Here is a 72,089-nt window from a genome sequence, read left to right as displayed (position 1 = left end):
AGTTAATTTTGGCCTTTAAAAATTATGAATTTCGTAAAACTCAAAACTAGAAAGTTGTAGATATTTAAGTCATAGTTCCAACCCATCTGACCTTGTGTCAATTGAATTTTTTAGGAGAGAGATACGCCCAAAATATTGATCAGTACTCAAATCTGATTTTTCCTTTTTAGATTCTACCTCTTTGATTTCTTTCCTTATTTGAAACTTCCAAACATGGTAGACGACTCAAGCACTCCAGCTGCACCCCCTTAGACATTTAAGCATGGTCCTTTAGCTCTTCTTTAATTCTAGTTTGGCCTCCATTCTCTCACAAACTCTTGTAAACTCATCTTTTTCACATGATTTCCTAAAAGTAGAAAATTACATGCAATGAATGACATCTTATTCAAGAAATTATGTAAAGATAAATAATATGGACTAATGCAAATCATGGCTTAATTATACAAATTAAGCATAGTAATAAAGAGATAATGTCCACATAAATATATAACAAGTATACATTTTAAGGTGTTATCACACCCCCCAACTTAAAATCTTGCTAGTCCCTAGTAATCTACAAAGCACCCATGTCTATTGAAAGTGGGAAAATAAAAAAACTAAAAAACTAAAATACAAGCCACTTTTGTAGGCTACACGATTGTACTTCCCATGTGCAGCAATTCTTTGAACTGCTAGGTCACCCCTAGTGGACGAGTTTACTCTTGTGAGGGTTTACAGTGACTCTACCCACAAAAGTCAAAGGTTTCCTGAAAATTCCTGCAGCAAATGTTAGTCTTCTTTATCATTATATCATACAAATGAACTTTCAATTTTTGAGTTGGGATACTATTTATCATATTAAAGAGTTTTCACTAGCTTCACTTTTGGAGAGTGTGTGTGTGTGTGCATAGTCCATCCAATGGAAAAAGATCTCTTGGAAAGGATGTTGAATTCCTAGAAACATGAGGTTAATACCATTCTCATCCCTAGTTTTTATTCTAAACACATACCAGCCATGCACGTTTAGGATCAAGTAGGACTTTAAGCTCAGTGGTAGTATAATCTTATGGCTAGGTAAAGGCAAACTGCTCTCTTTGAAATAGGAGGTATATGAATCAAATGCAAAAAATTCAAACCAAACCCAACTCATAGCAATAACAACCAACTTGAATCAAAATAACCTTTACTCAACCATATAACCTTTCTGAAATACATGAAAGATGTGTAAGATTGAGTTTTAGCTTATATCTAGTTTGTTCATGATCCATGCATATCCAACATCCTACCGTCCACTAACCTGGCTATTGTCTCAAAAGTTTCCAATTGTGCTTTTCATGAAAAGGCCTTAATGTAACAAATAGTATAACCAACTCAACATTATTCATTCTGTCATATGATATAAAAATAAAGCTTATAACTCTTCTGCATTCAAATTCAAGGCTTTTTTTTTTTTTTTTTTTTTTTAAGAGTTGAAAAGTTGCAACCAAAAAGAAAGAAAAAAAAATTATGCAGGGTGCAGCAAAATGTGTAGACCTCTCCCCCCAACTAAAATACTGCATTGTCCTCAATGTATCAAAGCCAAAATAAATTCAAGTATAAAAGGAAAAATTTACCTTAAGCATTTAATTTTTTTTTTTTTTTTTTTGAAATTTCTTTCACACCTGCAAATGTTAGCTCACAATAATAATAATAATAATAACTAGTTGCTAACCCGTGCGATGCACGGGAAAACTATTAGAAAATAAATTTAATCTGTCTTTTTGGTCTATTAAATATAATCTTTCTTTTATTCTTTTAAAGTTTAGGTCTAATGATAAAAAACAATCATCGTGTAACGGACGTAATAGATTAACATTTTATTGAAACTATAAAAAAAAAGGGTATAACATCATTTTAACAAAAATCAAATCAGAGTAGTGCTTCCAACTTTTCTACTTATCATAACAAAAATCACTTATAAAGTTCACAGACATTATATCCTCAACCAAGTTCACAAACATTATATCCTCATCATATAAAGGCTATGAAATTGAACAAAAACCGAATAACCCAGCATCAAAATCAACAATAAGGAAATGTAAAAAAAAAAAAAAAAAAAAAAAATGCTCTCAGACCATCCACAAAAACCCATCTACACACTAAAATAAATGAATAATTCTAACTTTTCTACTTATCATAACAAAAATCACTTATAAAGTTCACAGACATTATATCCTCAGCCAAGTTCACAGACATTATATCCCCATCATATAAAGGCTATGAAATTGAACAAAAACCGAATAACCCAGCATCAAAATCAACAATAAGAAAATGTAAAAAAAAAAAAAAAAAAAAAAAAAAAAAAAAAAAAAAAAAAAAAAAAAAAACGCTCTCAGACCATCCACAAAAACCCATCTACACACTAAAATAAATGAATAAATTCTCAACATTTGGATAACCAAAAAAAATCTAAAGCGCATCCAAATTTGATTTTCACATCTTTCCCCTTCATTTCCACAGGAACCAAACAACTTCTAAGAAACCTAACGACCCAGAATCGAAATCATCAAGAAGGAAACGAAAAAAAAAAAAAGCGATGGATTAGTAAAATACCAACCGTAACTAAACGCGGAGGTACCGTAAGTCGTTTTTGTAACGGCGATCGGAATCGAAGGTCTGCGCACACTTTTGCAAAAACCATGGTAGCTTCTCATTCAGAACTTGCGAAGGCAGCGAATCCTTCATCTTTCTGATCCCTCTGTACATACAAAAAGCCAAACAATCTCACTTTTTAAAACCATTAACAGAGCTACCCACAAAGAGAGAGAGAGAGAGATAAAGAGGCATATCGGAGCCATATGGTTGGTGATGCCTTCTTTCTATCTCAGACCTGACAGTGTGGGGATGGCTTCTAGGCAGGATTGATTTTCAGTGTTGGGTTTTGGGGAAAGAGAAGGTAGAGAAAAAGAGAACAGAGAGGAACGGCAGAGCTTTTTTTGCGTTTATGTTTTTTTATACTTAGGTTTTTATCGGGTTTTAGGAAAGGTTTTTCTTTGCTTATTTATTTATTTTTTTTCATTTATGTTTTTTTTTTAATATTGTGCTGACGTGGAAATTTGTGGGAGCTTCAAAAGCTTCGGTTTTTATATATATATATAGATAATAATAATAATAAAACAAAAAACAAAAAACAAAAGGCAAAAAAAAAAAAAAAAAAAAAAAAAAAAACAGAAAGAAAAGAAAACTAAAACAAATATGGTACAATTTCATAAAGCTCTTTCAGAGTTCACGTAGCATCTCAATAGGTAGGGATCTCCAGTGACATAGTCTCCTCCTCTAGTATAACTCTCCCTAAGAATGATTTTAATCTTTGTCTATTTACTTTCAAAATCCTATCATCCCTAGGGTCCTCAACTACTACAACTTCATGGTTAAACACTTCCCTTACAATGAAAGGGCCATCCCACCTAGGTTTTAGCTTACCTGGGCCCAAATATGCATATTTAAGACCACCAGGTAGTGGCTTAAGCTCCAGCTGTAATGCCTATTCACTTGAATGCACAAGCTTTTTTTCATTCTTTAGTAGCTCCTCAAAGCAAGGCTTCCATCCTTCATTAATTGCCATCATTTGTTGTTCTTCCAAAACCTGTGAGGAATCCAACAAAGAAAAATTTTTAGATACATGAATATCACATTCTAAATCATAAGAACCAATAGAATTATTAAGAAGAGTTTCAAGAGGACCAGAAAAACAATTCTTATTAAACTCTTCTTGTACCACTGCCCCAATGAGGTTCACATAAGCATAGTCATCATCCTCATGTGAGTTGCATCCTTCCATTCTTGCAATTAATTAAAGCATTAGCTGTGGCAAGAAAATGTCTACCTAAAATAATAGGAGTATGAACACTAGGATGTAAAACAAGTTGGTAATCTAGAACAATAAAATCAACAGGATAATAAAATTATTCAATTTTCACCAACACATCCTCAACAATCCCCCTCGGCTCCCTTATAGAGCGATTAGCCAACTGTAAAGTTATTGAAGTAGGTTTTAACTCACCAAGTCCAAGTTTTTGATATACACTGAAAGGGATTAAATTAACACTTGCCCCAAGATCAAGCAATGCATGCTCCATGATGTAATCTCCAATAATACAAGAGATCATAGGACAACCTGGATCCTTAGACTTTGGTGGGGTCTTATGTTGGATAACTGCACTTACCTGTTCTGTTAGGAATGTAGTCTTCTTCACATAATGCTTTCTCTTTATGGTACATAGGTCCTTAATTACCTTGGCATATGCAAGCACTTGCTTGATAACATGCAATAATGGCAAATTTATCTTGACTTGATGCAAATGCTCTAATATCTCAGATGTGGCGTCCAATTTCTTAGGTAATTTTAAGGCTTGTGGAAATGGTGAAGGGATTGGGCATTGTTCAATGTCATCAAGCCCAAGTGACTTAGTTTCATCATTCTCTTTTTCAACTAGGGTCTCCTTAGATTTCTTAGTTACTAGAGGAGAACTTTTATCAATCTCTTTACCACTCCTCAAAATAGTCATAGCTTTTACTTCCTCATATTAATCCTTAGAGCTAATTTTTAGATTTTGATTGATGGGATTGGGTTGAGTTTGGGAAGGAAGCTTCCCTCTCTCTGTCCCACTCAATGAATTTGTAAGCCTAGTTATATGTCTATTGGTCTCTCTTACCTCTTCATCTAGCCTAGTGAGCATGGATTCAAACTTTTGATTTTGCTCACTTTGCCTTTGAACGAAAGTACTAAGTGCATCCTCCAAGGAAGGTCTAGATGATGATGATGATGTTGCATGTGGTGAATTAAAATTCCTTGGAGCAGGAGGATTCAACACATTGTCACTCTTATAACTCAAATACAGATGGTTTCGCATATTTGGGTTATAATTGTTAGAATATGAAGAATTATTTGGCTAGTATGAATTAAATGCATGTACTTGTTCTTCTGGCACATTCAAGAATGGTGAAACTGATGCACATTCATTTGTAGCATGGTTTATCTCATGACAGATTTTACACACCTCCATTAGGTCCTCTCAAAAGGTAGCACTAACACTCTTACTTCCTTTCATTTTGAGTGCCTCTATTTCTTTAGTTAACATGCTGATTTTTGCACTCGTGTTATCATCTTCCCTCAACTTGAAAACACTTCCACTAGAAGTGGTAGTGTTAGTTCTAGTCCTATCAGTGGAGTCCATAGGGCTAGGTCCAGTCCATGTGTTAGAGTTTTTAGCTATCTCATCAAGATAATTCATTGCATCTTCAGGTTTTTTTTTTTTTTTTTTTTTTTTTTTTTTTTTTTTTTTTTTTTTTTTTTTTTTTTTTTTTTTTTTTTGTAAAAAGTCCCCTTCGCATGAGAGTTGAAAAAACTGTCGGTTCCTAGGTGTAAGTCCTTCATAAAAATAGCTAACCAACCTCCAATCTTCATACCCATAAGTTGGGCAGAAATTGAAAAGATCTTTGTACCTTTCCCAAGGTTGATATAAGGTCTCATTCTCTCCTTGGACAAAACTAGCCATCCTTCTTTTTACTTGCTAGACTTTGTGGGGAGGGAAATGTTTCTTAAAAAACTCTTGAGCCATCTCCCCCCAATAACCTATAGACCTAGGTTTCAAGGTGTAAAGCCAACTTCTTGCCTTATCCTTAAGAGAAAAAGGAAAGAAATGTAACTTAGCAGTCTCAATAACATTTTGTGCATAGAAACTACTAATTACCTCTTCAAAAGCTCTAACATGGACATAGAGATTTTCATTTTCTTGACCCCTGAAGTCAGGAAGTATTGCTAATAAACCTTATTTCAGTTCTACATGTGATGCATTAGCTGGAAACATGATGCATGAAGGAACAGAATTTTGTGTGGGATGCAACAATTCATTCATAGTTCTTCTATTTTGCTCATGATTATTATGTGTTTCATCACCCATGATTGATGAAGAAGGTGAAGGTGTGTCAAAAAGATTACCAAAGTAAGTTTCAAAATTTTCTAATCTACTTCTCTCATTTCTAACCCAAATGCTCATGCAACAATGAATCCATAATCAAATAAAATAAAATAAAAACAAACAGAAAAATAAAAACAAAATAAGGAAAAAAATGGAACAAAGTTACCAATAGAAGAATTTCCACCAGCTAAGCTTTGCTCCAAAAAAAAATTGCCTCTGAACACGTAGCGGCTCCTTGGCAACGGCGCCAAAATTGCTTGCTCACTCCTAAGTACAAGAGATCGTAGCAATATAATTCTCGGAGTATTGAGGTCGAACCACAAGGAGTAGGATAAATTCAAAGATAATATAATTAAATAACAATTTGGGTGAAGAAGAAAAGTACTTTTTCTTGGTGATTGTTAACAAGAATAATAATAATAATAATTGATTTAAATCAATAATGTAAATATCAAGGCATCGAGGTATTTCCCTATATCAATATGAAATTCTTTGTGATCTAAGAAAATATATATTTCATAAATGATTGTTCTTATACAATTAAAAACTTATGATTCAGTTGAACTGAGACAATTTAAGAACGCATGATAATCTAGATTAATAATGTAGTTAGAATAGTTTTCAGAAAAATCCATTCACTTTAAAACCTGATTTCTATTTGAAACTATTAGAAATTCATCTAAACAATAAAAAAAACATGATTGAACTTATTGAAAGCATGAAAGAAATAATACATAAAAAGAAATCTAATTGAACAATCAAATATGTTATTGTCTAAAATTTTAGAAAGAATCATATTGAATATTCATATCGTATAGAAGAAACATAACCCCTAACCCTAGCAAAGAGTTTAAGCGGCCATTAGAGGAAGGAAAATACAAGGTTTTCTGTCCAAAATTCATTCTACATAGCTTCTCTTCAAAACCCTAACGTCCAAAGTGTCCAAAGAAAATAAAACTTTTACTATTTTAATTTTCGTCCAGATTTACAGCAGTAACTTGTGAGTTAATTTCGGCCTTTAAAAATTATGAATTTCATAAAACTCAAAACTGGAAAGTTGTATATATTTAAGTCACGGTTCCAACCCATCTAGTCTTGTGTCAATTGAATTTTTGAGGAGAGAGATACGTCCAAAATACTGATCAGTACTCAAATCTGATTTTTCCTTTTCAGATTCTGCCTCTTTGATTTTTTTTCCTTATTTGAAGCTTCCAAACATGGTAGATGACCCAAGCACTCCAGCTGCACCCCGTTAGACATTTAAGCATAGTCCTTTAGCTCCTCATTAATTCTAGTTTGGCCTCCATTCTCTCACAGACTCCTGTAAACTCATCTTTTTCACATGATTTCCTAAAAGTAGAAAATTACATGTAATGAATGACATCTTATTCAAGAAATTATGTAAAGATAAATAATAGGGACTAACGCAAATTATGGCTTAATTATACAAATTAAACATAGTAATAAGGAGATAACGCCCACATGGCGTTATCAGCCTTAACAGCACCAAGGGGAGCCAATAGCTTCTTGTTGCAAGCCCCATCCAATTTGCCACCTTCATCCCAAATCAGAATTCCCACTCTAGCCGATTTGTGCTGCAAAAACAGCTCCATCCACGTTTATCTTATAAGAGTTAGGCAGTTGAGGAGTCCAAGTTGCAAGACACTTCGCTTTCTGCATAATGGTGACTGCTTGACTGGACTGGTACTCCCCCAAATAATCTAAAGCACCATGGATTATTGACTACCCATTTTTCTTCACCCTACCATTCCTCACCTCATTCCTATTATTCCACATAACCCATGAAATCCTGATAATCTTTCTACCAAGTCTTTTTCCCATTTAGCCACCATAACCACATGCCACAATAAATCCATAAAAGAATTGAAATGGAAATTATGTCTCACCGGGATAAGATTTGACATGGACCATATCTCTCGAGCCCTTGGACAATCCCAAAACAAGTGACTCGATGACTCCACATTTGCTTGGCACTCATCACAGTAACTCTCTATTAAGACCTTCCTTTTCACAAGATTATCCTTTGTGGGTAAGATGTTTTTACAGGCTCTCCAAGTAAAATGGCGGACTTTGTGAAGGACATTTACCTGCCATAAATACTTCCAAAACTTCCTTGAATTGCTGTCATCAAATATAGCCCAAGAATCAGACCCCGAGCTCATCTCTACAGCAATCTTGTATGCACTTCTCACACTGAAGCTTTCGTTTGCTGTTGGAGCCCAAACCTGCCTATCCTCTGGAAGCTTGGAACTCAAAGCGATTCCTTGTATCACCTCAGCTTCATGAGGAAGGAAGAGTCTTTGGACAAGCTCCTTTTTCCATGCCCCTGCCTCTGCATCTATAAGTACATCAACTGTGGCCTCAGGTTGTAAATCAGAAGGAGGGGAAACAACCTTGTGAGTGGACAGAGTAGGCAGCCACTTATCTCTCCAAATCTGAATACCGCATCCATTACCCACTTGCCATCTAATACCTTTCTTTACAACATCTTGAGCAACCATAATACTCCTCCAAGCATAGGAAGGATTACACCCCATCCCAGCATGAACAAAGTCACTATTAGGAAATTATCTGGCCTTGAAAACTCTATACACTAGATAATCTCGACCCGACTGCAACCTCCACCCCATACCCCCACATGCCTTCGAGGCACACAACTTATCCTAGCTAATCCAAGCCATTTTGCGCTCGTCCTTACACCGACCCCACCAAAAGTTCCTGATTAAGCTTGTCATTTCATCACATAGAGAATCAAGGATTTTGAAGCAACTCATGGAATATGTAGGAATGGCCTACGCAACAGCTTTTATCAGCACTTCCTTACCGGCTTTAGATAGAAGCTTTTCCTTCCAACCTGCCAACTTTTTTGCTAACTTCTCCTTTTTCACTATTGGTTTTTTGATATTATTATCTTGTATAATTGTATAATAGGCTAGCTTTTTTCTTTTTTTCCTAACAAATTATTCTTACAATGAAAATTGGTTATTGCTTAATTTAAAGGGGATTCTCCAGAGCCAAGATAATAGATGCTAAAAGGCTTGCGTTATAACTTGTATGGATGAATTAGGAGCAGAGATTGAATATAAAAGGGGTCCTAAGGTTGTACTTTAAAAAAAAAAGAAAAAAAGAATCTAAGATAAAGTAGACTCAAGAACCCAACATCGCAGATATCATATACATTTGGAATCATTATTGTCTTGCAAAATAGAATTTTGATTCTAGTAATTAGTTTTTTTTGTTTTTTTTTTTGCCCTTCTAGCAAGTAGGGGCTGTGGATTTAAATCTAGGTTCACCCCCACATAAATGTTGGGTAATACTGCTAAACCATAAAACTCTTTAACTCGTAATCAATACCTAATTCTTATATTTTATTTTAATTTAGGTTGAGTGAAAGGAAAGATGATAGATGAGAGATGGTTCATGTAGGTGGGTGGATCAAGATTGAAGAAGAGTAGAACCACAACAAGGACTTCTAAAAAGACCAAGCACACATGTGGGCTTTTGCTAATAGCCTAATACACCAACACGCTACTTAGAAAGAAGACCTTAGTATAATTAGGGTAACAACAACCAAAAAATTGCACACCTTAGCGATGTGGTAATTATAGGGTGGGGGGATTTGACGGGAATTATCCCTAAAATTATGCTTTTCAATTGTTCTCTTTCGTTGGCTAAGGCCTAAGGGGGTGATTTCCGAAGAAGCACCTTCAAAACTCTATAGACACGTTTAATAAATATTGTTATAAGGGAGACTTAGTGACATTTGGTAGACCCTCCTCTATTTTAGAGGGCCTATGTACCTAACAAAGCTCAACTACCTCGCATCTGTTGACACGTACTTAAGGTTAAGAGACCTCATTGATCCAGCTTTGGTGGGCCCAAAAATATGGGCTTGAGAATTCTTTGGGTAGGTTAATTTTCCACTTTGGACCTAACAGGTCCAACCTCCTCCAGACGAAAGCACCGTGCAGTCCACTTATTTGCAAATGTCTTTTTCAAAAAGTATCTCCTAGTCGGCTATCTATGATTGAATTACTTTAGCATACTTTGAGTAAATCAACAAAAAAATCTTGGCCTCCTTGACAATTTGCAAGTGAGCAGGTCGACGCGTACTTCGAAAGCGATATCATCGCAATCCATACCTACCGGGTTGTTATGGGTATGGGTATGGATATGGTCTATCAATTGGATTTTTTTTTTTTTTTTTTATATTTTTTTTGAAAGGATTTTTTTTAAAAAAAATTTAAATAAATAGGATAGAATTTCAACTTATAAATTTTAAAGTTTATTTTATGATAATTGCTCTTATCATTAGATTAAGAGATTGATCGATTTTTTGTGTAGGCGAATTTCATAAGCTCTAATTTTTTTATTTGATAACAAAAATTTTTGCTAGTTAAATTAAATGGAACCCACGCCAATTAAATTAATGAGGTTCCCTCTGTGACTTTTTTTCACTTTAAAGCTTAAACAACTATCAAAAAACATGAGCAGAGGACAAGCATATAGTGAAAGGATTTGTCCCGTCTTCCCATTAAAAGTGTAAATGGCGCATTTAGTTTTAATGGGATTTTTACTTTATTAGTGCTTTGTAACTGTTATACATCACATCCGTAAAGTTTATTTCAATTGAACTATGGAATTATTTTTTTTTTCTTTTTAGAATACTAAATATTATTGACACACAGAAAAATGGAAGAAGGTTTTAACAATATCTTTAGGATATGATTCAAATTATTTTAATCTTAGCTTTTTATATTTTCATTCGTGAAAAAAATTTGAATATTAAATTGCTTGAAATTATATGCTTATATATGATAATAATGGGTCCCATACCTAAAAAAAAAAAAAAAAACACAAATGTATCATAGAATTTTTCCCTAAAATGGTCATACAAAATAAAAAATTGAAGTACTACAAATTAGGGCAAAATTAGTAAGCTCCTTAAGTGCAATACATTAAATTTCTCAATTAAATTCAAACACACAATGGTATTGAGTATTGAGACTATTTACTAATAATCACAAACAATTTTACATTTTTAAAGAGTAATTAAATTCAATGTATTTATATGTTTGAATTTATTAAGGTATGAACTTTACTTAGCCTCTCTCTTGAAAATTACTATTAGGATCAAGAGCCCAAGGCCCATAAAACAATTTGTATACAGATGAAATATGTATAAGGATTAGAAACACCAACTAGGAGTAAAACCAAGAATAAACAAACAGTTAAAATATAATCTCAGCTCTATATAACATTTCAACTCCAATTGGCAACACTCTAGCTTTGATCAATTCCACATAAAAGTATAAAACAATTGCTTTATTTCCTATCTACCGTATAAGTGTTCATTGATATATGTAGCTAGCTAATTAAACATGAAGGGAAGCATATTTATTTATCAAAGCCAATGCATTGCTAGTCATATGTGCAATGTTCAAGATAAATTTCCTTACATCATTCTTCACATTCCCGTTCATGGCTTTCCCTTCAAACCCATCTGTGCAAGTGTCCTCATCCGTCAAAGCAGCACTAACCCAAGTTTCTATGTCATTCATTACAACTTGAAAATCGGAGCCTTTGAGTTTACCCATCTCTGCTATAGACTCTCGAAGCTCATACACCGAGTCACTCAACACTTCAAGGCAATCCTTCATGGCACCTATTTCTCTTGGCTTCAAACCATGGCTTTGTGAGAGGTTTAAGAACAGGGCTGAGGTTGATTTAGCCGCTGCAAGAGTCACGTTGAGAGCCGTGGCGGTGAGAACTTTAGGACTTGTCTGGATTGAATCTGCATGGCGTAAGAGAGAGCTAAAGCAAATTCTTGGATAAATTGTTGCACTACAAGATGTTCTAATAAAATCGGTGTTGGGTTTTGGTGCAAGGTCTCTAGAGGCTAAGCTTGGCTTTGTGTTGGAAAGAATGACAAGTAGTATGAGAAGGGAGTTAACAAAAATTTTAAAAGATGAGCCTTCCATGTCTCTCTTCTCTTGAGAGATCTCTCTTCTTTCTCTAGATTAAGAGCTAGTGAAGTTTTAATTGTAGGGAATGGAGACTTTACCAATTTAAAGAATTAAAGGAAAAATATATCTCTATTCAAAAAAGAAAAAGAAAAATATCTCATGAAAGTAACTTTAACCTATAGTAAGACAAAGGATGGTTCTTCTCAAAAAAAAAAAAAAAAAAAGTAAGATAAGGATGGAGTTATCTATTTTTATTAATTTAATTATATATATAAATAAATGTGGTTGTCATTAATTATGAAACAATTTTATAAAACAAAATTAGAGTTTTATTTAATTCAAGCCAATGATTAATCCTTTTATTTTGACAAAACCAAATTAATATGCATACAAAATTTTTTTTCCTTCCTATCAGGAGGCCATAAAATCCAACGGTAAACAATTTTGAAAATGATATGGTAAATTGATCCACGTAAGAGTGTATTGCTAACACCATATAACAAAAAATAAAATTAAAAAAAAAAAAAAAAAGATTCTAGAGGGATCCAAATCCAATAATTAAAAAAAAAAAAATTGAATATTTATTTGTGGCCAGTAGGGTTTCAATTTTTTTTTTTTTAGTCCAAATAAAAATAATAGGAGTAATTTTTTTTCAATTTGCTAAAAACAGGGTCATTTTTTTTTTTTTTTTTTTTTGAGAAAGGGAAGAGGGTCAATTTTGATCTAAAAGAACCGTTCAAAGACCGAGGGTCAATTTTAATTATTTATACCTTTTAAAAAAAAAAAAAAAACATCTCAACAAGAATTTGATGGTTGGGGATCGTATTTTAATTCTTGTGGTCCCTGCTCCAACGAATATTTAAGAGGATGAAGACTGATGTTCTCAAAAATCAAAATAACGTACATGATATAATTAAGATGGTAATAACTAGTTGTGGGCAAAATAAATACATGATGACTAAATATACTGGATGCGAAAGTAAACGATAATTAAAGTCATTACCTGTCATAGCACGTCCACGGGTGGTCCTAAAGCCTAGAAATAAGAGCCCTTGCCCAATAGCCAGCAACTTCGTACACTCGGACGTAAGAATTGGGGCGCAGAATTGTATTCATTCCCTACTTATGCGTGTGAATTGTGATAGAATGGGACCAAACTTTAAAAATTCAATTTAATATGTGGCTGCACAACAGATTTTGTTCTATCATAATGGGGTGAGGGTACAGAAGATATCTCTTACACCTGCTTTATAGAGTGGGCCTTTTACATCATAATTGGATGAAACTCATAGACTTGTGAGAGGCTCGTTCCAAGAAGATGGCATATAAGATACGTACTAGTTACGACAGATCATTGGATTCTTTATCTTAGGTTTATCATCTACTTGCATATACTAGTTACAACGAATCGTTAAATTATTGGCATTAGGTTGGATGCGTTAAATTATTTTAATCTATTTGATAGAATTAATTTGACTTAAAGAGTAGTGGATGCGTTCAGCCATATAAGTTGGATGAAATTGGTTATTCAATGTTAAAATAAAAGTTGAGGACTTGACGAGATCAATGACGAGATCAAACCAACATATCAAGGATGAGGACTTGACTTACTCTCACCTCTTATAGTTTAGTGGCAAAGCAGTACTTCGACCTTGATCTACTGTTGCAACAACAACAACTCATTGACATCATGTCTAGCCAACGTTTCCTTAAGGCTTTTACATGGTTTTACCATTTTATAAGATTGTCGATCTTGATGAGGATTCAATGTTGTCACATGGTTGTTAGAAGACTCAAAACCACAATCCAACAGGGTCATATATTTGTTTATTTAAGGAAGAACAAGCTAGAAAACTAAGGCTGTGTTTGACTCTATGTAAATTCATTTCCGAGTGTAAAATCGTTTCAGGGGAAAATATTTTACAGAAAAGGAAAACATGTTCTGTTGTTTGACTTTGTTATGAAAATTATGCCGGATAATTATTCTTTGTGTTTGGTCTTACATGTAAAAAACCTATTTTCAGAAAAGGGAAACACAAGTCAACCCCCAACCACCACTTGGTCCAGCCACTGCCACCACCAAGGAAAAGCACAACCCACCACCAACCACCCAAAATCCAGATTGAGAAGAGGAAAAAAACCGCCCCCATTGCTTCGTCACCACCAAAATCCACCAAAACACCACCACTCACACCACCACAATAACAACAAAATCTGAAATCAAAGAAAAAGAATATCAAACATAGAAATATGTGGGGGGTTTGGTTCAGGTTAGAGAGAAAAAGTGAGATGAGAAGATGAAGACCATCGTGGAGAAGAGAAGGAGGGTGAGACCGATCAAAGAGAGGGATGGTGAGACCATTCTAGATCAAGCTATAGCGGTGGTGGATCGAGTTCATGCAAAGGTAGAGGACGTGTTTGACTGGTCAATGGTGAGGTGGAGTGAGAAGATGAGGGAGAAACTCACCGTGGGTTGAGAGGAAAACGGCAGAGAGGTGGAGTGAGAAGATAAGGGAGAAACTCACTGTGGGTTGAGAGGAAAACGGCGGAGAGGTGCGTTGGAGAGTTTGGTGGAGCACGGCTTACGGTCGGTTGTCAAGATTGGAGCTCAACCTGTCCTCGTCGATGCATGGCTAGCGATTAAAGAGGGAGAAGAAGAGTTGAGGGAAAAAAAAAGCTTGGCCGGTGCGTGATTTGGGTAGTGAGACGGCGTGATCTGGGTGGTGGAGGTGGCGGTGGCAGCAGCATGATTTGGGCTGGCCGGCGCTTGGCTAGGCGGCCACCTGTGCTCTCTCTCTCTCTCTCTGCGCATCTGAAGTCCGGAAATGGTTTGAAGTGAAAATAGAAATGTAAAAAATTTTCCAGGTTAAAGCCATAATATTTACGGTTAAATGAAATGGTTTTCCAGAAAATTCTATTTTTCATGCGCAACCAAACACATAGTGAGGTGTAAAACCATTTCTTGAAATGGTTTTACACCAAAACAAATGCAACCTAAGAAATAAATTAAATATATATCTATCATCCGTTATAATTTTTAGATTAAATGAAACTAAAATAAAAATAGAAAATTTCAACACTCTTTCTCCTCGTTACAAACTAAGAAAAATTTTAAGGACTTGATTCCCAGTTTGATTCTAAAAATATAAAAATTACATGGAAAAAACTTGATTTTGATTTTTGAACAGTTAATATAAGAATGAAAATTATGTTACAAAATGAGAAGATGTTAGATATCTATCTTGCCCGACCTAAAGGGTCTTCCAAAATTTTAATTGCATTTCATATCGTGATTGTGTTGGTCTTCGAAAATTTTAATGGCATTTCATTAAAAAAATTTCAAAAGACAATCATTATCTATTATTCGAAAAATTATGAGCCACTATTTATTTATTTATCATCCAAATAAATAAATACTTGCCGCAAAACTCGACCCAATTTGATTCCATAACAAAGTTTATTAAAAAAATGAGGGGCAATATTCTTTTTCCATTTTTTTTTCCTTAGGAGATGCAAGATGTGAGTCAATGTTGTATCCAAGTTATGCTAGAGCCATCCATAAAGCCCAAATTGCTTAATCTGCCCTGGGCAGTTACTGAATGGGTATAAGATCTAGAGACACGTGCGGCTCTCTTATTGGGTGAGCTTGGGATAATTTGAAGCCCATTTGAGAGAGTCTCACTTTCGCTAACCCAAAATTTTTTTTTTTAAAATAAAATAAAATAAAAAAACCCCAATATGATAGTTTCTATTGTTGAGCACTATTGAGCTCCAACCACTTTGGTGGCAATGAAGGATATTAAGGGCCTGAGTTTGAAATGAAATGAGCAATGTGACATTAGCTATCATTAGTAGTCACTCTCAGTCTCTCATTGAGCTTTCATGCCCCAAAATTTTTTCCTAATGTCCATCAATGTCACAATCATTTCTCTCCCATTGTAAAGAAATCTCTAACCAATTTTCCTATTTTCTGTTTCTATCTAACTAATTGGACTGGGTTCAACATGTCATAATTGGAGGTCGAATTATTGTGGGTTATTATGATTAAAACCTGACTATGAAGTTATGACGCTACTTATATACCGTGTGCTTTGAAGTCAAATGAAAGTGAAACCATTCCATTTTTCAGATTGATCTCAAAAAAAATATATGCAAACAAATTGGTTATATGTAAGGTTTCATAACTACTCAAATATGAAATGGGAAAGATACATTATAGGTGTAGTGAGGAAAATTCTCAACTTATCACAAGCTGATATTAGGAATGGCAACGGGTTGGGTTCGGGCCGGATTTTTTCATACCCGGACCCGACCCGCGGGTCTTAACCTACGGCCCAAACCCGATCCGTTTACTAAACGGATTTTTTCCCGGGGCCCGGACCCGCCCCCGCCGGGCCCCGCGGGCCCCACGGGCCCCGCTCAGCCAGGCCGCTTCATGGCCTAATCTTCAGCCCCTATCAGTGGCCCAATCCGTAGCCCAATCAATTAAAAAAAAAAATTTGTTTTCCTGAGAAAAAAGAATCAATGCATATGCCTGCAACAAAATATTGGAGGCAAGATTCTGAATCATCAATGGACAATCAAAAGATTCAAAACAACCCGGAAAAGAAAGAAATGGTTTTCCTCATTATAGACTGTTCATTACTAACCAAAATGGAATGGAATAATGGGATTCTTTTGCAAAACATGTAACACAAAAAATAGAAACTACCTAAAAACCAAAACAAATGGCAATCAACCAAAATGATCTAAACAGAAGATCCTTAACCCAACAGCTAAACAATAAAATAAATAAACAAACAAAGCCGAGAAAAACGTTTCCTTGCAACCATCAACAACCAAAAACTGCGGCGAGAACTCACATGTTTTAATTAAAAAAAACATACAAACACAAATCCGAAGGTCCCCAAATACAAAATGGGTTTCACATATTTTAATAAAAAAAAAAAACAAAATTATGAGAGAGACCCACCAATGAAGCCAGTGATCAAAAACCACAAAATTGCGGCGAGAAGCTTCGATTTTCCGTTTCAAAATCACAAACCAAACACAAATTTTAGATCTATGATTTTCCCTTTCATAATCACAAACACGAACTGAACCTAGAAAAAAAAAAAAATGGAGAACGAGGTGGAGTGAGATCAGCGACGGCGAGGACGAAACGGAGCTGTGCCTGTGCTTGACTGCTTGTGGGCTTGTGGCCGTATGAGTGAGAGAACTGAGAGATGAAGAGGGAGAAGTGGGCATGTGAGACAGTGAGTGAGAGAGCTAAGACAGCTTGGGACGGCGGTGAGAGCTAGAGCGGCGAAGAGAGGTAGGGCAGTTGGGCCGGCGGTGAGATTGGGAGTGAGTGAGATTGTGAGTTGAAGAAATGAGAGGCGCGGAGGTGTGAGCTGAAGAGAAGAGAGGCGAGGGAGCTGAATGCTGAAATGAAATGAGGAATGGGAAATATTAGGGTTTATAACTATGTATATATATGAGGGTATTTTAGTAATTATATATATAACCAGGTTTCGGGCCGGGTTTCGGGTCGGGTTTCGGATTTTTTAAATAAAATCCGAACCCGACCCGGACCCGCTTCGGGTTTTTTAAAAAAAACCCATACCCGACCCTATTCTTTATCGGACCGGGTAAAATCCGACCCATTAGGGTCGGATCGGACCGGTTATCCACAGGTCGGATTTTAATTGCCATCCCTAGCTGATATATCATATTACCAAGTCTATAAAATATAGCCAATTACAAAGTGCCACATATTGCTACTAGGTTTTGCTATCACTACTCAAAAACCAACAGAAATTTGCCAAATGTCATTGAAATAGGGGCATAAAATTTATACAAAAACCAATCACACATCAGCGAGTGTAAGCGATGACATAAGCAGCCTAGCACGTGTAAACGATGACACAGGCAGTCCAATCGGGTGCAGACATGTGTCACCTTGAAAATCAAAACACTTCAGCCAATCATAAGATGCCACGTGTCTTGGAGAATAAGTCTTAAAGCCCCTCCAATTAGAATGTGATACATGTCACCAATCAAACTTTGCCACGTGTCGCTCAGCCACCCTCAAACTCCTATAAATAGAAGTCTTTCTAAGACATTTCAACACACCAAGACACATTGGGAGAGATCTTGGAACACACACACCAAGAGATCTTAGAAGACACCAAGATTCAGAAATACAGAAACTCCGCTAGAATCAAGCCCTAAAGCCTCCAGGAACTTCAAGAACTTCAAACTTCAAATACAAAGAACATTTGAAACAAAATCATCCAAACTACTTGCCTAGATCTCAAAGGTCACTGGAATCAAGATTAAAAGCCTCCAAAAACCTCAACAAATAGCAAATCAGCGAAACTATATAGATTCAAGCCTCCAAAGCCTCGAAGAACTTCCGTCACAACCTTTGAATACGAAAAACATTCGAAGAGAAATCATCCAAATCATCTTCCTAAATCTCAAAGTTCACTAGAATCAAGCTCAAAGCCTTTAGAAACCTCAACAAACAGCAAATCAGCAAAGCTCTAAGGATTCAAGCCTCCAAAGCATCGAAGAACTTCCACCACAAACCTTCATAAAAGAAGAATGCACGAAGAACATGAAGAACACACAAAGAACACACGAAGAATACGAAGAACATGAAGAACAAAGAATTTCTAACAAGCTTATAGCAAGAGATTCATTATAATTCCGTTTCAAAGATATTCGATCCATTCCTTAGCTAAATTGAAGGATATCTTGTATTCGAATCAAAATCACATCACCGCAATTCCAATCAACAAATCTTTCAAGGAGATCAAACCAAAAGATCATTTTTTTTGTAATTACAGAGAATTGTACCACATATTCATCAATACAAATTCGCATTTGTGAAACTATTTTACTTGTTTGATTTATTTCAAACTAGAATTTAGTCGTTCCATAATAGGTATGTTTGTATATGATTTGGTTTTTGATTTTAATAAGCAACGAGAAAATTGACATGTTGAAAAAATAAAATAAAATCGTTAAGAATGCGAATAGTGATCATACACCTATGCCGTGTAATGAAGCAGGAATTTGCCTCATCAGTATGTTCCTCGTCAGTTGATGGATGACCTGTAAAATCTGTGTCACAGAAAGAACTCAATAGATAAGGGCACCGGTTTGGGGCCTGCTAAGGACCTTCCGATACTTAAGTTAGCTTGTTCTTTTTTGGAAAAACTATAATCTCTATCGTAGTGTGTGTTCCCTTTTACCTGGTTTTTCTGGCTTTATATAGCCTTAGGTTGAGTTAATACTCAGCAAACCGTTATGTTGTAGCTAGGTAATCAATGCTTAATGATTGCAATTTAACTCCAATGTTTTCTGTTTGTAACCGGTCCTTAATTCCGCATTATTGGATGATGGTAACGGTAATCTGTTATTCATTGCTCAGTTATTGATTGTTGCTTGGAGTTAATGCACATACGCTCATCCATACCCTTACTTGTCATTGTCAGTGACGATTTTGCAGGTAATGGATAAGCATTTATCTGCTACTCGTCAGTTGCCCCCCTTATTGCTTTGTCATCTATCGTTTGGACGAGCTAAGGAATATGGAAAGTCCGTTTTGAGTAAATTACTTTGTACATGCCTCGAGATCCTCATCCCCTTATATTTATTGTAGGGCGATATTTTCGTTAGCTGATTGCCACATTCCACATTTGTGTTGGCCGCATGTATGTATTTTCCTTGAGTTTCCCGCGCATTGAATACATTTCCTTTTTTTATGAAAAAGCCTTCTCATATTCCTCTTCTTCTTCTTCGTTATACACCAAGCTTGTAAAAGGGTTTCTGCACAGTAAGACTCCTTTATCTCCCTTAATGATTGATTTCGATTTTATTATGAAGGAAACTCCCTCTGTTTCGTTCTTCTTTGCTAGGTTAGGAGTGTTTTTTGAGTCTTCAGGTGGACGCCATCCCATGTAGGTTTATTTGTTCCTCGAGACTATGGGGCTTTCAAGCCTATTTTGATTAGCCTTTACCTTTTGCTCCGTCGTTCTCTAATTGCCCATTACCTAGAGATGACTGCCATAGAGTACAAGGACAACAACGTTAGGTCTAGTGAGTTAGAAACTGGTTTGTCGTCAATGTGGTGAGTCTTCTAATAAAGATTTTAAAATCGTAATGTCAAAACCTCCATCGTCTTCAAAACCCTCCTCTTCTTCTAAAGTTCCTTTGTCTTCAATCCCCTTTCATGCTCTCTTTGAATCTTGCCTTTTAGAGTCGAGACACTTGAAATCTATTCGTAAAAGGTTTCAATTCCCTGAGGGGGTATCTATAAGATTACCTCATCCTAGTGAGAAAGCATGCACCTTTGCCCATGGCGAGGTGAGTTTTTACGAGGCTACTTTTTCATGTGGCCTTCGTTTTCTACTTCATCCCTTTATTATGCAACTCCTTTCTGCTCTTAATGTTGCACCTGGTCAGCTCGTCCCTAATACATGGAGGACGATCATTGGTTGTATGTCAATCTGGGTGTCTGTCCATGATAGGGACATGATTACCCTAAATGAATTTCTTTATTTGTACAGTTTGAAACCTTCCACCCATTATGGGTATTTTGAGCTTCTGCCTTGGAATAGGGAATCTAGAATTGTTTGTGTCTTCCCTACTTCCTTTCGTGACTGGAAGTCACGATATTTCTTCATTTCTAGATCTGGATGGGAAACCATGTCTGATGACTTGTGGGGTGAGGTCCCGTGGTTGCTATGGAAATGGGAAATCCCTTCTCTTGGTGTGTCTCTCTTTTCCTCTTCATTAAGTAGATTGTTTTAAGTTTTATTGCTTTTCTGATACCTTCTTTGCCCCATTTTTTACAGTTGTTGATTGTCCTTTGCTATACCAAAGACAAATTAAGGTTGCCCTTGAGTTTGCCCTCATAGTTGACAATTTCGACGAGCTAGTTGATCCTCGTTGTCTGTACGAGTGTTGTCTTGGACCCGAGCCTTCTGCGTACATTTTGAAGAAAATTTCCCAGGAAGAAAAGAGTAGGTTTTTAATCCTTCATTCTTTCTTGTCTTACCTTGTACATTTTCACCCTACTAACCTTCCTTTTGCAGAAATGGCCACTAGGTACAACAAAGACAAGTACGCCTGTGTTAAGAGCTTGAAGAATGAACCCCTATCTCTCATTACCCCTGGATCAAAGAAACGCAAGCTGGATGAAGGGAAGGACAAGACTTCTGCCCTTCAATCACTTTTTGGTACTCCTTCTTCCCTCACACCTTCCCTCGAGATGATGACCTTCAACCTTCTGACCGCACGCAAGAAGGCCAAGGTTGGCAAGAGTGTTTAGGATGACCCTGCTACTACCCTTGGATGAGCTCATAATGTCATCACTGACGACAAACTTAAGGGCCTCTCGTCTATCCCTTCTCACGAACTTGTCAGTCGTCACATTCATAAACTAGTGCAGGTATTTCATTCAACATTTCTTTATCGCTCGTCAAGTAGTTATACCTGTTAAAAATGACTAACCCTTCCATTTTTTTAGGTTCTTGGTGAGCCCCTTCGTTTAACGGCAAACTATTTGAGCAGTGAGGAGAAGGTAGTAGTGGCCAACTCCAAGGTTGACTCTGTTGAGGTCGAAAGCTCAAGGTTGAGGAAGGATCTGATTGAAGCTATGGACCAGTCGACCAAGACCAAGGAGAAGGTGAAAGAACTGAAGGAAGTACTAAAAGTTGAGAAAAAGCTCGCCATTCAAAAAGACGAGGAAGTCCAAGCTACCTTCCTAAGAACAGATGAGAAGCGTGAGAAGGTGATTGCCAGGTTCTTGGAGTCTGATCGCTTCTCTGGCATGTAGTTATACTTCAAGGGTTTTGAGCTTCTTCGTCGTTGGATGATAAAGCACCATAGTCATGCAGCTGATTTTGCAAATCTATATTTTGAAACCATTGAAACTGAGATTCTTGCTAACAAGGCTAATGAGAAAGAAGGCAAAACCATTACTGAAACCACTGAGGTTGTTGAAGGAGAGGGTGCTACTGTAGGAGGAGCTAATGACAAGGACCGTGTTGAGGAGATTGTCAATGCTCCTTGAAGTAATCCCTTCTTTTTTCTATTTTTTTTTTATTCCATTTTAAAGATAATGGATGCCTCCTATTTTGAGGCTTTAAATTTGGAAACATTGGGTGCCTTTTGAGGCTTTTATTTGGAAACATGCATTTATCTTGTTTAGAACTTTGAAGTTCTTATGATTCATATTTGCTCCTTTATTACCCTGCTTAATAATTTAACTCGTCATTTGAGTTTTCACCATGTTCTGTGATTTTAGCTCATTTTTAAAGTCGTTACCACGTCTATGATTTTCAACTCGTCAGTTGGAGTTTTTACCACTTGTTGTGATTTTGACTTATCTTGTGAGTTTTTACCACCTTTGTGAGTTTAGCATGTGATTTTAACTTATCTTGTAAGCTTTTACCACATTTATGATTTTAACTTGTCATTTGAGTCTTTACCATATTTTGTGATTCTAACCCTTTTGAATTTTTACCACACTTACGATTTTCGCTCATCATTCAAGCTTTTTTCATTCTCGTTTGTTATTTGAATTTGTTGCTGGATTTCAGTTACTTCCTTTTCCTTATTGAACTTTGATATTCTACCAAAATTTATTGAAAAAAAGGATGGCTGAATAAGTCTTATTATTTCATGCATTCCTCATATACGAGGGAATTACTAGGAAAACAACAAACTGAAAATAGCACTAACAAAATACTTGAAAGAAAATAAATACTTAGAAAAAGTAATTAAATCTTGCTTATCTAATGTGTCGTCAGGCGAGGTACTCTTTACAAACAAAGCTTATTAGACCAAAAGGTAGCTTTTACTGATAGTACTTCTTGATGTGTTCCACGTTCCAAGGATGAGAAAGTAGATTGCAATCCAAATCCTTCAAATAATAGCTTCCTCGTCTAGAGTAATAGATGACCTTGTATGGACCTTCCCAAGTAGGCCCTAACTTCCCTTGCACTGGATCCTTAGTAGCTTGGGACACTTTTCATATCAACATGTTGTCAGGGTTGAACCTTCTAAGTTTTACCCTCTGATTGTAGTCCTTCTGCATTTTTTGTTGGTACCAGCCATTCTCAAGGTTGCCTCATCTTTGACTTTAGCCAAACAATCCAAGCTAAGTCTTAGTTCATCATTTTTTGTACCTTCATCTTAATGAGCTTGCCTAAGATGGGAGACTCCTATCTCAGCTGGAATAACTGCTTCAGTGCCGAAGGCCAACTTGAATGGAGTTTCTCCTGTTGGTGTTCTTGCTGTTGTCCTGTAAGCCCATAATACCTTAGGCAACTCTTCAAGCCATGCACCCTTTGCCCCCTCAAGTCATGCTTTGATGAATTTAAGCAAAGTACGATTTGTTACTTCTGTCTGCCCATTAGCTTGTGGATGCCCAGGTGATGAGTAGTGATTTTGTATCCTTAGCTTTGTGCAAAACTCCTTGAATTTTCGACTATCAAAATAACGACCATTATCAGATATGATCGTCTTAGGGATGCCAAACCTACAGATGATGTTCTTCCAAACAAAGGTCTGTATCTTGTCTTCGGTGATTACTGCTAGTGGTTCTACTTTAACCCATTTGGTGAAGTAGTCAATAGCTATAAGTAGGAACTTCACTTGCCTCTTTCCCAAAGGGATTGGGCCGACAATTTCTATTCCCTATGTAGAAAATGGCGAGGGTGAAAAGATGCTCGTCAATAACTCCCCAGGTATATGCTGCACATTGCCAAACCGCTGACATTTATCATATTTCTTTGCAAGTTCAATTGCATCCTCTGCATAGTTAGCCAAAAGTAGCCTGCCCTAATCATCTTTCCCACTTGAGATTGTGGCCTGGAATGGTTACCACAGACACCTTCGTGTATCTCTCTTAGTATGTATGTCACTTCGTCAGGGGTCAAGCATTTCAGGTATGGCATTAAGAATCCTCTTTTGTAGAGTTCTCCATTCAAAACAGTGAACCTTACTACTTGGACTCTAACCTTATTTGCCTCTGATGAGTCAGATGGGAGTTGGCTGTCTCTGATTTAGGATATGATTGGTTCCATCCAGTTGTTTGGTTTTTGAATTGCAAGGGTCTGTAGTCTGTCAATACTAGGGATTGTCTAAACCTCTATAAGCAAGCCTATTGCTGCTAGAGCATTTTTAGTTGAGGCAAGTCTAGCTACCTCATCAGCAGCTGAGCTTTCTTCCCTTGGGATTAGCTCAAGTTTAATGTTATCAAACTCGTCAATGAGCTGGTTCATCAACTGTAGGTATTTCATCATTTTCTCCTTTGCTTCATATTCATTGGTTATTTGCCTAACAATTAGCTTAGAATCAGACATCAATCTCAAATTCTTAACTCCCAAGGCTCTTGCAACCCTTAAGCTGGCAAGGACTGCTTCATACTCCGCCTCATTGTTCGTTGCTGGAAACTAAAGTTGAACCCCATATTTAAGGACGTCATTCTCTGGTGACATCATTCTCTGGTGACATCATTATAACACCGATGCCTTTGAGTCTTCTTACAAACGAGCCATCTGAGCAAGCTGTCTAATACTTTGCTTCCTGGTCAAGGTCTAGAAGAGTGAATTCCGCAATGAAATCTGCTAAAGCTTGTACTTTGATTGCTGTTCTTGGCTTGTACTCAATATTAAACTGGCTTAGCTAAACTACCCACTAGACCATATGACCTACAACATCTAGTTTGCTCATTGCTTTTCGGATTGGCTGGTCTATCATAACTATAATGGTATGAGCCTGGAAGTATGGACGAAGTTTTCTCGAAGCCACGATTGACGAGAAGGCCATCCTCTCCATGCGTGGATACTTTGCCTCGGCACCCTAAAAAGCCTGACTAGTGCAATACACTGGCCTTTGTATCTTGGATTCCTCGTAGATCAAAGCAGAACTGGCGGCTATTGGTGATACAGCCAAGTATAAAAACAAATCTTCTCCTTCAATCGACGGGCTTAACAATGGAGGCTTGGCCAGATACTCCTTGAGGCTCTGAAAGGCTGCCTCACACTAGTCCATCCACTAAAAAGCCTGCTTAAGAACTTTAAAGAAGGGAAGACACTTGTTAGTAGCCTTTAAGACAAACTTGTTTAATGTTGCTACTCGCCCCGTTAGTCTTTGAACCTCCTTGGTTGTCTTGGGAGAGGCCATGTCGAGTATGGCTTTAACCTTCTCTGGGTTCGCTTCAATTTCTTGCTAGGACACCATGAAGCCTAGGAATTTTCCTGATGAAACTCCAAAGAGGCACTTTGCAGGGTTAAGCTTCATCTTATGCCTTCACAAAGTGTCAAACGCCTCTTGAAGGTCTACAAGATGGGTTTTAGATTCCCTGCTTTTTACAAGCATACCATCTACATAGATTTTCATATTCCTTCCTATCTGCTTACTGAACATCTGATTCACCAACCTTTGATAGGTGGCTCCTGTATTCTTCAGTCCGAATGGCATGACTTTGTAGCAATATAGGCCCTGCCTAGTGACAAATGCAGTTTTCTCCTGATCTTCTTCCTTCATTAAGATTTGGTTATAACTTGAAAAAACATCCATGAAGGTTAGTAGTTCATGGCTAGCCGTTGAATCAACAAGTTGGTCAATTCTGGGAAGAGGAAAACTATCTTTGGGACATGCATTGTTCAAATCAGTGAAGTCCACACACATTCTCCACTTTCCATTGGACTTCTTTACCATAACCATGTTTGCAAGCCACTTTGGATAGTAGACTTCTCCAATGAATTTGGCAGTTAAAAGTTTTTCCACCTCTTCCATGATTGCTTTGTTCCGCTTTGGAGCAAACACTCATCTCTTCTGTTGGACGGGTTTCTTTGTTAGGTCAACATTAAGACTGTGCTTTATCACTCGTCTATCGATTCCTGACATGTCTTCATGGCTCCATGCAAAGACATCCAAGTTTTTTTTCAAAAACTTCACCAATTCATCCTTCGAAGTCTGTTGAAGCTCCTTTCCTACCTTGGTGGTTTTGGACGGGTCCACTTCTACTAGCACTACATCTTCCGCCTCCTCCAAGTGTGATTTTTCCTAGACGTCAGGACCGCTTGGTAACATTCTCGAGCCAAAAGTTGGCCCCCAATGATTTCTCCAATTCCATGGGGGGTCAGAAATTTCACTTTCAGGCAATATGTGGAAGTTACTGCCTTAAGGCAATTAAGGGTTGGTTGCCCAAGAATCACATTGTAAGATGATGGACAATCGACGATTAAGAAGTCTACCATCCTCGTCACTTGAGTAGGGTTGGTCCCTGCTGTAATCTGTAGTGAAATTATGCCTTTTGGATAAACACAATCCCCGCTGAAGCTGACTAACGAAGATCCAAAAGGCTTGAGGCGCTTTGGATCCAACTTCATCTAATGGAAAGCCATCACGTACATTACGTCTGCCAAGCTTCCATTATCCACCAACACTCTTCGAGTATTGAATCCTTCAATGGTTAGCATAATGACTAAGGGATCATCATGGGGTTGCTTGATCCCCTTTACATCTTGCTCGGAGAATACAATGTCGTCATTCCCAATGCGACGATGTTTTTCCATTGGCTAATTGACATGGATGTTGTTCACCTGCCTCTGAACTGCCTTCCTCGGGGACTTGTATGATCCTCCAACAATTGGTCCCCCAGTGATTGTCCTTATCTCTCCCACGATGGGTTTGAGATTGTCCCAATCTCCCTCTATTTGGTCATCAGTGGGTTTCTCCTCTGTCCGTTGATGAACTTGATAGTCTTTCTTAACAAACTTCTGGAGTCTTCCCCTCTAGATCAACTCCTCTATCTGTTCTTTCAAATCTCGGCACTTGTCTGTGTAATGTCCATGGTCGATATGGAAGAGGCAATACTTCTTCGGATCTCTTCGCTTCGAGGACGAGCTCAATGGCTTAGGCCATTTCAAGGTAGGGTCGTCTTTTATCTGCATGAGGATCTTGTCCACAGGCATTATCCAAGGGGTGAAGTTTAACTTCTTCTTTGATGATGCCTTTAGACTACTTTTGCTAGTCTTAGCTTCCGTATGACTATCTTTGCGCTCCTTCTTCTTGCTTTGGGACTCTAAGCCTTTGTCCTTCTTTTGTTTGCCCGTTAGTCCCTTTGTCGTTAGTGCGTCTTCTCTATTCATGTATTTTTGTGCTTTAAACAACAGATCTGTCATCAAGGCTGGATGAGTTTTCCCTTGGGAGAAAACAAGGTTAAGGTTGTTCAGCCCAGCTTGGAAGGTCGTTATTATCACCTGCTCATCAGCCTTGTCAATTTCTAGGATTACTTTGTTGAATTGCTTCACATATTCCCTCAGGGTCTCTCCTTCTTGCTATTTCACAGTTAGTAGGTAGGAGGTAGGCCTCTTATGGCATTGGCCTCCAATGAAAGGAGTCACTTAGCTGGTCAAAGTTCGCAATAGACGCTGCAGGTAGTTTACTGAACCATACCCTTGCTGCTCCCTTAAGGGTTGCCGGGAATGTCCTATAAATAACTTCGTCTGGGGTTTGTTGGAGGCTCAGAAGTGTTTTGAATGATCTTATATGGTCCAGAGGGTCTTTGGTTCCATCATAGACCTCCAGTTGAGGAAAATGGAATTTAGGAGGCCAAGGGCATTCTAGAACGCTAGTTGTGAAGGGTGAGTCAGTCCTTTTGATCATGCCATCTAGGTTCATTGTTGTTTTCCCTTTCATGGTGTTCTTGACCTCGTCCAACTCCTTCCTCATGTTTTTCATCATTTGGTCACTACCACAAGTTGACTACACAGTATACTCTGATCTGCTATTCTTTGGACAATAGGCCTCGTCATTGTTGTCACTGCGATTGCGTTAAGACTACGATATGGTCGGAGTCTCAGGGCGCGCCTTCCGCTTCAATTCTTCATTTTGTTTCATTAACTCTTGGACGTTAGTAGTGAGTGCTTGAATCTGTTGGGCCATTACGATTGGGTCCGTAAGAGGTGATGAAGTGGAAGTGTCCATGTGTCTTAAGGAACTTTGTCGGTAGAGATACGATGATGACTTGCCTGAGAGAATTGCAACTCAATTGTTCCCCATAGACGGCGCCAAACTGATGAAGCAGGAATTTGCCTTGTTAGTATGTTCCTCGTCAATTGATAGATGACCTGTAAAACCTATGCCACAGAAAGCACTCAATAGATAAGTGCACCAGTTTGGGGCCTGCTAAGGACCATCCGATACTTAAGTTAGCTTGTTCTTTTCTGGAAAAACTATAATCTCTATCGCAGTGTGTGTTCCCTTTTACCTGGTTTTTTTTTGGCTTTATATAGCCTTAGGCTGAGTTAATACTCAACAAATCGTTATGTTACAACTGGGTAATCAATGCTTAATGATTGCAATTTAACTCCAACGTTTTCTGTTCGTAATCGGTCCTTAATTCCGCATTATTGGACGATGGTAACGGTAATTTACTATTCATTGCTCAGTTATTGATTGCTGCTTGGATTTCATGCACATATGCTTGTCCATACCCTTACTCGTCACTGTTAATGATGGTTTTGCAGGTAATGGACTAGCATTTATATGCTACTCGTCACCGTGGATTTAAAAATGCTGATTTGTTAGGTTACAAAATATCTTCACTTATTAATCAAGTAAATTCATTTTTTTAGTACATGTACACGTCTCCATCAATTGTTTTGGTGGCACTGGCAATGCTTTCAAAGAATAAAATAATGAAAAGTAATTGAAAATATATCATAATGAAATTAACTAGTACTCTAGAATAAAATTGGATTAAATATCCAACCATCCAAAATTATAGATTTGGACCCTCAACCCACCAACAATGGATAATGACCCAACAAGTCCAAAACAATATATTTGTTAGAGAGTAGATTTTACAGGAAAAAGACTCTATAAATCAAGTGTGGGCTTAAATTGATTGGATTCGTGCTAAGAAAGTAAGAAGACACAATTTAGTAGAAATAACACACCTCGGTCAAATCCGAGGATGAAGTGTTCTTATATTGACTCAAGTTTATCTAAGTACAAGATGTTCTTTCCTTTCTCTTTTTCTTTTCCCCGATTACATGCCCTATTTTTCACGGGGGCCTTTCCTTTATATAGTCCCTCCATCTTCAATCCCAGCCTTCCACTTGTTGATCATGTAAATGATCTCCTGGATGCTTGTCCCATCAGAAACCTCCTGGAAGCTTTGTGAATAGCTGTGAACTGAGATATCACTGTTCGTGTGTCATTTTCACATAAATGCAGCCAGTTGGTTAGGTGTAGAGCATTTAATGTGGTGGTAGCAGCCTTCTTCCCAGATACTTCTTCATTTGTTATTGGTTATCTTCCTTGAAGCTTATCCATTAAAAAGAAATATTTACCTTTTGTATAGCATTCCCAGGATGGCTAGGTTCCAATCTTCCACAATACTTTCCTGAGGAAGCTCGGCTCCTCAGGAATTACCACCAATTTGTTGTTATACTTTCTTGTCCTCGGCCTGTTGATCCTAACACTTAATAAACCTTACTACCATCCTTGGTTTCTTAGGTGTCCTCAGGTGCGGCCCACAGCCTAACTCATTTACTCGACTTGCTTACCCTTACAATAGCCCCTCAAAACGCCAACTTTTTTCTTCATTGAGGAAAATGGGGTTTTGATTTTTGCTTCAGAATTTCACACACTTAGTGAACATTCCCACGTGATAACGTCTTTTCACTTACTCTGAGCACACTCCTGACACTTCGGCATCTGCAACGCCCCATTAATTGTTTCACACAGCGCTCTGTCCCCCATGTTCTACAGTGCAATGCAAATCCTTTGGTGGAGATTTTCCATGGGAATTCGAGCAAGAATTTTCCTGCTTATCTTGCTTTTCTATATAAAGGAAGCAAGAAGTCCATTTCTTGAATGTTCAGTCCATCCAAGAAACGGTCCGAGGTGTTCATCTCAAACTTCTCTATAAGTACCATTTAGTTCATACATTGACTTTAGGTTCCTATTCTTCCTTAGCCTATAATTCTTTTCCTCATTCTCTAGTAGTTTTTCCTTTTATCTTCTAGATGGGTAGATTCGCTAGTTTGGTAGATATTCCTAAGGGCATAGAAGCCTTTAAGATTCAATATAACATACCACCTCAAATTAACATACAACATTGCCTTTTAGGAGAGTGGCATGCTCTTAGGCCCGAAGGAGCAGTAGTGATCCTTATGATCACTTTTATAGAGGGAGGAATGCAGATCCCTATGGGGAAGGTGACTAGAGATTTTTTAATCACCTATAGACTCTACCCGACCCAGTGCTCCCTAAATTTGTTTAGGATACTAGGTAGTATGGACGCCCTTAATCAGAAGATGGGGGTGAACCTTACCCACCACGATGTCAAATGGGTATACAATTGCCAACACTTTAAGGACACCAAGTATTACCTCAAAACTAGGGTTCCCTCAGTCAGACTTATTTCGTGTTTCCCCAAATCCAACAAGGGCCTAGACCAAGACTTCTTAATTGTCTCGGGTGAATGGCATAATGGCCTACATTTTCCAACGCGAGATGGGCAACCAGGTGGGGTTTTCTAGGCTTAAGCAACCCCTACAGATAATAGAAGCTTTTATCTTAAATCCTTTTTTTTTCTTTTGTTATTGTGTATTTTCTCCTCTCTCTCTCTCTCTCTCTCTCTCTCTCTCTCTCTCTTTTAATTGTTCTTTGGCATTTGAATTCTGCAGAAAAGAACCATATCGCTCCCAACTTCGGATTGGTCAACGAAGCAGACCTCAACAGAATCCTTCGGTCCGAGATCTTCCTTTACACAGATGGGTAACTACGTGTCACCCATGTAATTCTTAGGTATAAGTCGAGTTCAACCAGCTTTTAATCCCCAAAGAATGTCAACAAAGCAAAAGACCTTCGGCTGCATCAGATTAACGTTGCAGTACCTGGGTTCCTAACCGGTCCCCCTCTTGAAGGCACGCATCAAGTTGCATTGCCTGTTCAACACATAGTCAAGGAGGAAGCGACCTTTTCGAATTCAACACAAAAAGGAGAAAGTGGTCAAAGTGATCGAAGTAGTAGATTTAGAAGAGGACTTCAAAGTTTTTGACTGACCAAACCCTACAGAATTTCCAGGCAACACCTCTAGGTCTCTACCCTCTGCTTAAATCAACAACAATTAGGAGTCGGCTGATATTCCTGAAGCCATGGTACTCTAACGCAGGAAAGACACCAGTCTTTTCGAGCTACTAGAGTCACATGCCGGAGGGTCCGCACCTAAAATGCCCATTCAAACTCGGCCCCCAACTCATTTTCCTTCCCATACTTCCTTTTCCGAACAACCAAAAAGAAGAGAAAAAGAGACAAAAAGGGTAAAGAAGTAACCGAGGAGGGTGAAGTTAATCCCTCCAAAGACCTTGAGCTCTATAAAAGGGCAAAAGATGCCAATGTTACACTGAGAAAGAACATGGCAGAGGGCTTGGACATGGCGGTGGTCTCTGAGTGCCGCCCCAAGGTTCCGATTTGGAACCCATCACTTGAGTTGGATGGAGCCCCACTCCTGCTAGATTCTTCCATTAGGGACTTCCAAAAGGGAAAGGCATGCTACGCGGTCGACGCTTTAGAGCAACCCCTGCTCCTACCCAAGACATGGCCGATTTAAGGACCCTGAAAAAGCACGAGGTCTTCTTGACCCTAAAGAGGGACCTGGCAATGGTATGCCCTTCCATTTATTTTATGTATCACACACACACACACACACACACACACACACACACACACATATATATTTTATACTTCTAGACTATTTCTCACATTGTTGTTGTCTTCCAGGCTATCCAAACAACAAACATCATTGAGGAATGGGTGGATCGGGCCCATGCCCAGTGTAAAGATGAGGAGGCACGCCGGATAGCTGCCGTCAAGACACTAGCCATGGCCGAAAAGAAGATTAAAGACCTCGGCACAAAGCTAACTAAGGCAAATAAAGAGCGAAAAAGCGCTAAAGCTGCCTTAGCCAGCACTGAGAAACAAGCTGAGGATCAACATCAGCAACTTTGCAAGGCCGAGGAGCAATTGGCTATTGCCCATGAGTAGATTGAGACCCAGAAAAAAGAGCTAGAGAAGAAAGAGGAAGTTCTCGCTCAGGCCAAGCAGTCTAGCTATAACATTGGGGTGAAGGAGACAGAGGATGCTCTAAAGGCCCAGGTCACAGGAGTTTGTCGAGGTTATTGTCTTTAGGTATGGATTGTAGCATTGAACTTGGCCAGAGTAGAAGCTTCCTCGGATCTGAGGAAGATGGAAAATATTTTCTACCCTCCAACGCTGTGAATAGCAGCCTCACCAGCCTCCCAAGCAACCAATACTCCTAACATTCTCACAACCACCCAATCTATTCCCAAGGCTCCTACAACTGTTTAGCCTGTTGCCAAAGCCTTTACAATTGCTCAATTTACTGCCAAAGCTTCCGCAGTTGCTCAACTTGCTACCAAAGCTTCTGCAACTACTCAACCTGCTAATGTGGGTACCATAAAAGTCACTTTGGAACCTACAAAGGCACCAAAAGAAAAAGAGGTTTCCAAAGGAAAAGAGGTTGAGAACTCAGAGCCACCATTAGCAACTAAGATTGATCCTCCACCATCCATTGGCAGCTAGGACACCACTACTCCTTAGTACTTTTGTTAATTTTTATTTTTAGAAAGAGAATGACAGAGAGTGCAATGTACTCCCTTTGTTTTACCATGGGAAAATCCAATGGTTTAATGAAAAGTTTTAGTTCCTTCAAATTATATACTACTATTACACATTTTTTTATTTTTTAAGCATAATTCATATTGTTAATAATCTTATCTTAGTCATGGTTACGTTTGAACTTATGAAAACGAACTGTAAGTTCCCAAAGATTGTCAACTGACACAACATTGCTCCAGTATACTTGCATAAACCCAAGCAACGAAGCAAAGAAATACTTAATAAAATACTTATGTACCTAAGACTTAATCAAATAAACAGTGTTAATGTGCCCAAGGTGTATAATCCGAGGAGCCATGCATAACCGAAGTTGTGTTTATCACTTAAACAAATAAAAAGAATTAATTTACTTGAGTTATGTAGTCTGAGGAATCAAGCATGACCGAGATTCTATTTAACACTTAGGGAAATAAGAATCATTAATTTACCCAAGGTACGTGGTCCAAGGAACCAGACATGACCAAGGTTCTGTTTAATACTTAGAAAAATAAGAAGCATTAATTTACTCAAGGTACATCGTTCGAAGAACTAGGCATGACTGAGGTTCTGTTTAACACTTAGAGAAATAAGAAGCATTAATTTACCCAAGGTACGTGGTTCGAGGAACTAGTTATGACCAATATTCTGTTTAACACTTAAACAAATAAAGAGGAACTTGGACAATAATAATCAAAATAAAAGATGGCAAGATTGCTTTTCATTAATAATAGTACCTTCGAAGGTTATTTACATTCCACGGACGTGGTATAGCAATTTCATCTAAATCTTCCAAAAAATAAGCTCCTATTCCAGCCACCGAAGTGATGCTGTATGGCTCTTCCTAATTAGGTCCTAGTTTTAGCTAGGATGGGTTCTTTGTAGTTCCTACCACCCTTCTCAACACCAAATCCCCCGATGCTAATGGTCTGACCTTCACACCCATGTCATACCCTTGTTTAAGCTTCTACTGATAATGTGCCAGCTGGACCATGGCCATTTCTCTTTGTTCGTCAATTAAATCTAGACTCTCCCATAGTAACTGATCATTGTTGTCGGGATCGAATAGGCTTGTCCTTAATGTCGAAAATCTTGTCTCTATAGCGATCACGGCCTTGGAACCATAGGTCATGGAAAACGGTTTTTCCCCTGTGGAACGACGAGGAGTTGTCCGATATGTCCAAAGGACGTATGGGAGTTCTTCAACCCATTTGTCCTTAGCCTCATCCAACCTTTTTTTCAGCCCACTGACTATAACCTTATTGACTACCTCAGCTTGCCCATTCTTTTACAGATAGGCTAGGATTGAATACCTATTCCGAATGCCAAGCTCACCATAATGCCTCTTGAAGGCCTTGCTATTAAATTGGAGCTCGTTGTCCGAGATAAGAGTATAGGGAATTCCAAATCAGGTAACAATATTCTTCTAGACAAATTCTTTTGCCTCAACATCCTTAATATTAGACAACGGCTTAGCCTCAACCCATTTTGTGAAGTAATCTATTCCAACAAGAAGCCACCTACGGTTTCCTATTGCTCGAGGAAATGACCTTACAATATCCAAGCCCCATTGTGCAAATGGCCATGGACTAGAAAGAGGATTTAACAGGCCTTCAAGCTGATGGATGCTACCTAAGTAAAAGCCCTATGCAACAACTACCTTCCTTCTATACGACTACCACAAACTCCTTCATGCAGTTCCTTCAGTAGTGATTCCACCACTTCAGGGTGAACGCAAAGTAAATACGGCCCTGTAAAAGAGCACTTATACAACTTTTGCTCCAAGACAACCAAAAGCGGGGAGCTTTTCTTCATATTTTTTCTGCCTCTCCCTTATCATTGGGCAATGTTCCTTCCTTCAAGAATGCAACTATGGAATCCATCCAACTCGGACCGACCCTAATCTGATGTACTCTGACCCTCATCAATTCCACCTCAATAGGCATCAACAAATCCTCGACGAGGATAACCCATGGAAGGCCATGCTCAGAAGAGGTTGCTAAAGTTGCCAAAGAGTCTGCATGAGTATTTTTACTCCTCGAGACCTGCTGTATAAAGAAAGATTCAAAACCAGATTGTAACTGCTGCACTTTACCAAGATATCCCTGCATCCTGTGATCCCTCCAGCTCACCTTTAACTTGCCCGATGACTAACCTCGAGTCCGAAAAGACCTCAACAATTTTTCCACCCAGCTTCTTCACCATTGCTACTCTAGTCAACAAGGCCTCATATTCAGCCTCATTATTAGTGACTGAAAAGCCCAATCTCAAGGATTTCTTAATAGTAATCCTATCTGGAGATACTATCACTATCCCAACTCCAGACCCCTTTTGGTTAGCCACCCCATCAACGTAAAGCTTCCATGCTAGATATTCATGATTGTGTTGCCTGACCTAAAGGGTCTTCCAAAATTTTAATAATATTTCATATCATGACTGTGTTGGTTTTCTAGAAATTTAATGACATTTCATATTATGAATTTATGATTGTGTTGGTCTTCAAAAAGTTTAATGGCATTTCATTCATAATTTTTCAAAAGACAATCATTATCTATTATTTGAAAAATTACGAGCCATTATTTATTTATTTTTCATCCAAATAAATAAATAAATAAAAACTTGCCGCAAAACTCAACCCAATTTGATTCCACAACAAAGTTTATTGTAAAAAAAAAAAAAAAAATTAAAAAAAAAAATGAGGGGCAATATTCTTTTTTTTTTTTTTCTTCGGAGGTGCAAGATGTGGGTCAATCTTGTATCCAAGTAATGCTAGAGCCATCCATAAAGCCCAAATCGATTAATCTGCCCTGGGCTCTTATGGTATCCAGGTTAATGAATGGGTATAAGACCTAGTGACACGTGCAGCTCTCTTATTGGGTGAGCTAGAGTCTCACTTTCGCTAACCCAAAAATAAAATAAAATAAACCCTTAGATGCCAATATGATAGTTTCTTTGTTGAGCACTATTGAGCTTCAACCACTTTGGTTGCAATGAAGGATATTAAGGACCTGAGTTTGAAATGAAATGAGCAATGTGACATTAGCTATCATCAGTAGTCACTCTCATTGAGGTTTCATGCCCCAAAATTTTTTCGTAATGTCCATCAATGTCACAGTCATTTCTCTCTCATTGTAAAGTAATCTCTAACCAATTTTCCCGCTTTCTGTTTCTGTCTAACTAATTGGACTGGGTTTCAAAATGTCAACAATTGGAGGTCGAATTATTGTGATTAAAAACCTGACTATGATGATGTGACGCCGTGTGCTTTGAAGTCAAATGAAAGTGAAGCCATTCCATTTTTCAGATTGATACATGCAAACAAATTGATTATATGTAAGGTTTCATTACCTTCATAACCAGGGACGGAGCTAGGATTTCGAGTGAGGGAGCGAGATAAACTCAAATCCAAATGCTTAAAAGTTTTGTTATAGCCTAAATCTTCCTATCGTAGCTATAGATTAGAGACAATCATATATATATATATATATATATATAGTGTGTGTGTGTGTTTATTCCAAACTTCTTTGGGGAACTTCGTCAAACACTTAAGCTGCAATTATCCTATGCAAATGCTTTAAGATAAATTTCATAAATCATTTAGAACCCAGATAAAAACTCACAAAAAGAATCAAAATTTAATGAAAATTTGAATAAAGAAAGTGTATTTTTTGTGAAAGCAGGGAAGTATTGAACAAAAATAGAGTATGAAAATTCAAAACCACATTTTATGTATTTTATATTTTGATTTTTTTTCATTGGTCCAGGGGGGCCATTGCCTCCCTTGGTCCAAGCATAGCTATGTCCCTGTTCATAACCAGTCAGATATGAAATGGGAAAGATACATTATAGGCATATGATTTGGTTTTTGATTTTAATAAGCAACGAGAAAATTGACATGTTGAAAAAATAAAATAAAATCGTTAAGAATGCGAATAGTGATCATACACGTATGCTGCGATTTAAAAATGCCGATTTGTTAGGTTACAAAATATCTTGACTAATTAATCAAGTAAATTCATTTTTTTAGTACATGTACACATACACGTACATCTCCATTAATTGTTTTGGTGGTACTGGCAATGCTTTCAAATTAAGAATAAAATAATGAAAAGTAATTGAAAATATATCATAATGAAATTAACTAGTACTCTAGAATAAAGTTGGATTAAAATCCAACCATCCAAATTATAGAACATTTCTGTGGGATTCCAGATTTTTAAAAAAGTACGAGCAAAAAGGAAAAGGGAAAAAATATGTATGATGGTCATACATACACATATGCAAAGGTAGATGCATTTTAATATATATATATATATATATATATATACACACACACACTAACCTTATCACACACATTTTGCGGTGCGATGAGGCTTTTTTTTTTTAGTGGTCCTATTTTGTAAGAAAAAAAAACCTTTGTTTTTATTTATTTTATATATATATAATTTTATTTTGAGAATCTAATTTATAAGTGAAATAAAGCAATTTAAATATCAATAAGAGAGTAAACCTAATTTTTTAGGTCATGTTTTAGTGAGAGTTAGAGTTGTATTTTTACTAGATTGTCTTTTAGCCTTGTCTCTACTTAAATATAGAAGTGTCGGGGCATTTTTGAACCAAAAAATAAGGATCCAAACTGGTAAAACTCCTTAAATAGTAGTATAGATATATATAATTCCAACAACTTTATAAGAAAAAAAAAGAGAGGAATTCACCTATATAGAGATTGCAGAGACGGTGTACTGCACTTTTGAATAAGGTTTTATGATAGTATAGGACACTTAAGCAACTTAGGAATAGTACTCGAAAGTTGTACAATATAGTTAGTTTTTCATATCATTCAAGAGGCAAAGGATTGAAATATTGCTGGTGTATGGGGAAACTATAGAGTTTTTTCCTCTTTTTTTTTTTTTTTTTTTTTTTTTTTTTTTTTTTTTTGGGGTGGGGGGGGGGGGGGGGGTTTCTTGGGGTCAGAATAAAACATTCTCAAAATGTTATTTTGTGGTGAGGATCAATTTGACAAAATGAATGTCCTCAAAATACAGATACGGTCTTTGTGTGTGTTTTCGATGAATTCAATTAAGATCAGTTGACTTTCTTTCTTCTTTTTTGTTTTCTCACTTAAACTTGTTGAGTCAGTGGTACTTATAAACGTAATACAATATGTAAACAAGTCTCCATGAGTTGCACTTTTGATTCTAAAGGAGTAAAGATGCAATTCCGTAGCCATGTAATTTCCTGTACTCTCACGCTACAAAATACACAGCATATATGTATAATTGTATTAAGTTTTCATGCTCTAAGAATCATGACATTAACTTCATATATTAGTCTCTAATCTCTATTATTTTCTCTTGTGGGATAGGGATAGCTAGATGACTTACTAGTTACAAAACAATACATAAACACATCCAGATCAGTTGCACTTTTGATTCTCAAGGAGCTTCCAGTACTTTTCACCGTTTTAGCGGCCAAAATGGGCATTTGCCTATTTTATCAAAACTTTCCAGCAAAATGCGCTTATTCTGAAATTATTTAGTAAAATACCCCTATTTTAAACTCGAGTTTCAATGAAAAACTTGCTTTGTAGAAAATCGAGTTATGTGAAATCAAACTTAAAAAAATAAAATAAAAAAATACATGGAACTCGAGTTTCATGTAAAATTTCTCACATTACTCGATTTTCTAAAAATCGAGTTTCAAAACAGAAACATTTTGCTAGATAGTTTTAGAACAAGGGTATTTTGCTACATTTTTTGGACAAATGCCCATTTTGGCCCGGTTTTATAGCTAATCAAAACACAATCTCTATTTGTTCAAGCTATTTCTACCACTTTAGGAAAGACATAGAGAATTGTCTTCTACGAATCCTTATGGAGTTACTGATTATGGTATGAAAAATTTCAAGTAAATGCAACTTTTTTTTTTAATATTATTTATATGAAACTTGTAACTTTTATTAAAACAAAGATAGCATCGCTACATCATGAGCCATAACAGACTCAATGATAGAAGGTGTTTCCTCTATCAAAGTTACATAATCAACTATATGCCTAGCATATTGCGCTAATAAATGGGCAAGATGATTACCCTGTCGATGAACATGTGATACTTGTGTCTGTCGAAAATCTTGCAATTTGTATCGAATACCTTCAGTTATGTTTCTTATTATTGAAGGAGGATCACTACATCCAATCATAGCATCATAGACAATCTTGGACTCACATTCAAATAGAACATCCCGAAGTCCCACATCCCAAGCAAATAGTAAGCTCTCCTCCAATGCTTTAGCTTCAGCCTCCAGTGGCTCCAACGGTAACGGAAGTGATTTACTAAGAGCTGCTTCAACATGCCTACCATGTTCTCGAATAATAGCTTCCAATCCAGTTGAGTTGTTACTAGTAAAAATTGCAGCATCACTATTGACCTTATACCATGGTGCAACTGGAGCCTCCCATCGGACCTCATCCTTATTTCCGACCTTAGACAGCGTCAGATTGGCTGTTTGGAATTCTTCCCGCATGTATCATGCCTTTTGCAAAATAGCTAGGCTAGTTTGTCTAGCTTTCCCTTGTCGCACTTCATTACGGTTGAACCAGATGGCCCAAGATACCATAACGACAAGTTCTAACAGGTCAGTCCCTATTCTTTGTCTGAATTTCAAATACCAAATTAGGTCCTCAAATTCTGGGAATTTAACTCCGTGTGCTTCAAAAGGAATAGCTGATAGTGCCCAGATTTCCCGTGCTTTCTCACAACCCCAAAATACATGCCTACTACTTTCTAGTTCCAACCCACATGCATCACAGATGGAATTATCAATCACCTTCCGTCTACACAAGGTAGCCTTCGTTGGAATGATATTTCTACATGCTCACCATGCGAATAACTTGACTTTATTAGGAACATTGAGACCCTAGAATGTCTTTTAAAATATATTACGATTCTGGTTGTCTAATGCTTCCCCCAGGTTTCCATTAATCACCTCATCCAACACGATCTTATAAGCTCTGCGAACAGTAAAATCCTCTTTCGGAGTATAAGCCCATATCATCTGATCACTTGGAAGCCGAAAACTAAAGGGAATGCTTAAAATAGCAGAGGCATCCGAAGGGGATAAGATCTGTGTAACCATGTCAGCCTTCCAAGCCCTAGTGTAAGGATCAATAAGTAGAGACACTTGAGCATTGAATGGAAAACTAACCGGTCTGGATATAAGTTTAAATGTAGATGGTTCATTAAGCCATTTATATCTCAAAATATTCAATGAATGGTCATTCCCAACCTGCCAGTGATGCCGTCTTTGTACAATTGGTTGTGCTACCAAGATACTATGCCAAGCAAACGACGGATGGTTGCCTAGTTCAGCCGATAGAAAGTCCCCATTGGGGAAGTACCATGCCTTTGTAAGACTAAATATATATGTTATTTAAATTATTATATAATCACACATTTAGTAGTCAATAATGGTATGTTATGTGAGGATATAGAACAGTAACTAGACAAAACGGGATTTCTTTGAACAAAGAGACCGTCAAAAGTCAAAATCTTAAGAGTACTAATAGCAATTATTGGAACCAACAATAGAACTACATAAAACTAAAGAGTTTGTGAGATCAAAACTTGTCTTCTTTGACTATAACATACTTTTTTCTTCAGGAAAATTCTTTCATTAAGGCCTTTAATTAGTCATTCATGCTATTTATGGTAACTTTTTATTTTTTTTATTTTATGATAACTATTGATTTAAATTTAGAATATGTTTCTCAAAAAAAAATAAATAAATAAATAATTAGAATATGAATTAAAGTCCAGTATATTTTGGGATGTCTCCTAGAGACCATAAAATTTTATTATACAATTTTCCCAATTTTTTATTATTTTGGGTGATTTTTTTTTTTCTATTTTTAGCCTAATTTTGTAGTTAATAAGAATTACGGTATTTTAGTGTTTCTTAACCATCCTAGGAGTACTTAGGGTTTTCTAAGGGTCACCTAGCAAACTTAGGGGTTCCCCTCTATTTATATGCAAGGTAAATCAGTTTTTGATTAATAAAGTTTTAGGGTCTTTTTTTAATTTCTTTTCTATTCCGGAATATTCTTTAGGGATTCAAAGAACCACTTGAATCATTATCATTTTGAAGCAAATGTTGGGTCCCGAATAATATTTTCGCCAAAATTATCAATCCAAAATAACAGTTATACACAAGAACACAAATATTTACATAAAAAACCTTTTTTTCCTTAGAAGGAAGAATCACAAAATAAACCCAGAATAATTTTACTATTATCAAAACAATTACAATAATTCTTAAATTTGTGTCCAACTTAAGATTCACCAAATACAATAATAAATCCTCCTATATATGTCTCACGACTAAAGAAATTCTCTTTGTTTTCTTTTCTCTTACACACACCAATTATTTCTCTAAAATGGTGCAATACTTTGCGCTCTCTCTATTTTCTTCTCCACGCAGTGCACCGTTCTCCCTATGCGGCTCTTCTTTTGGCATATGGATTCCTAATACAACTTGAGTTAGGACTCTTCTAAAGCTTTGGGCAACACTCTCATTAATTAAGCTTTCACGTGGGCTGGACTTTGTGCACGTGGTGCACCCAACACAAACTTTCGGTGTCACATGAGCAAGTTTTGTGATATCCTGAACGGTATGAATTTGTATGGTTTTAGATTGTACAAGTGATACGTAGGAATGTGCTTGAGTTTACCTTGAACATTTATTAGATCTATGGGGGACTCTATAAATATTGATTACAAAAGATATAGCTAGGATGGCATCATGACAATGGTTGGGTCGTGTGGATTTTCTAACGTTCATCTAGATGATTGACTTCTGAACGGCATTGATCGAAGGTCATAATAACATTGAAACGTAGCTGAACTGTATTGGATGATGCATGGGCCTATCACGACGTGGAGCCCTCAACTTTCTTATTCTCCCAACTCATCGGGACGAATTCTCATGCCCCTATTGTTCTGAGTTAGTCAACTTTGTGAAAATTGAAACATGATATAGAGAATTATTAAGAGAGAGACTAGTTTACCAGAGAGAGAGAGAGAGAGAGAGATCAATGGCTTAGTGAAGAGAAAATATAAAATTTTATATTGAAGATGAAGATGATTCTAATTAAATTGTTAAGTGACATAATTATCAATGTGACGGATTAAATTACATGGAGGCCATGAATGATGCCGATTGCCGACAAAGAACAATAATAATACTTATGCAAATGGAGGTGATACAATTCAAGAATCTTGGAGGTATTGGCTTGCCACGTTTTCTAACAATATTACTTGATGTATATTAATTTTCAACGGACAAAATGGGCTTCTGCCCTTTTCCACAAAACTAATTAATCTTTTGCCCTTCTTCCCAAACTAAATAGGGAAATGCCCCTCTTTTGAAACTCGACTTTTTCAAAATCGAGTTAAACCCTATAGTGACGTTTTTAAGGACCTATAGTGACGTTTGTGAATATCAAGTTATAAAACGTCACTATAGGTTCTTAAAACGTCACTATAGGTCCTTAAAAACGTCACTATAGGGATTCAGATTTTTTTTTTTTTTAAACTCGATTTTGAGAAAGTCGAGTTTCAAAAGAGGGGCATTTCCTTATTTAGTTTGGGAAGAAGGGCAAAAGGCTAATTAGTTTTGTGGAAAAGGGCAAAAGCCCATTTTGTCCTAATTTTTCAACCCAAAAAAGAATAAAGAAAACGCATATGCTAATACAAATCGTGATTATTCTACAACATGAGTAAAGTTCTTTTTCTTAGAAAAATGAAGAGAAGTAGATACCTTCTCAAGAAAAAATTTATCCCAAATTCTTACCTTCAAAATCAGTCTTATACAATAATGATATACCACATTGTAAAATAAATAAGGTTTGATAACTACAATAATTACCAGGTGCAGTTATCTATTAGAGATGGCTATTGGGTAGTGTAGGGTTGGATCTGGGTGGTTCCATTTACTCTTTGAGATAAGAAAAACTCGTACGAGAGGAGGGAGTGAGGCAAGTCGGGAGGCAAGACAAAATGAAAATATTTTAGGTAACTTCAACATTAATATTAATTATTATTATTATCATAAAAATAAATAAATAAAACAGAATGCTGAAAGAGAGAAAAAGTAAGTGCTTTGTGGGATAGTAATCAAATGTGTAAAAATATATATAAAAAAGATTAAATTAATTTTATATAATTATATACATTAGGGGTGAGATAGGACAAGATAGGATGGATGGGGGCAAAACCCATCCCATCTCATCACCTATTTGAGGGGGAAGGGGGGTAGATTTTCATCATCATATATTTATGAATAGTTAATAAACAACAAATAAGTTAATTTTTCTTTAAAACATTCTCTCATCTCCCCATATATGTGTGTTAAAATATTTAGTATTCTAAAAAAAATATATATATATATATATTATTTAAATCGCATAGCAGTATAGCAATAACTTCGAATTAATACCTTAACTTATTTTAATTTCTTCTTTCTCTAAAAAAATTTCAACCCTCGCTTCTAACCTCCAAACATGAAAAAGAAAAAGAAAAAAAGTTGCAATTCCATATAATTGTTAAAATTAAAATTTTGAAACCATAAACAAAACATAAATTTTATAAAACTAGCTATAAAATCAGTCCAGCTATATAATGTTGTACTTCAAGATTATTCTAATGTCACGAAGGGCATGATGCAAATTGGATATTCATAATTTGACACCATTGTGCCGAACTGCAATTTTTATAGGTAGATATCACCATGTGCCATTTTATCTTTGACTCACCAACAAAATAGCTATTTTGTTATTTCTTAAATTTTCATTCCTGGCCTAGAATTTTAAATTGTTTTAGAGCATAATCAGCCTGCAGTCACGTATAAATAGGGATACAAATAAACATCAATGCAAGAAAAAGAGAGAAAAGAGAGATGGCATCTAACAATATTAGAAGTCTACTTTCACAACATCTTCTCATGATTAATCTTTTCAGTCTTTTATTCATTTCATTGCTTCACAATGCCTTAGCCACCTCTTCTTATTCCAACCAAACCTATGGAGCTTACATCAAAAAAGCTTGCAATTCAACCACATATCCACAAGAATGCTACAAGTCCCTCCTCCCCTATGCCTTCAAAATCAAAGCAAATCCTCAAAAACTTCGCAAAGTCTCCCTCTCTGTAACCCTAAACGCCGTGCACAATGCATCATCCATGGTGTCAAAGCTATTGAAACAAAATGGCTTAACGCATATTGAAGCTGCAACCATTAAGGACTGCATTGTGAACATCAAGGACTCTATTGATGAGCTCAAGCAATCTCTGGGTGAAATGAACCTTTTAAGCGGTTTGGATAAGGAATTCCACATTGCCAACATAAAGACATGGTTGAGTGCTGCCTTAACAGATGAAAATACTTGCATGGATGGTTTTGAGGGTGAAGTCATTGGCATAATAGTGAAGCAAAAGATCACGAATGTGGTATTGAAAATTGCTAGGCTGACTAGCAATTCTTTGAGTCTCATCAATAGCCTCAATTAAAGGCAACCATAGTACTTTTCCTTCTTTTATGGTGGAAGTTTATATTGCCATCGGTTCCTTTGATTGGACAAATTAAAGGGCCTCGTGTTACAAAATAAGATGAACGAGAGCTTGATTTGTTTATCTTTAGTTCTATCTCCTTTATAATTTGGGAATTGTCAAATGTTATTTTCCGGTGAAAATTATTTATTGTTAAAACAAATAATGAGATTGACTTCCACTCCATGTCTAAAATTACTCCGATGTCCGATATTAATAAATGGTGCTCTAGAAATAAATTTTGCATTATCTAAGTTTGTTATCTTTCCATATAGTATTATTATTATGTTTTTAAAAGAAAAAATCATTCTTGGCCTACAAACTGTGTTGGGTCAAGTCACTAGGCTTTTCTTTTTTCTTTTTTTTTTCTTTTTTTTTTTTTAATTTTAATAATAGTTGGGGGAATTAGTCCTTACAGCTAAACAATTAAGTTACAAGACTCTTAGCAAATCATAAAGTTTGAAATAATGATTTTTTCCATTTGAAATTGATCTTTCTTTTACAGTTTAGATTAAATATTACAAATCTAAATATGTATCTAAGTGATGATTAAAATTTTATCATGCATAACATTGTAACCCTAGGAAGGGTGAACCATTTAGCAAGACCTAAGAAATAAGCATTCATAACAAAGATGTTTCAACAAATGGAAGTGAAATTTCATTGTGTAAATAGATACCATGCAAACAATTGTTAACTATATTAAGCGTATATCACCATGCTGATTAAAAAGTAGAATATACTAATTGAACTATAAACTATATAGGGTGGAAACAGACCATTGTTAGTAATATTCCAACATATATATATATATATATATATATATAGAGGGTGAAGAAAATTTACGCATTTCTTTCAATTCAATTTTATTTTTTAAAGAAAACATTTTATAATTTTTCATAAGAAAAGATCAGTACTTAAAAAGGCTATATATACTTATATAAAAAAAAAGGCTATATATATAATTTTCTTTTATTATACTCTAGTTCACAAACATATATACTTATGTTATCTTTGTAGAATTTCATAATATATTAGAAAAAATCAACAAAGTATTTAATGAATTTTCTTTCTTCAAATTTTATCCATATTTTCAAGAAAATTAACAAACAAAAATTTAGTTATCATCTTGTATTATCTTAATTTTAAAAAACTACCAAATAAAACTATAATTTACATACATAACTTTATGTATATTTCATTCACATCTAATTATCCAAAAGATAGATAACATTAATAAAATAAATTAAAAAAAATAACATTATTAATGAAAACATAAAAATGTTAATGTTTAGTGTAAATAATAAAACAAAGAACTAAAAAATAGATTATAATAATGTTTCCATCGAAAATAATCACACATCTTGGTACAATAAACAATTATATTACTAATGAAAATGTAGAATTAGAATAATAGTAAAGTGATTACATTTGATTTTTACAAAAAATGGTAATTTATTATGGTGTCAAAGCAAAATGTCCTATATTTGAATTTTGAACTCTATCTTCTCACTACTTATGAAAAATATAGAAAAATTTGACACGTTGAATAACACATATCTAGAAGGAGTTTAGACTCTACATGAGGAGTTAAGATAATGGTTAAGTGATTAAGTTCGTTATTTACTATTAACTTAAAATATTGGAATAAGTGATATTTTATCCCCAAAAAAAAAAAGTAGCTTAGTCAAGTTTGAAATTTTAGTACCATGCACGAATCATTCAATATGCATTTTATATTTATCATTATAACAAAAAAAAATGCATTCTTTTAGAATACTTTTATTTTGTAGGATATACACTAATTTTAAAAATATGCGTGTGCATATAATATAAAATATGATGCATATATTCTACTAAAAATTAATTGATATTTTAATCACAATTATCATGAAACAAATATTATAGACTCAGGCTAAAAGCTTTGTAGCTGAATTAGCACCTCCTCATGCACAAAGTGCTGGGGGGTTTAGGGGAAAAAATGTTCGAACTGCGGAGTTAGCAACATATTGCAATTATCTTTATAAAAAAATATATTATAGACGCATAAAGTAGAGAAAAGAGTTGATTTCACACATAATCCTAAACATTGATTTTAAAAACACATATGTTCCTTCAATACACATTGTGTTGATCAAAACCACATTAGAAGCAATAATAGGGTGCTAATCATAGCATAAATTACGCCATGGATGTTGGTTTGGTTCCACTTTTTCTTGAGACCCAAAAAAAATAAAATAAAATAAAATAAAAAGGGAAAATTTTAAGCAACCCTTTAACATAAAGAGAGATGCTACGTTTACAACATTTTTACAACAAATCACAGGTGGTTAATTGTTATTGATTCAAATTTGAAACTAACACTAAGATTAATTTTTTGCTCTAATAATAACAACTAATAACAACCTGTCACTTAAAATTTATTGTAAAAATAATGTAGACATATTATTTCTCTTTATATAAATAACTTAAAAAAACCATGACGTGCTGACTGATGAGTGGGTATTGGGTAAAGATACCGAGTGCAGCATGTTCTACAGACAAAGTGCTGTAGATGAGCATTTCTTTCTTGTTCTCAAAATCATTTGTCCAATAACAGCGCCTTTCGTGACGCAGCGTTTTACGCAATCCACGGTGGGCACGTGCACGTTTTGTCAATCCGATTGACTTTTTAACGGCTTGACAGTTACAGGTAGACACGTGTCTCACGCTTATAGGGCAGGCACGTGGGCTGCCGTAGACTTATAACTGTCATATCCTAAGCCTAGAAATTCCCGCGGCAATTTTAATAATGAGACTCAAAACACCTTTCCTTGTTTGATTAGTAGATAAAATCATAAAATATTGATTATTATTTTAAAAACTTAAAAAAAAAATCATTTAGATAAAAAAAATTATAAATGAGATTTTTTTTTTTTTTATTAAAAATATTGTTTGAGCAATCTGGGGCCTCACGTTGGAAAACAAACTCTAAATCTGGAATTTAGAGTAAAAAAAAAAAGTGAGAAACAACAGTTTGAGTTATAAAATAAAAATGAAAATAAATTATAAAAAAATCATTTAAAGGGAAAGAAATGATCAATGATCAGTCCGCAGCCCATTTGCGAAGATAAAAAGCAGTGCAAAAGAGAAAGAAAAAAAAAATATTATTAGAAAGTTTTTAATAGTGTGAAGTTTAATTAAAAACATTTTTCCGCTTTTGAATGTGGAAAACATGTTTTTCTCTTTGCAATTGTTTTCAGTTGTATAATTTGTTGTACCAAGCATAAAAAGTATGAAAGACTTTTCTCAAAAACCTTTTCAAAGTAAACAAATAGAATGTTTCAAGTTATTTGAGGGTTTAATGCCTAACATGACATATAGAAACGTCATTTGACTCAAAATCTCAAGTTAATGAGTATGGAACATCTAACTAATTGGCAATTATGTTGAACCAATCACTCTTGTCATTAATATCTAATTTGGGACTTCATTATTTAACTAACTATACCACACACAAGTAAAATATTCAAACACAATCTTCAGTAGAACAAAGGTGATTAATGTTGTAGTGGATAGACAAATATGTGGTGACTAATCAACACTAGGCCAATACCATATAAGCACTTATCAATAAGTCTATAAACATAACTTTTGCTCCTACTTGCGAAAATGGTTAATTGTGATTGGTAGAGAAAAAAAAGTCATTGATTGCAGGACTTTTTAGCTTATACTTATCTTTATAATAAAGCTAATGCAATCCAAATTTCAAATTAAAGAATTCAAATGCTAACATGCCGATGCCGTCTCATGTTGCATGTTTTAGGCTCTCTTCTCCAATATTTTGTTTTATCTATCCAATGATTCTCTATTATTCTTTGTGTTCCTAGATGTGTATGGCTAGGTATTTCAAAGTGGGGTCCAAAACCATAATTCAATCCACCATACAATTGGGCTATAAATGGGGGATCTTTTTAGTTCTTCCTAACATTCACAACCGCGATTCAAAGTATAGAAAGATGGAAGCTCACAATTTCACAACCCCATGTTCATACTCATGCCATTTTCTCTCATTTCTTCTCACTATCCTCTTATTCATTACAACCCCACAAATATGCTTAGCCACCACCGCTACTTCTTCAACCCAAACATATCAAACTTACATCAAAACAACATGTACTTCAACCCTATACCCACAACTTTGTTACAAGTCTCTCTCCCCCTATGCCTCCCAAATCCAAACAAACCCACAAACACTTTGCACCACTGCCCTCACTATAGCCCTAAACTCAGCCAAAAACACATCCACAATGGTATCAAAAGTCTCTAAACTAGCAGGATTGTCAAGTATTGAAGTGGCTGTAATTAAGGATTGCATTGACAATGTGAAGGGTTCAATATCCGAGCTCCAAGATTCTCTAAATGAGATGGGCCAACTTAGTGGTTCAGATGTGGCATTTCGAGTAGCTAGTGTAAAGACTTGGGTGAGTGCTGCATTAACGGACGAGACTACATGCACTGATGGTTTGAGTGCGAAGAATGTGAATAATGCGATGGTGAAAAACACGATTAGCGAGTATATATTGAATCTTGCCCAGCTGACTAGCAATGCTTTGGCTCTCATCAATGGTCTCAAATACTAAAAAGAATGCAACTCATGTACTTGTTCCCCCTCATTTTGTCTATAAGTTTTCTTTTTTTTTCTTTTTTTTTTTGCACAGAGTTTTTTTATTATATACCAATCACAAATTTCAGGTTAAAAGTTATAAAATGTTGTGTCCTTGAACACTGCCACTTTATAGGCTTAAGAATTGTATGTAGTTAGGAGTGGATTTTTTTTTTTATTCAAATTTTAGTGAGGTGAAAATAAGTTGGATTTGACTATAAACTGCAACAAAAACTAAGTAGTAAAATTTTATAAAGTTGTACTTAGGAAAATAAATTAACTTCGTATATAAATTATTAAACCAGAACAAACAACACACTAATGTTTTTGAACTAATTTGTATCATTATTTTGTTTATCATAGAAAAATGGGGGCCGCCATTTCAGAGCATAATTCTATAAATTTTATAGTGAGTTTCCAACGAAAAATGTGGAAGACAAAAGCTGTTTTAAATCTTTAAATTTTGTTATATATTCGAGGTTGAAGATCTCATCTAATAATATTAAAACTTATGGATCCTTGAATTATTGTTTAACGCTAAAATTTGTATCCATAGTTTCATATAGGTGAGTGAATCCCCTAATGGCTACAAAAGACGAATAGTAGGTCCAAAAAGTTCAGTCAATGACTCAAATGTATTCAATTCCTTGTATCATGTGGGTTTTAGTTAATTCAGTTAGTAAATTCTCTAATGATTAAATAAGAGATTTAAGGTTCAATCTCTACTTACACCAAAAACTAATTAATGTCTTTATCTGATAATAAAAAACTATTATTAAAAACAGAAACCAATTAATGTCTTTGTTTGATGATAAAAAATTATCATTAAAAACAGATGTCATAGGTTAAAACTCTCACACTCTCAAAAAAGAAAAAAAAATCCTTATCCTAGCTCAGAAATGTGGCAATTGTCATTTTAAGTGATAAGTGAACCTGTCTTTTTTTTGAGAGAAAAGTGATAAATGAACCTAAACTGACATACCTGCTGTATTTATTTCTCAAGATCTCCCACACGACACTAATAACCTAATGGACCACGAGATCATTCTCGCAATTAATGTGAGAACTGTTGTTTTCTTATCAAGCAAATTGAGTTTTTTTTTTTTTGGTGGGGGAGCAAATTGAGTTTGGCACAACTCCTTGAACAATAAAATTATTGTCTAGCTCCCTCTAATAATTGGTAATAAGCATTGCATGCTAGGCCTTTAGAACCTCAGTAAAATTAATAGAAAATTCAAAATTCTATTAGGCACATTTTTTTTTTTTGTTAAATTTGATGGAAATCTTAACGGCGTGAAGACTAATTAAATTTATGATGAGACTATTTTTTTTTTTTAATCTATATAATAAGACCAATTATTTGTGTAAGATAAGTGAATACACATTTATTGAAATTGTTACTAACTTTCTATCCTTTGGCCCATGAAATAAAATAAAAACTCCTAATGGCCCTCTTTATATTGGGTTTGTGCCCATCTTTGCATCAACTAATTGATTGATGGAAAATGAAGCCTCCAAATTGACACTAAAATTGTGTTTTCTTTTAGTGTTAAACTCTGGACGTATCACAAGTGGTTCTTACAACGAGAGAAAAAACAAATGAAATAAGAAGAATCATAGTTAGCTCCGGCTAACTGATATCTCTGACTCTTAGGATATGTAAAAGATTCAATATGCTTTTCTTTACATTTTTATTTTATTTTAAGTGATCCAATCTACAATCAAAGAGTCTAAATCAAGATCATGTGCAATCTCTCTCACCTTTGCATGGCGTACAGTTCCTCCTTCCAATTTTTCTGAATTATATATTTATGATTTTTAAAAAATATTTATTTATTTATTATTCTTTACTTCTGTTGACAGGTGCGTGTATATATCCATTAAAAATGAATCTAATGAGTCTCGTTACATTGTAAAGTAATAAAAGAAAATAAATACATATATTTTTATGCGACTCCCCTCAAGTAAGTGGATCAATTACAATTAAAAAAAAAAAAAAATTAACCTTAACTAATTAATGCACTAAAACACTTGTGAATTGGACCCTTTTTATTATTTACTATAATTTTCAATTATTTTTGGGGGTGCTACTGCTACAAGAATCGGGACTTTCAAAAAGAGTTGCAAAGTATAAAAGTAACCCCAGCTAATAACAACAACTTGCCTATATATTAGGATCTTCTCCACACATATCAATGCACTAAAGAGAGAAATATGGAAGACTATACAACTTCATATCATGCTCTCACAATTCTTCTAACTCTTCTATTCCTCTCAAACTTTCATACATCCTTAGCCTCAACTAGTTCCACCACCACCGAAAAATACAAAACCTATATCAAAACCGCTTGCAATTCAACCACATACCCAAAAGAATGCAACAATGCCCTCTTACCCTTCGCTTCCAAAATAAAAGCAAACCCTCAAAAGCTTTGCAACACTGGCCTCTCTATATCCATAAAAGCCGCAAAAAACTGTTCCTCAACGATATCAAAGCTATCCAAGAACAAGGGTTTCACGCATAGTGAAGTGGCAATCATTAAGGATTGCATAGAGAACATCAAGGACTCCATTGACGAGCTCAAACAATCTTTGAACGAAATGGGTCATCTTGGAAGATCTAATGTGAAGGCTCAGATTTATGATATAAAGACTTGGGTCAGTGCTGCTTTAACAGATGAAAATACATGCACGGATGGGTTTGATGGTATGAATGTTAGCAAGACTGTGAAGAACACAATCAGGAAGAGTATTCTTACTGTTGCTACGCCAACTAGCAATGCTTTGTCTCTTATTAATAGTTTACACTCCTACTAATTAAACTTCAACCGGCCTTATTGGCTTGTCCTTTCCCTCTATTATTTGGCTCTTATCTTCTTTCATTTCGGCTATTGTGTTCTGTATATGAATATATATCATGGGTTGTGCTTTATTAAATATTTTCATTTGCTATTTTGTTGTTGACCATCTCCCATTTGAGATAAAACTATATATTTACTTTCCTCCTGCCTACATTATTGATCATATTTAGAAACAATGGCGGAGCTACAGCCAAGCTGCAGGCCCCCAAAATTTTAAAAAATTTCTTTTATTTTATGTATAATTATTAAAAACTTTAAAATTTTAACTATAAAAATAAGAGTTGACCCCCAAATATTTGAGTGAGTGAGTATGCTCTTAAAAAAAAAAAAAAAAAATCAATTGACTAGTAGTTAAAAAAGACAAGATAATTTTTGTTTTCTCAATTTCATTTTTTGTATATGTATAATATCTGTGGTGGGCCTTTTTGTGATTCTGGGCTGAACTACCTCCTGCTGTACTGAGTCCAAGTGTTCTAAATAAGAGAGTTGAGACCAGTCCAATTGCAACTCACCTTGGTCTGGCTTGTGCACAAATTATGCCACATTTGCCAAAACTTTGGTCACATGCTCATGGCAGGCAAAACTGTTACAGAAGGGTTATGGCAGATACATACAGTATGACAATAATAAAGGCAATACACTTTCTTTTAGACAAAATGAAACTGTTGCAAGAGAGTTATGGCAGATAAATACATAAAACAATGATAAAAGAAATACGTTTACTATCAGGCAAAGCAAATAAGAGATCCTTAATTAAAATAAGGAAAAGAACATTATAGGTGAAATTGCAAAGACAAGAGAAGAAACAATAGCAATAAGCGATGAAATCAAAGAAGGAAAAGATTAGTCTGCCGTGTTTAGTTATGTTACGGGACTAAGGCCAAGAAGGGAACTACTTCCTCAATGTGGGTAACCTCGCAGGAGGATCCTACTGTAGAAATTATCCACTTTGAGGGAACGGGCCTGAATGGCTTGTGTCCAAACGAATTTTTTATCCTTACAGAGGGTAGGCTTTTAGAGGGAGAGAAAGAAATAGCCTATTGGTACATGCTTGCTGTTCTACACTCTCTCTTTCTCTTCTTGATACTCTGTTTCTTTCACTTTGTTTTTACTACTCTAATTCTTTTCATTTCTTTTCTTTCTTTCTTAGTGCTTACTCGTGTAGTGTAATGGTGGTGCTGTGATTCTCTCTTAGTGGTTACTACTATTGCGATGATGATACTGTGCACGGCAAGGACCCTTTATATACTGCCTGCCATGACTGGTTTTTATCATTTTAGCCTTTATCTACTTTTGTCTGGATTATGGTGTCCTTTCCGACCAACTACTGGTTTGTCAGCTGCCTAACCACCACCACTTACTTGTGCTGGCTGTGCAACTCCTCATTACTAGACAAAAAAGACTATTTTATTTGCTTGTTCTCCGTGGCATTCTTATCCACCATAGTGTGGGTATTCTCTCTTGCTATCTCTCATGGCACGCACCTAGTGGTTCCAACTCATCTTTCCTTCTTTTAGGTGGTATGTCATCCTAGCAGGACATCTCCCGTAAAAGAGTCTGAGCGGGAACCCCAGAGTAAACTTTCCCTTCTCCCCACCATTAGACCATACCCTCTCTTACCTCTAACCCATGTAGGAATGGCAACGGGCCGGGTTCGGGCCGGGTTTTTGCATACCCAGACCCGACCTGCGGGCCAAGCCCCGCAACCCAGACCCGGCCTGATTATTAATTGGGTTTTTTTTTCGGGGCCCAAACCTGCCCCGCTGGGCCACGCGGGCCCCGTTTAGCCACTTGGGCCTAAATTTGGCCCAACCAATTTTATTTATTTATTTTAAGCCCATTAAGATTTTTTGCCAGATTCAAGCCCATTCAAGGCATTATTAGGCAGCCAATTCAAGCCCATTAAGATTTTTTGGCATATGCAGTCAAATCAATCCAGATCATATGCCGCCAAATCAATCCAAATCATAGGTTAATCATAAATCAATAAATCACATGTTAATTATACATCTATAAAGCAATAAATCATAACTAAAATCACCAACTAAACATAAAGATAAAATAAATCCAACAAGTCCAAAAACTAAGTATCACAAGTCCAACAAGTTCAAGAAATTAAAAAGTTACAAAACAAATCCCACAAGTCTAAGAAATTAAAAAGGCTAAGAAATTACAAAATGTCTTATCCTCCACAAACCAACAAATTAAAAAGGTTAAGAAATTACAATAGGCTAAAAAGGCTTAGAATAATTACAAACCAACAAATTAATCCAATAAGTCTAAGAAATTAAAAAGACTACTAAATTAATACAAAATGTCTAATCATCCACAAGTGTGACACAACTCCCATCCTCTTCATTAGGCTCCCCATCATCAAGAATTGATTGAAGTGTACAATCTCCAGACAGTTGAAGAACCTACAACAACAATGAATTAAAGAATGGAATAAACTTCATCAAATTGTAACTAGCAAATATAAAAATACAATTTTGATTTTATAAATAGAAATTAAACAATTGCTAACCATTGATTTCACTCCATAACCAATTCTGAGCACACATCATTCCCTCTATAGTCTTGGGATGTAGCCTACTATGGTGTGGACTTAAAAGTCTCCCACTAGTGCTAAAGGTAGATTTTGAAGTAACAGTTGTGACAGGAATGACTAAAATATCTCTTGCAATCTTTTGTAAAGTAGGATACTTGAGACCACTATTTTTCCACCATCCCAAAATATCAAAATCTTCACTCCTCTTCAACACTCCCTCATCAATGAAATGATCAAATTCCATTCTAGCACTCTCATGTTCCTTTGAACTACTTGAACTATTGTTCACAAACAAATCAAAAGATGACATTGCCCCACTCAACCTAAACTTCATTTGTGCCACAGGGCTTGAAGTACTTGCAGGAATGTGAGAACTTCCTTCATTATCTACAGTTGACTCATTTATATCTCCATACTCATCAAGCAAATCATAACAAAGATTCTTAATTTTTTCAATCTCCAAATCAGAATTATCATCATAAATGTTAGGATAATAAAATTCTAATAACTTCATCTTATATCTTGGATCTAAGATAGCAGCAATAGCCATAACAACACTAACATTAGCCCAATAAGAATTAAATTTAGCAAGCACGCTTTCTGCCATCGTACTTATCATCTCATTGGAAGACAAACTTCATTCATTCAATGCAATTTTCAACTCACACACCAAATTAAAATACATATTAGTTGTGTGGTACTTACGATCAGAGAAAAACTCAGTCACACTATGAAACAACTCCAACCTCCCACAAATATTTTTGGCTAACTCTCAATCATAATCATATGGTAAACAAGTATAAGATATTTCACGTTTAGCCAAACGTGAGAAAACATCTTTATAAATCAATGCAGTAGAAAGTATTAAGTAAGTTGAATTCCAACGAGTTTTACAATCTAAGACTAACTCTTTGGTGCATTGAACACGCAATTGAGGTGCATTTTCTTCAAATTTCTGCCTCCTTTTTGGTGATCCAGTCCAATAAATCACACTATCACGAATCCTTTCAATACCATCACCAATAAGAGACAACCCATTGATAGTTTTTAGACCCCTTAAACAATTGATTAAACCTAGGTAATTAGCCAAGTTGTTACTTAGTCCAATTAAACAAGTCTAGGTTATCACAATAATAAAGATCAAATCATGCAAAGCAGCGGAAAATAAATAACACAAGATATGATCACCCAGAAAACCAAACCGGTAAAAACCTGAGAAGGATTTGACCTAGCTATTCTCAAGGTAAACTTGAATCCACTATCTTGAAAGAATCGAAGCTTATACAATAAGACTTACAAGCCCCCACGCTCGACTTCTTATCGCTACCAACCAGTAGAACTTACTGACACGACCACGTGTAAGCTCCGAATTCACGGACTCCTTCTTTCTTGGATTCTCACCAGCTTCAAGCACACCCGCTTGTGTAGTCTTTAAGCTTCAATGGCAGCAACTGAATTGATTATCAAGGTGTAGAAAATATCTCCTCCTTGAAAACCCTAAGTTTGTGCAAAGGAAAGCTCCTCTAGATCTCACAAGAGATTTACACAAACCGCAATATGAGCAATACTAAAACGTGGCTAGGGTTTGCCTTTTATACTTAGGACAAATAAGAAACCCTAAAAACGTTTTAAAACAAATAGGGCTGAGTTGGACGAATCTACAGAAAAGCAATCTGTCCGAGCTTCAATCGGTCGAGCCTAAACTTCGATCAATCGAGCCAGGCCGAAAGCCACAGTGCTTCCTACTTTAAACTCGATTCCAACTTTACATTGACATACAACTTTGAGCTAGCTTTAAACACTTCTAAACACATTGTTTTGATCATGGTTTGCCAACATTACATATTAGAGTTCTAAATACATAAAATCCTAAACTTTAGAACCTAACAAACTCTCCCTTTGGCAATCCGTGACAACACAACTTAGAAGCTCAAAGTTTACAAAATGAAAAGCCCTTTACAAAAAAAAATGCTCATAAACCAAATTCAATCCTAACTACTATCCATCAGTTGCAAGTGTAGACAGCAGCTCAATTGAATCAATCTGTATATTTCCTGAAACACTAAACAAAATGCATAACCGCATGTGTGGAAATAATACAAGTAAACAAAATAACTTCTTGATTTGAAACAACACACAAATAAAGAGATATATCAATGAATACTCATAAATATAAATCAATAAGCAGTTTGAAACAAGAAACAAATAAAGTACCAACAAAAACATAAAACTCCCCCTAACATGAATATCCCATCAAAAACAAGGTAAGAACTAAAAATGTTAAGTACACAGTGAAGCACCTAGATACAATTGAATATCCCATCAAAAACAAGGTAAGAGCTAAAAATGTTAAGTACATAGTGAAGCACCTAGATACAATCTAAAACTCCACAAGCTCCAACCAAAAACAAATAATCTCCCCCTGAAAACAAAAAACCTACAAGTACTCCCTCTTTTTGTAACGGAATGCCAAAGGGCAAACAAGATATCCATCATCAAAAGGGAGGTGGTCTAAACTGCGTCAACTCCGCACGCAAGGCACGGATCTCATCAAGCACGTCCACCAAAATCTGTCCTTGAGCCGCCTGAACGGTCAAGACATGATCCAACGTGCAACGAATGTCTGAATCATCCGAAGCAGTCGGTGGAGGAACATCAGCATCAGCAGCAGCACCTGAAGTCTCAGCAGCAGCAATACCTGTAGAAGAGGGAGGAGGGGGAACACTACTAGATGACGCATCTCTAGTATGAGGAGGAGCAACTCTCAACTGAGCAGCCCTCTGACGAAGAAAGGTGGCACTTATGGGAGCTATCACATGAACAGGCTCACCCGACGGAAAACCATCTAGACCTAAGTAGAACAGAATCCTATGAATGAAAATAGGATGAATCAGCGCATGCCCTACGGCAGAACTCCTATGAACCTCGTTCAAAGAACAAAGGAATAAGTGAAGAAAACTGATGGACACTCTAGAAGTAAAGGCGTACAAAAACACACATCGCTTTAAAGGGATGGTGTGGAAGTGAGAGATAGGCCACAAGGAATGACACGCAATCCTAAAGAAGAGATAGGCCGTCTCGGTAAGCTCAGCGGACGTGATCCGAGGATCAGAACCCCACTAGATAGATGACCCAGTGATGTAAGACATGACAACGTCTAAAGAGGGTGACTCATCATAGGGATAGTCAGCATCCCGAACAACCGGCACCCTAAGAGCCTCAGCCACTACCCAAGGGGTAATGGTGAACTCTACACCTCGTATCCAACTCCTAACTAGGGTGTTGGAATCATAGACGTGGCAAGAGAGATTCGAGTAGAACTCTCTAATCAGGGCGGTCGGGGGTGGATGATCTATCTCTAAGAGAGGCAACCAACCTCTAGACTCAAAATTGGCCCTAATGGCCGGATCAAGCTGATCTAAAACAACTACTCACTCAGACCAGATCTTACGCTTACAGTTCAAAGAGTCATAGGCTTCTCTACACTTATCATTCTTAAATAGCTCAACTCTAGTGGGAGACTCAAAGGAAGTGGAAGTGGTCCTATGAGCTCTAGTTTTCCTAGGCATGGTGCTAAGATAAGGATCAAAACACAGAGCGAAAGAACAAAAAAAAAAAAAAAAAAACCACAAACCAAAACCAAGGGCAGACTGCAAGTTAGCACAAAAACAAAATATAGAATCAAAATCTATATGATGCATGAACAAGTTTAAATGTCATGATGCATGTTCTAATGTAGTGAATTAAGTCAAAAAGGTTCAAATTACAAAATTGGCTTGAACATTAAGGTTTTTAACACAAAAACCCCAAAATTATAGAAACCACTTGATCAATTTGAAAAATATTGACGAATTGATCATTACACATGATATAATAACAAAAATAATGACCAAATACATCAATTGGATAAGTCAATTTCATCAATTTAAGCCAATTTGACAAAATCCCCAATTTGGATCAAATTTAAAACCCTAAAATTTTCAATTTTTCAAAACCCACAAAATTGATCAAATTAAACTATAGGAAACATCAATATAACATCATATAACATCATGGCACAAAAACCCATTGATAAATTTCACAAGAATAGGATTGAAACATCAAAAACCCCAATAAGTTTGAAGATGCCGAAAATATCCATGAGAATGCATGAAAAATGCATGAAAGAAAGAAATAAACTTGAAAAAGAAGGGCAAAAGGGACTTACCAGCTACCAAGGACAAAAACCTTGCAAAAAACTTGAAGGAAAACGACAAAAAAATGGATGGTGGAGCCTAGAGCCAACGCGGAGAGAGAGAAGAACAAGAAACTATTTGAAAAGTGACTTTGAAAATGTCCAATTCTGCCTTTTAAAAAAACCTGATCCACGAGTTTTGATCAGTCGAAAATCAGCCTCGACCGGTCGAAACAGACAGAGACACCCTCTCTCAATATTTTAAAAAATTTTAAAAATTTTGATCAGTCGAAAAACAAAATGGACCGATCGAATCAGGCAGAGACTCACCATTTTTGGAAAAACACAATTTTTGAAAAACCAAGATGATTTGACTTAAAGCATTGAATTTTGAGAACAAAAATGCATGAGTATGAGATGGTATGTTTTTCAAATCAAGAATTTTAAGCCCAAAATTCCCAAAAACAAAATTTTTGCATTCTCCACAAATTTTCAAGCAACAAATTTAGTTTGCACATAATTCAAAGTAATTGCAAAAACGTGGTTGGTCAGACCATAAACACACACAATAACATGTACGATGTTTAGCAAAGAATAACTCGTGTAGTGTGTGCGACTAGCAAAGACTTGAGATACATGTGAGGTGATATGTGAATAGCAATCAATCACAAAGTCTACAAAATTCATCACAAAGAATTTAAAAGAGACTATCACCTAAAGAGTTACATCATATAACTCCCACATCTCCTAGATCATAAGCTTGCAATCATGTAAGTTTCTTGTATTTATGCCTCATAATATACATTCCAATTTTAAGTTATGTGAGTTTGGCATCAAGCCTAATAGTACACTTTTAAGAATTAAGCACTTTAACCGAGGCTTCACCTTATATTCTTTTTGTGCATGTGCTACACTTTCTCGAGTACAAAATCTTATGATATGCACTAAGGTGTTCATGATTGGCTAGTGAACAGTGGTGAGATGGTTATTTATGCCTTTCTCTAAAAGTTCAAGTCCAACATTTAAAAATATGTGACTTCAAGATTAAGACATAGTAATCAAAAACCATACACATCTTTCCCACACAACATGCACTACAAATCTTCAACTAGTAGAGTGCAATAAATAAGCTTATCAAAGCTAAACAAGGTACAAAATACATGTTATGTGAAAATAAATTGACCAACCTTGTTCTCAAGAACCAAGAAGAATAGTGCAAAACAAAATGCGCTTCCTTTTCCCCTTTTTTTATTTTTTTATTTATTTTTATTTATTTATTTTAATAAAAATAAAAAACACCTAGAATGAAATGCATGAATGTTATGCTATGCAAATCCTAGAGACAAAAAAAAAACAAAACCAAAGAACAATGGTCACAAAGGGTAGAGCAATGAAGCACAAGGACCATGTCAAAAAGACTCAGTTAGGTCGAGTCTTTTGCATCCAAAATTTTTTAGATGCACCATGAGCATTGGAGTTTTTATTCACTTGAGAATGATTACCAACTCCAGGATTGGAATAAAAATTTAAAGCCTTTACCAAATCACCAATAAGTACCATAGGATCAAGTGCTTGAGGCACATGTACTTTTGGTTTGTTTGCTCTCTTTGCAGCTTGCAGCTTGTAGCGATTTGGACGAATGTGTCGACTCTTTCCACAAAAGTGACAAACCCATGCAGGTTTATCATGTGTCTTGTCCTTAGATAGGGTAGGCTTCTTAGGCTTAAATTCTTTCAGATCAACCCTATTCTTCCTAGATGATGAACATTCTAAGGGTTTAGCGACCTCACTCACAGAGGGTTCAGAAGAAGAAGATGAAGGAACAAACTTAGTAGAATGGGAAGTGGACACACAGATGCTATCAACATAACCTAAACCAGTTTTGTCAGAAGATGACTTTTGAACACTCAGCATTTGATCAAGTTTAGAACTAGCAGATCTAGCAACAGATAAATCAAGTTCCAAAGATTTAACTTTATCAAGCAAAAGCATGTTTTCAGTTTTCACATTGTTCAAAAGATCATTAGCATCAAACAATTTAACAAGCAATTTTTTCTTTTCAAGCTCAAGAGTTTCAATTTTCTTTAGGCCAAGTTCAACATTCATTCAATGCAATTTTCAACTCACACACCAAATTAAAATACATATTAGTTGTGGGGTACTTATGACTAGGGAAAAACTCAGTCGCACTATGAAACAACTCCAACCTCCCACAAATATTTTTGGCTAACTCTCAATCATAATCATATGGTAAACAAGTATAAGATATTTCACGTTTAGCCAAACGTGAGAAAACATCTTTATAAATCAATGCAGTAGAAAGCATTAAGTAAGTTGAATTCCAACGAGTTTTACAATCTAAGACTAACTCTTTGGTGCATTGAACACGCAATTGAGGTGCATTTTCTTCAAATTTCTGCCTCCTTTTTGGTGATCCAGTCCAATAAATCACACTATCACGAATCCTTTCAATACCATCACCAATAAGAGACAACCCATTGATAGTTTTTAGACCCCTTAAACAATTGATTAAACCTAGGTAATTAGCCAAGTTGTTACTTAGTCCAATTAAACAAGTCTAGGTTATCACAATAATAAAGATCAAATCATGCAAAGCAGCGGAAAATAAATAACACAAGATATGATCACCCAGAAAACCAAACCGGTAAAAACCTGGGAAGGATTTGACCTAGCTATCTTCAAGGTAAACTTGAATCCACTATCTTGAAAGAATTGAAGTTCATACAATAAGACTTACAAGCCCCCACGCTCGACTTCTTATTACTACCAACCAGTAGAACTTACTGACACGACCACGTACAAGTTTCGAATCCATGAACTCCTTCTTTCTTGGATTCCCACTAGCTACAAGCACACCCGCTTGTGTAGTATTTAAACTTCAATAGCAGCAACTGAATTGATCATCAAGGTGTAGAAAATATCTCCTCCTTGAAAACCCTAAGTTTGTGTAAAGGAAATCTCCTCTAGATCTTACAAGAGATTTACACAAACTGTAATATGAGCAACACTAAAACGTGGCTAGGGTTTGCCTTTTATACTTAGGACAAATAAGAAACCCTAAAAACATTTTAAAAAAAATAGGGTTGAGTTGGACGAATCTGCAGAAAAGCAATCTGCCCAAGCTTCGATCGGTCGAGCCTAAGCTTCGATCGGTCGAGCCAGGCCGAAAGCCACAGTGCTTCCTGCTTTAAACTCGATTCCAACTTTACATTGACATACAACTTTGAACTAGCTTTAAACACTTCTAAACACATTGTTTTGATTATGGTTTGCCAACATTACACATTAGAGTTCTAAATACATAAAATCCTAAACTTTAGAACCTAACACCCATCTTGAACAATGAAATTCAAAATATGTGCAGCACGCCTCATATGCAACATAGACACACCCAACATAAGAGAACTAGTATCAAGCTTATTTAAGAGAAGTCTTATCATGGCATCATTTGTACTACAATTATCAACAGTTATTATGGACAACTTCCTATCAATGTTCCACTCTAAAAAACAATCAACAAGGACTTCAGCAAGGACATCTTTCGTGTGTGGAGAAGGAATATAAACAAACCTAGAAAAATAATATGAATAATTATAACATAACTCAATAAACATTCTAAATGTAAAGTGTTTAACATTCAATTTATAGATAAAAAAAATTACCTTAAAACCCCGCTTTGCAACGTCCAAGTAATGATTAATACAATGAGCGGTAATGATCATAAACCCTCTCTTTTTGTTACTTGAAGTTCACATATCAGTTGTAATTGACATCCTACTTCCATTATTGTCCATCACCTTCAAAGCTTTCTCCCTCTCATTATCATAGATTTTAAGAATGTCACTCTTCAAAGTATTTCTTGTGACAAGTTTAAACATAGGTTGAAGATCAGCCACAAATTCTTTAAACCCAATATGGTCAACCATTAAAAGGGGATATTCATGTAGGATGACCATACGAGCAAGCTTATTCCTTACTCTAACTTGATCAAATTGGTAAGTATTCAAACTCATAGTTCCATCCACTTTATTTTGTTGTTTAATTAAGACTTGTTGTCGCATATCCCCTATATCTTTGAACTTATTCCATGGATATCTTGCTAAATGATTACGCAAATGAGTTGTACCTTGGCTAGACTCACCCAAGTAAAGTTTGTTACAATGATGGCATTGGGCTTTAACTTTTCCATCAACTTTCTTCCTTGTAAAATGAGACCAAACATCTGAGGTAGTCTTTCTTTTTCTACTTGTATCCAAGTCTTCATTTGTAGGCTCTTGCTCTCCCTTTGTCCCTTCTTGTTCCTCTACCTCTAAGTCTTCTCCCACTAAGTCCACCATCGGGGATTTCGGATTCCTAATTGGTTCAGAAGTTTGGGAGTTAGAATCAAAACAAATTATCACAAATTTATTATTACACATACTCATTGATTAATAGGCACAAACTTCATAATTACACAAATTCTATCAATGCAATCATAATTAAACATGATTAACTACAAATTCAAACACTTACTCGTTGTTTAATGGTGATCCTGAGGGTGAGCTGCTAGGCGACAATGGTGAGGGTGATCGTGAAAATGGCGAAGGAGACCGCATAGTCGGCAAGGGACAACGTCCAATTCTCAAGGGAGAGCCACTTGGCGAGGAAGAACCAGATTTGTTTGTGTCTTCCATCTCCATTTTAGGATCTGAATTCCTAACAAACACAAAAAACAAACAATTTCTTCCATTAAACAAACTATGCAGAAATGAAGAAAACACCAAAGTTATCACATGAAACAAGCGTAATGATCAAAGATAATTTAAGGTTATAGGTTGTTTCCTTGAAGATTATATGCATTAAGAAATAGGTATTATATACTCTGTTCCATGTTAACAAAATCATTTCTTAAGAAAAGAAATCAATTTATCTATAGGAGTTTAAGATGCATTTACCAACTGTCCCAATTACTTTTTTTTTTTTTTTTGATACATGTTATACTAGAAAACAATATATTGAAAAAGAAAACAATCAATAAATAAGAAACTAAAAAATCTATAATAAGGATTTACTTTTCACCAAAGCAGTATGATAGACATTAAAGTGTCATATAAGCTTTTTCTCAACCCAAAAAAAAAAAGTATTATATAAGCTAAAAATTTCCTCGTTATGGAAAAATGTTGTGTGCATAACAACAATTGTTACTTTTATTTGGGGATTACTTTGTGTGTGACGTATGTGTGAGTCAAGACCAACAAGCACACAATAGGTGCAAGAAAAAAAAGATGAAGAACTTTGTGGTATGCCCGTTAGAACTAGTCAATATGAGATTAATATTAAACTAATAAACAAATAAAAAATAACATATTAAGCCTACAAAATTATAAACCAAACTGAAACATCAAAGAAGACCCAAAAAAGAAACTTCAACATAGTCCTTAACTGAACCCCAGGATGACAAGAATCAATCTTAAATTTCAATGACCACAAACAAACTAGAATCTATAGTGATACAACCAATACACCTCAAAAAAACCCAATCAATTAATCAATCCATGACCCCACTGGTACAAAACAAAGCATCCAATTTTTGTACACTTAACCTATGAATTTACATAAAATAAGAGACCCAGAAAGCAACAACAATAACAACAACCAAAAAAAAAAAGAAAAAAAGAAAAGGAAAATGAAAGAAGAAGACGATGAGAGCACAAACTAGATGGGTCTTCCAAGGAGATCAGAACAGAGCAAAATAAGCTGAGGGAGAGGGAGTGAGGGGGTGTCGGTCAACAACAACAACAACAACAAAGAAAAAAAAAAAAGGAAAATGAAAGAAGAAGACGGTGAGAGCACAAACCTGATGGGTCTTCCAAGGAGATCAGAATAGAGCAAAATGAGTTGAGGGAGAGGGAGTAAGGGAGTGTCGATCAACAACAATAACAAAAACAAACAAACAAACAAACAAAAAGAAAAAGAAAAAAAAAAAAAGACGGTGAGAGCACAAACCTAATGGAGATCAGAACAGAGCAAAATGAGTTGAGGGAGAGGGAGTGAGGGAGTTTCGGTCAATAACAACAACAACAACAAATGAAAGAAGAAGACGGTGAGAGCACAAACCTAATGGAGATGAGCTGAGGGAGAGGGAGTGTCAGTCGGGGTGAGGGAGTGTCGGTCGGAGTGAGGGAGTGAGGGAGGCTGAAGAAAATTGAAATGAGGGATTACTGAATTAGGGTTAGATTATAGGTTTATATATATATAGAGGGTATTTTTGTAATTTAGGGTACTGGGTTTTTAAATGGGTCGGGTCTTGGGTTTTTTTTTAAACCCATACCCGACCCTATTCCTAATCGGACTGGGTAAAACTCGACCTATTAGGGTCGGGCCGAGCCGGGTACCCGCAAGTCGGGCAAAAATTACCATCCCTAGACCCATGACCCATTACTCCTGTATTAGCTGGGTACAGGTTAGTAGTGCTTAGACCTTACGCGTGCTCCACTTCCCTATATGTCAAAAGCTTGTCCGCTGCTCATGCGTTTGCCATGGTCTGAAGGTTCATCTGTACATTCTACCACTCATCTTTAACCTCTTATGGTGTGAAATGTTTTTTGATTTTCCACTCTTTATTGGCTTGCTCCTTTTAGAGGTTGGGCCTTGCTTGGTTGTGGGTTTTTTCCTCTCTTTAGCCCATTCTTTGCTCCTTTCGTAATCTTGTTGTCATCCCTACCATACCATTCTGCTATTCTTGCCGTAATGTTATTTAACTCGTGCTTGCTAGGCCTCTTTTTGGCCTGTTGCGTGTTCTTCACTCAATTGGTTAAAATAACGCAGCATGATCATTGGATTTATACTCATGCTACTTTGAGCTTTCTTGACCCATTACATTGCTTGTGGGCTCCTTTGGCCCATATCTTTCTCCTTGGGCATCCTTGACCCATTTGCTTTCCTTGAGCATCCTCAACCCATTTTCTAATTCTGCATTTCTATGGGCTTTTACTAACTCTTTTAGGCTTCTTTGACCCAATTACTTTATCCTTCATCCTTAGGGCTCATGGACTTTCCATCAACCCCTTACTTTCTTACTTCATTATTTCGAGTCTGCTGTGGCTCATTCTTACTTTTCTACATCACATAATACCCATAGGTTTACTACTTCTTTCTCTAGGCTCCTCTAGGCCCATTTGCTTTGCTCAAGGCCCATTTATTTACTTTATGGGCCTATGAACAATTATTCCTGCCATTTCGGTTTAATGGTTTTTCTATCAATCCACTAACTCTTTTTTGCCCATATTGTTGGGCTTTTTCCTGCTCATGGGCTTCCAAAATGAGCATCAATAATATCAAACTAAATAACTTGTATATAACTATTGGAGTTTAAAAGATGATAAATTCTCGTAAAAATTCTCTTGAATATACATATATCAAAGTTGACATTTTTGTATACAATATATTTATAAATTATGACATATATACTCTAGTATTAAAATATTAAAGTTTATGTATGTGTGTTTATGCATGTGTGATGGTTTGTTTTGACTCTTGTCTAATATATTAGTATCACAATTTGGCCCCACAAAAAAAAAAAAAAAAAAAAAATTCCCCAACTCCACTCCTATTTAGAAAAACTAATCTCTTAAGCGAACTATTTACTATCCTTCTTAACTAAAAATCTAATAAGAAGTAGGTGAATAGTCTCAAATGCTAATAAGAATGAAACCCATATACTTGGTCTCCCTCATTTTTTATTCCTCGGGAACATAAAGTTCTATTTTATGGGTAATATTAAAGACGTAATATTTTTTACAATTGTAATTAACATGACATGTGATTTGAAGCAAAACACTTACCTAAATTGATCACTGACATCATTTTTATTATGTACTGATAAGGGTGTTCTCGTTGAAGAGAGTCAAAGTATGACACACAAGGAAGCTGACGGCTCCTCTGAGTTCGTTGGCTTCCCATAAGTGGACGGGACCCAAAAAGACACCACAAAAAGACGACAACCCCGTGATACCCGACGGTCGTCTCTATGAAGTCAACGGGAAGTTTCAAATGAAGCAAGAGACCAACGAGGTGAGAAAGCCGACGAGTCTAGCGTGGCTTGTCTTGGTCTCCACGAATATCTATGCAAGGAAATACCTTGCATCGTACGATTAACCCTAATCAAGGAAATCTCTACAAGGAAAGGATCCCGCAAAATGTGTGTATTAAAGAGGATCTTCCCTACAAGGAAAGACCTTCTTCACCAAGAAACGAATGTCAGCTCTACGCTAGTATAAAACCCCCAAAGCCCTCACAAATCAAGGTATGCATAATTCTCCCAGCTCCAGCACTCTAGAATTGTAGAAATTCTCTCTACCTTAACCTTTAAAGGGTATTTGGCCTGTACCACACTAGTACTCTTTGCAAGGTCTTCTTTGTTTCTATTTCATAGGTTTTGTCTAGAGCATGTGAGGACTATGCGGCTCACTGACGATTTTTGGTTTCATCAGTTGGCGCCATTTGTGAAATGATAACAGCCATATTACCACTTTCCAAACAAAGAGTTGTATGGTACTCAATCGCTCGATAGCAACCAACAACAATAACAGAGATGAACCACACATTACTACCCTTGAAAGATAGGTACAGACCCTAGCCGCGGCTGTGGAATGCCTTACCAAGTAAAACCATGACCTGGAGGAACAGCTACGCCAAAGGGATGTTGGGCCCAACAGTCACGAAGAGGAGTAAGAGGGCACCAACGTCAAAATGAAGGACTGAGAAGGACTAGAAGGTAGCAATGCTCCGAGTAGACAAGAGCGACAAGATACCAGCAATCTATCCATGGCAGATACGACACCACCGCATATGGTCGCAGAGATGCAGATGATGAAGGAGATGATGGACTTCATGATGAACGCCCTTAAGGGGCTGGTGTCAAACGACCTTGAGGAGCTAGTCCACCGAGCAGACTCGCCATTTACAGCACCTGTCACTTCGTGCCCCTTTCCTACAAAGTTTCGTATGCTGCAGATAGAGGCCTATAACGGGTCAAAGGATCCCTTGGACTACTTAAAGTCGTTTAAAACCCTCATGCACTTACAAGGTGTTCCGGACAAGATTATATACTAAGCCTTCCTAACTACATTGAAAGGTCTCGCTAGGATATAGTTCAGCAAATTGACACCCAACTCCATCAATACCTTCAAAACATCTAAGTGCGCAATTTGTATCGCACTTCATAAGGGGCATAGGTACAAGAAATCCACTGCATGCCTGATAAGCATCAAGAAGACGAGATGTTGAGGTCCTACATAGCACGTTTCAACAAAGAAGCTCTTTCGATAGATGAAACTAATGACAAGATACTTGTTGCTGCATTCACCAACAGTCTGCGGAAGAGGAAGTTTTTGTTCTCCTTATATAAGAACAACCCAAAGACCATGTCAAGTGTGCTTTATTGAGCTATTAAGTATATGAACGTAGAAGACACGCTACTAGCCCGAAAGGAAAAACCCAAAAAGAGAGAAAGGCACAAAGATGCACGGCAAGAAAAAGGACGGAAGATGATTAAAACCGAAGACTAACAGGAGGATAGGCGTTCTAAACCCCCCACTGGAAGGTTCACCAACTTCACCCCGCTGACTGCCCCGATTGATCAAGTACTGATGTAAATCAAGGATAATACGACCTTGACGTGGCCTAGCAAGTTGAAGAGAGATCCCAGCAAGAGGTCTAGAGACATGTATTGTTATTTTCATCGGGATCACGATCACGACATGTTTGAATGTTATGACTTGAAGCAACAGATTAAAGCCCTAATCAGACAAGGGAAACTAAAACGGTTCGTCAGCAAGGAAAGGGTAGACCCACCACAGGAGCAGACTACAAGAAGGGATAACGAGTGCCCCAGGCCACCCCTAGGAGACATAAGGATGATTGTAGGGGGCACCACAGCTTCCTGTTCGTCCGGAAAGGCATGTAAGACTTACCTAAGGATAGTTCAGAGCATCCAACTGATGGGTTTCATTCTAAAGATGGCACGGGTTGACAACCCTATAATTAGGTTCTCGGAGGAAGATGCTCGACGTTTCCACCACCCACACGACAATGCACTTATTGTTAGCATACAGGTAGGGGATTACAACACTCACCGGGTCCTAGTTGATAATGGAAGCTCTGCTAATATCCTCTATTACCCAGCATTCTAGTAGATGAGGATCGAGAGAGAACAGCTCATACCGACCAAGGCACCGCTCGTCGGGTTTGGAGGAACGAGAGTATATCCCCTCGATGCAATCACATTGCCCATGACGGATGGTGATTACCCTCAACAAATTACTAAGTATGTACATTCCTTGTCGTCGATTATTCGTCTACTTACAATGCCATACTAGACCGTCCTACCCTCAATTCGTGGAAGGTCGTAACTTCAACCTATCACCTAATGATCAAGTTCCCCACCAAGTATGGAGTAGGGGAGGTACGTGGAGACCAATTGGCAGCACGCGAGTGCTACATAGCGATGTTAGAAATGGATGACCACTTGCATGCACAATTGCAGAGCCAGTTGAGGGGTTGGAGGAGATATTTCTCGATAACTCCAGACCTGAGCAAATGACCAGGATCAGCACCCTCGCCAATCCGCCAGTCCGTCAAGCACTCACAACATTCTTAAGAGAGAACCAGGATGTCTTGCCTAGAGCCACGAAGACATACCCAAGATTGACCCTTCAATCATGGCTCACAAGTTGAATGTATCACCCTCTTTTCCCCTTATCTCTCAGATTAAGCATGTAACGACCCAATGAAAAGTGTCAGCCACATCTACGCTATATCTCAAAAGAACTAGTCGCAATTGAGACTCCTTACAGTTGTTAATAAATCTCAGTTCAACCCAGTAAATACCCGATGTAAGACTCATCACACACTTATACACATCACATAATTAATCAAATTAGGGCATCACAATCTCCCCCCACTTAAATCCTTAACGTCTTCGTTAGGGACCATATTGTAGGGTAGTGTCACTGAGCCCATACAGGATTACCAGGTCGGCTCTGATACCATATGTAACAACCCAAGGAAAAGCACTAGCTACATCTGCATTATATCTCAAAAGGACTAATCGTAATTAAGACTCCTTACAATTGTTAATAAAGCCCAGTTCAACCTAGTAAATACCTGATGTGGGACTCATCACACACCTACACACATCACACAATCAATCAAATTGGGACATCACAAAGCAAGTGTTTGCCCAAGAACGAGACAAGGCTATAGCGGAAGAAGTCCGCAAATTGTAGAATGCAGAATTCATTAGGGAGGTATACTATCTTGACTAGCTGGCCAATATAGTGATGGTCAAAAAAACCAACGCAAAGTGGAGAATGTGTGTAGACTTCATCAACTTAAATAAGGCGTGCTCTAAATATAGCTACCCACTCTCGCAGATCGACGTCCTGGTAGACTCGATAGCAAGACACCAGTTGTTGAGTTTTGTGGATACGTTTTCTAGTTACAACCAGATCAAGATGGATGAGGTTGATCAGGAGAAGACTTTGTTCATCACCAACCAAGGCATCTTCTACTACAAAGTGATGTCATTCGGCCTCAAGAATAAGGGTGCAACGTACTAGAGGCTCATGAACAAAATTTTTGCACATCAAATTGGGAAAAATGTCCAAGTTTATGTGGGTGACATGCTAGTGAAAAGCCGAAGGGAAGACAACCTCAAAGAGACCTTTGATACCCTCCATTCTTACAACATGAAGTTCAATTCGAGCAAATGTGCATTCGGGGTGACAGTTGAAAAATTCCTAGGGTTCATGGTGTCTCAGAGAGGTATTGAAGTCAACCTAGAAAGAATCTGGGCCATAATGGAGATGGCACCACCAAGGAATATAAAAAAAAGTACAAAGCCTTAATGGCAAGGTAATTGCATTAAACAGGTTTATGTCAAGGGTAATGAGCAAGTGCCTATCTTCGAGTGGACGGCCGAATGTCAGTAAGTTTTCGAGGATCTAAAAGCATATCATTCTTCCCCATTGTTGCTAAGTCCCTCCAAACAGGATACAGAAGCCCGTATACTATACTAGCCGAGCACTCCGAGGTGCAGAGGAAAGGTACCCATCGATGGAGAAGCTCGCCTTCGCTTTAGTTATTGTAGCTTGTAAGCTCAAGCCATACTTTTAGACCCACACTGTGGTCATTCTGACAGACAAACCTCTATGGAGAGCAATGAGTAATCCTAAAGCCACTAGAAGAATGGCATTGCGGGCAATTGAGTTGAGCGAATTCGACGTGCAATACTGCCCGCGTACTGCCATGAAGGGACAGGCGGTTGCTAACTTTATTACGGAATTCACCAATATGAAAGGCCAGGGGGTAGAAGAGCATCCTTATTGGAGTATCCACACAAACGGATCGTCTAATAGGTAGGCTAGCAGAGCAAATATAGTACTCTGCTCACCAGAAGGGGACGAGATCAAGTGCATGGTTCGTCTCGACTTCCCTACGACCAACAATGAAGTGGAGTATAAGGCTCTAGTGGCAAGACTGGATCTCGCCAAAGGAGCAAGGGCCACAAGTGTGGTTATGTATTGTGACTCTCAGGTGGTCACAAGTCAGGTGAACGGTGACTACGAGTGCAAAGGCAAAAAGATGAAAAAATACCTGAAGCAAGTAAGGAAGCAGGTGGGCGACCTTCAGGCCAAGTTTGTTCAAATCCCAAGGGAAGAGAACGAGCAAGCCGACCGCCTTGCCAAAGCCGCATCAGCAGAACACATGCTTATCCCCGATAAGCTACTTTCTTTTGTTCAGCTTTCACCTTTGATAGATGGCATCGATGTGTAGGAATTAGACTCGGGAAGCAATTAGACCACACTGATAGTTTCTTACTAAAAAGATGGCACATTACCTGACAGTAAGGAGACTGCAAGGAAGCTGAAGGTTCAGGCAACACGATTCGTCCTAATAAAGGATGTCTTGTATAAAAGAGGATTCTCCTGCTCGTACCTAAGATGCTTAAGCCCTGAGGAAGCTGATTATGTCATGAGAGAAGTCCATGAAGGGATTTGCAGGAACCATTCAGGGGTTACAATCACTGGTGCACAAGCTGATTCGGGTAGGATACTATTGGCTTACCATGCAGAAGGATGACCAAGCCTATGTCAAAGCATGCAAGAAATGTCAAAGGTTTAACAACGTCATTAGACAGCCAACAAAAGAGCTCACTTCGATGACGGCCTTGTGGCCTTTTGCTCAATGGGAGTTAGACATCATGAACCTACTCCTAATAGCAATAAGACAACTAAAGTTCCTAGTGGTTGGCATAGATTACTTTATCAAATAAGTGGAAGCTGAAGCCCTGACCACCATCACGAAGAAAGACGTACGAAGCTTCATTTGGAGAAACATCATCTGTAGGTATGGGATCCCTAGAGTCTTGGTCTCAGATAATGGAAAGCAATTCGACAACAACTCGTTCAAGAATTTTTGCTCACAGTTGGGGATCAAGAATCATTACTCTTCACCTGCCCACCCTTAGGCCAACAAACAAGTTGAGGTCACGAACCGATCCTTACTCAAAATCATTAAGACTCGACTCGAGAGGGCAAAAGGTATACGGCCAGAAAAGTTGCCAAGCATACTATGG

General features: G+C 36.7%; 5 protein-coding genes and 1 long non-coding RNA gene across 6 annotated transcripts; 3 read left to right on the top strand and 3 right to left on the bottom strand.

Moving 5' to 3' along the window:
* Positions 1-2,346: 2,346 nt before the first annotated feature.
* Positions 2,347-6,242, bottom strand: LOC115959582. Its single transcript, XR_004084930.1, has 3 exons — positions 6,106-6,242; positions 3,442-3,604; positions 2,347-2,716 (listed from the first exon to the last, which is right to left on the bottom strand). It is a non-coding gene; the product is annotated as an uncharacterized LOC115959582 (long non-coding RNA).
* Positions 6,243-11,168: 4,926 nt separating this feature from the next.
* On the bottom strand, positions 11,169-12,028 carry LOC115960500 (21 kDa protein-like). Its single transcript, XM_031079431.1, has one exon. The coding sequence runs from the start codon at positions 11,939-11,941 to the stop codon at positions 11,336-11,338; it is 606 nt and encodes a 201-aa protein (XP_030935291.1). The 5' UTR covers positions 11,942-12,028; the 3' UTR covers positions 11,169-11,335.
* Positions 12,029-26,727: 14,699 nt separating this feature from the next.
* On the bottom strand, positions 26,728-27,667 carry LOC115961343. Its single transcript, XM_031080339.1, has 2 exons — positions 27,392-27,667; positions 26,728-27,273 (listed from the first exon to the last, which is right to left on the bottom strand). Exons 1-2 carry the CDS (start codon positions 27,665-27,667, stop codon positions 26,728-26,730), a joined length of 822 nt encoding a protein of 273 aa, XP_030936199.1.
* A 15,907-nt stretch (positions 27,668-43,574) lies between these two features.
* Positions 43,575-44,183, top strand: LOC115961341 (pectinesterase inhibitor 4-like). Its single transcript, XM_031080338.1, has one exon. It carries the CDS (start codon positions 43,575-43,577, stop codon positions 44,181-44,183), a length of 609 nt encoding a protein of 202 aa, XP_030936198.1.
* A 4,037-nt stretch (positions 44,184-48,220) lies between these two features.
* LOC115959406 (21 kDa protein-like) lies at positions 48,221-48,844 on the top strand. The gene has a single exon (XM_031077775.1). It carries the CDS (start codon positions 48,221-48,223, stop codon positions 48,842-48,844), a length of 624 nt encoding a protein of 207 aa, XP_030933635.1.
* A 2,237-nt stretch (positions 48,845-51,081) lies between these two features.
* Positions 51,082-51,717, top strand: LOC115959309 (pectinesterase inhibitor 4-like). The gene has a single exon (XM_031077662.1). The coding sequence runs from the start codon at positions 51,082-51,084 to the stop codon at positions 51,682-51,684; it is 603 nt and encodes a 200-aa protein (XP_030933522.1). The 3' UTR covers positions 51,685-51,717.
* Positions 51,718-72,089: the final 20,372 nt, after the last annotated feature.

Source organism: Quercus lobata, chromosome 9 (genome assembly GCF_001633185.2).
Source record: "Quercus lobata isolate SW786 chromosome 9, ValleyOak3.0 Primary Assembly, whole genome shotgun sequence".
Taxonomy (NCBI): Eukaryota; Viridiplantae; Streptophyta; class Magnoliopsida; order Fagales; family Fagaceae; genus Quercus; species Quercus lobata.
This window is presented reverse-complemented; position numbering and strand designations above follow the sequence as displayed.

Coding starts and splice junctions, on each gene's coding strand:
- LOC115961343 (XM_031080339.1), bottom strand. CDS start 27,667: ATGAGGAAGGAGTTGGACGAGGTCAAGAACACCATGAAAGGGAAAACA. Junction 27,274..27,391: donor CCCTTAAGGGAGCAGCAAGG/GTATGGTTCAGT, acceptor ACTGTGAAATAG/CAAGAAGGAGAGACCCTGAG.
- LOC115959309 (XM_031077662.1), top strand. CDS start 51,082: ATGGAAGACTATACAACTTCATATCATGCTCTCACAATTCTTCTAACT.
- LOC115961341 (XM_031080338.1), top strand. CDS start 43,575: ATGGCATCTAACAATATTAGAAGTCTACTTTCACAACATCTTCTCATG.
- LOC115959406 (XM_031077775.1), top strand. CDS start 48,221: ATGGAAGCTCACAATTTCACAACCCCATGTTCATACTCATGCCATTTT.
- LOC115960500 (XM_031079431.1), bottom strand. CDS start 11,941: ATGGAAGGCTCATCTTTTAAAATTTTTGTTAACTCCCTTCTCATACTA.